The sequence below is a fragment of the Trachemys scripta genome, chromosome 1 (genome assembly GCF_013100865.1).
Source record: "Trachemys scripta elegans isolate TJP31775 chromosome 1, CAS_Tse_1.0, whole genome shotgun sequence".
In the NCBI taxonomy this organism is placed as follows: Eukaryota; Metazoa; Chordata; order Testudines; family Emydidae; genus Trachemys; species Trachemys scripta.
In genome coordinates, this window is record NC_048298.1 from 189,315,108 (window position 1) to 189,387,196 (window position 72,089).

General features: G+C 41.0%; 1 protein-coding gene and 1 long non-coding RNA gene across 5 annotated transcripts in view; both read right to left on the reverse strand.

Annotated features, from left to right (window-relative positions):
- ERG (ETS transcription factor ERG) overlaps positions 1–8,154 on the reverse strand; it is a 215,070-nt gene extending 206,916 nt beyond the window's left edge. Inside the window, exon 1 of one of the 3 annotated variants that reach the window (XM_034752850.1) lies at positions 6,953–7,064. The gene's annotated coding sequence lies outside the window, so the exon portion shown is untranslated. Of the gene's footprint in view, positions 1–6,952; positions 7,092–7,890 lie in introns of those variants that run through there. The other 2 variants (XM_034752845.1, XM_034752875.1) reach the window with 2 other exon arrangements.
- Positions 8,155–23,075: 14,921 nt separating this feature from the next.
- LOC117871177 lies at positions 23,076–50,575 on the reverse strand. Of its 2 annotated transcripts, none has more exons than XR_004644169.1 (3): positions 50,509–50,575; positions 26,416–26,566; positions 23,076–23,999 (listed from the first exon to the last, which is right to left on the reverse strand). It is a non-coding gene; the product is annotated as an uncharacterized LOC117871177 (long non-coding RNA). The 2 variants fall into 2 exon arrangements; XR_004644168.1 differs by having other exon boundaries at positions 26,297–26,566.
- Between the last annotated feature and the right edge of the window lie 21,514 nt (positions 50,576–72,089).

Below are 72,089 nucleotides of genomic sequence, written 5' to 3' on the forward strand. Positions count from 1 at the left end.
AGAACTGACAACACTTCCTTAGAAAACCGAAATTAACTTAGAAGCCTTTGCTTCTACATATCCAGTCATTTCTTTCCTTACACAGACCATTTTAATTTTCTAAATAATACTGGAAAGTATAAAACTGTGTTGTATTTTGCTGTGCTTTTAAATAGAGCTTAACTTTTCTAAGCGATTCACTGTACAGTTCAAGAAACTTATGTAACTTTCATGCATAAATTTAATTGTGTTATGATAATCATGTATTGACTGCATACACTGAAACTGCTGAATGAAAGAAAATAGTTTTAAAAAAATAGCTTGATGAAAACATGTCCCGCATACTAAACATACCTACTTTTAATCAGCAAAAACAAGTTAGCTAACACACAGCACTACAGCTAATCACAACACTTTCCTAGCTTTGCTAAAGTTTGTAATCTGCACGATTCATAATTTAGAAGATACGAATATGTATAGTAAGTAGCCCAACAGGGCCCTGATCCGCACACAGGACTGTCAGCACTACTACATAATATAAACATGAAATAAATAATTCAATCTGGCAATTGTCACAGACTTAATAGTGCAGGCAAACAGGCTGGACATAGCTGTTATAGAAAAGAAGACAGGCAAGACCATATTAATTGACATTGCCATGCCAGCAGACAGAAACAGGAAGAGAAGATAGCGAAGTATGGAGAACTCTGCCACGAAAGGGAATGTTTATGGAAAACTAGAACAAAGACGACCCCAGCGATTACTGGAGCACTTGGAGCGATCCCTAAGGAGCAGCTCAAGAACACGTTAGGAGTGCAAGACATCGTGATCAGTGACTTCCAGAAAACAGCAGTGCTCTTGGGCACTATGAGAATTTTAAGGGAACTCAAAGGAGACTGAGTGCATTTGAGCACCTAAAATGCTGGACTTCTGTAGAGTTTAACAAAACTCCAGACTGCCCAAACCTACAAAGTTAGTTTTTGGCAGGGTTGATTGGTGACTCATGGTGGTAGCTTTCCCCCTTTTATGCTTAAAGATCTTGTATATTCTGAAGACTGTTCGGGTTTTTTTAAAAATCCCCATGATATAATACTGAGGGCGAACAACAACAATAACGTTTTGCTAATTACACAAAGCCTTAGAACAAATGGCAGTTATGGCCAATTCATGGTGTTTAGTGCATAGTTTGAAGTAAAAGACATTTGTGCATGGGATCTATGCTGGGGCATGACACGGAATGGAATCTTACTCCTCACCAGCCTGGTTAGGACTGTTATTACCTGCGGGGTGGGAGGGTACCAGAGTCTGAGTCCGGAAGTCTGCACAGCAATGAAACAGCTCCACAGCCTGAGCCCAAGTCAGCTGGCATGGGCCACATGCAGGTTTTTCTTTGCTGGGTAGACAGGCCAAGGTGCTGCTGCTATTACAGCCCAGCCCATTTGCTATAGTAGTGGCTGTAACCTGCTATGACCCCTTGCTGTAAATGAGGATGTGGTATTATTCTCTTACCCACTGGCCATGCTCTGCTTCCATATTGTTGTCCCACCCACAAACTCTTGCCCCCTGTTCTCAAGTAGAGGTTACCTATTAAGCCATTGCAAAGCCCTCTGAACAGCCTCTCCAGTTCCTGGCTCCTTGTGAAGTGATAATACATCTGCACTCCCTCCATTTTGAAGCTTCTGCAGAATCTGCTTTTTACTCCAAAATTTTCAGAATTGGGTTCCTAAAATCAGGTTTAATACATATTTAGCATCTCTGGAAACCAAGCCCCTTATCTGAGAGCCTAAACATGAATTTAGCTGCCTAACGTTGGGCACCTATGGTTGAAAATTCTAGGTTAAATGCTAGATCCTGAAAAAGGCTCCAAAATGCAGTGGAAATCAGTGAAAGGAAATCATGCTTATCTTTAGGCCCAGCCCTTTTTAAAAAGGTAACCATTTTAATTATTTTAACAACACTACACAATGTCAGAACATATGAGTAATCTTCTGGTTGCTATATTAAAGGCACAAATGCAAGCATGTCACCAATTGATGGACAGTTAAGAAATTGGAAGTCATGACACTGAAAGAATACTTCAACAGCCACCCAAACGCCATGATGATGGGCTCCTGATGGATTAGATCCTCTGTTTTAAAACATCCTTAACTGAAAAATAAAGTCGCAGTCCTGCAACCACATACACACACAAGTAACCTCACACATGACTAGTCACATGGAGTTCAATGGGGCTACTCCTGTGTGTAGTAAGTAGTTGGAAGCTTGTGACCTTAGTTTAAAACTACTTTCCATCAAGGCATACTTATGACTCTTTGTGTATTGTACCTCAAGATAAAATGAAAACATATGGTTATTGTCTTCTGTTTGATAATGCAGCATATAAATATTAATTTTCTTATATAACAAAAATAACTAGTGATTTTGTTCTTTTTGTCTTGGAGAAAGTTTTTCTTATTGGAATGAAGTTGTGCCAAGAAGAGATTACATCTGATGCAAGCAGCATGCAAGAACAATCTATTTCTCCTAACAAATTTCTAAATTAAAAAGCATTAACAGAGTGTGGTTGCAATGCAATTTTGAGAAAAAAATCTTTAGGATACAATACTCTATGCAGGCAAAATAGTTGTTGAAGTTAGTGGGAGTTTTGCCTGCATTAGATGTATTGGAATCAGACCTTTAATGAATCCATTCATGTTTATACTACATCAAATATCACTTTAGTTCTCCAGTCAACATAAAAAATGTCTAACTCAGATATTTTATTTTTCATACACACATCTCTGTTAATCAGTAGTATGCATGCATGTTCCGTATCTAAAGAAGTGTATACCCTTTAGTTTTCATTGTTAAATTACTGTTTCCTATACTCAATCAAGTCCAACAGATTATACACACACCACTATCTATAAATAGAAGAGGTTAAAATGCAGGTTAAATATAACAGATATGTCCACAGCTCCATATTTAGACATACCCTTTAATTTTTTTTCTATTGCCTATTTTTTACTTACATTTAAATTTAGCAAAGTAATTTTAGACTGCCAGCTTTCTACCTACACTAGTCTTACTATGCTACCAAGTAAGCATATTAAATTTTGCCCTCCTACTTCATCATCTTGCAGAATGCCAAATTAAATGCGAACCCGTAGAGCTCAAACCTGAATTCTACATTCAGACAAAATTCTCAGAGATGTTTGACGTTAGTGGGAGCTTTGCCTGAGTAAGAAGTGCAGGACCAAGACCATAAGAGGGGAAAAAAATACTCTGTTGGTTGTGAAAGTGAATAGCTGCAGGCTATAATGAAAACTAGAGTAAGACATTATCGCATGAAAGGTAATTTTTTTCAACCCATGGATGAACATTATACTGAAAGTGTCTTGCTAAAATGTATTTTATGAACAAAGTCTCTTTAAATTAACAGATGGTAAAGTTGCAAATATAAAATATAGACTAAAAGAGCAACTACATGTTAGAAAAATGCGCTGTGCAGCATTAGATATGCAGGGCTTGATCCTGCACCAATGACCTCAATGGAAGCTGTATCAGGCTCACAGGACCCTTTCTTGCAAACACTCCCTGTAAGCAACTTCTAGCTGGAGTAAGTCCCATTGACTTCCACATAACTACAGTATTTGCATGATTAAAGGAAGTAAGGCATAACCGTACATTTGTCCATTTGCTTTTTCCAGAAAAATGTATTTACCGTGAAAATAACCAGTTCCACAGTAATTAAAACATTTCTAAAAGATGTTTTCAATTAAAGGGTCCTTTTCGGTCTCACTACATTAAAAGGCTCTGCTAACCCATTCTGTTAAGTTCTCCCGTATTTAAGAATTGCACACACACATAAAAGGAGGGGAAAGAAATGTAACATTTTTGTATGCCTAGGTACCATCATGACTGCAAAAGATTTTGGAGTTCTTTAGCCCTAACTTAATTGAGTGCATATAACTAGGAACGAGATGAAACAGTGCTTTGCTGAGTACCTGGACACTACTGACAGTGCATCATTAATGAACTACTCTGGTGAGAGAGAACCAATCAAATTAGCCTTACATCTAGGTAGAGGAGAGTTGGCATTTTGTGTGGAGTAGAATAGAAAGGGATTTGCCTCATCAGTGGTAAGTTATTTTGCTCATGCGATGTTGTTGGATCACAGGTTGTCATCCAAGAATTTTAAATTTGTTTACACATGTGCACAGTGCATGCACAAAATAAGTTTTCCATATAACAGCAGATAGCAAAGTCACATCAGTGCCTCATGTCATAATACCAATATGACAAAGAATATTTTCAAAGCAACCATGATTTTAGCTATGGAAATTAAATTGTCATTTTAGATAGAAAAATTTTAACCTGATCATATACAAATAACAAATTTGCAACAACAAAGTCCATTTTAAAATTTGTGACAACCTGCATTTTGCTCTCATGGCTTATTTCACTTAAATCCCTTTATGGAATTGAAGTCTTGTATTGTTTGAAAGTATGACAAAGAATTCAAAGCAAACTTCATTAAAAGTAGTTCAAGAAGAGAAATAAAAGGGATGAGGAGACACTACTACAAAAGTATAAGAAGAAAGACGTGTCTAATATATAAGACACATAGTTAAAGTATGTATTTGGGGACTAAAGACTGCACAGCATATAATCAAAACTGAGTAACATTTTAGCAGCATTAAACTCCTAAGGTAAAAACACACTAAACACATCTAGAGCTTACACTGACAGATCATTTATAAAATTCTTGTAACATGTAACTCTATCCAGTACTATATGATTTGTTTAACCTTTGGGAATAAATTGGGGGAAGGTGGGGGTGGATGCTATTCAAAACTAAATCCTGAAATGCTTTTTGAGATGAGGATTTTTTTCCTGCAAAGATTTGCACAGATTTGTAGCAAGTTAGCCAGTGTTTGCATGCATGTGTGTATGAAACAGTACTACAAGGCCTGAATTATAACTTAATTTACAAAATCCCAATATTTAAAAAAAAAAAGTCTTCTTTTAAGAAATGGATAAGATATTCAACAACAACATATCTTTGTATCACATCACTTTAATCGTGTATTGGTTTGATTTGCCCTTTCTTATTTATTTTAATTAAGAAGCTGTCAAACACTCAATTTAAAGTCCCTTCCCTCCCCAGTTAATCAAAATGTATTTATCAGATATGAGTTCAACAGTACCTAAGCTAATATCATTAAAGTTTTGATTTCTTGTCTTAGCCAGAAGCAGTCTGTTCAGTCTGCTCCATTTGCTTGAATGAAACTATGCAAGTGGATAAAGGGTTAAAACTAAGGAATGTGACAGTTCTCCATGTGCAGTCCACAGACCTAAGTATCCCACTTTCCCTAGTGAACTCAAAATTACATGGACAGAATGTAAACTACAAACTATTACTCCAACACTAATATTTTGTTAATATACAGTAGGATTAGAATTTTGACTAAAAAGTAAAAGTTTACTTGCTGTTCTGTAGATTCATAGTAAATACAGTCATGCATGGAAGTTTATGCTAATTTTAACTTGCAGTTTTAGTTTTGTAACTATGATTATTTACATTCAAAATACTGCTAGAAAGTCATTGGATCACTAAATATATTTATATCAGTGCATTTAATCTAAAATGTACCACAACCAATTCTGAATCTCACTAGATAATTTCAGTTTAATTAAAGGTTTAGGAAAATACATTTAAAATACCATTTAACTTTTGTAAGAGCTGTACGACTTAAAAGGGACCATTGATACCAGTTAATTGAATCATTGATTGTAGGAGGACAGAAAAATATTGGAGCTGCTATTATGAAAAGGAACAAAATATGGAAAAATCATAGGGAAATAGCCACAAAGCCAGCAGCGAGGCAGAAAATAAAGTGTATGAAGAAATTAAAACTAAAGAAAGTTGAAAAGGATAAGTGTGGGGACATAAAGAGATACTTCTCCTGCTACCATTCAGTATATCTAATGATCAAACCAAAAATAATAAGCACTTATATTCAAAGCCTACAAGTGCTTGAAAAGGTAACGTTGTGGAAAGATGTGGGATTACTGAGAAATATCAGTAATAACAAGCAACTCTGAAGGCACAAAACTTCTCTTGCAACTATTCCACGTATAATCAATCCAAGGTGATGATGGCGCATATTTCACAGCTATATGCTGTGTGTTATACACACATGCATGGGCTGTATAGAAACTCCCTCCGAAGGATGTCTTTCAGCCATTCACCCAAAACCAAGGCAGCATCTTAATTCAACCCTTATTGCCGGGCAAACACCACCGAGCACACGTCCCATGTTTCGGTTGCCCTACGGAAGGCTCCACATGTTTTACCAATAAGCAGGGAATCGTATCCCCATGACCTTACTGGTGGCAGCACGTTTTCAGAGGATCCTTAACCACTTCTGGGATATCTCCCCCCACCCCCGCCCCGACCCACCTGGGGAAGTAACGTTACCCACACTACACACACGCACCCAGCCCAGAGGCAGGAAACTTTCCCTGCGGAGCCTGTCACCCTGCTCGCAACCAGCCCAGCCTCCTGGAGCAGCACCTGGCCCTGCGCTTTGCGGCCAGCCTGCGCCCACAGCCGCGAGCGCCCGCACAGCAGCCCCCGCTGAACCCTGCGCGGGGCTGGGCTGACACACGGCAGGCGGTGGCCAGGCTGAGCCGCCGCTTGTCCCAGCGGAAGTGCAACCAGTGTGAGTGCGCCTGGCTGCCAGCGCTCCCGGCCCTGTGCCGCCCCGGGGGGCATCTCCAGCCTGCCAACGGGCTGAGCCAGCCCCTCAGGCGCCCGGCGCTCCCCGGGAGGCAGGGAACTGCGCCCTGCTCCCTGTCAAACTTTCCCTCCCTCCCCACCCCAGCCCCAGCCCCAGCTGCGGCGGCGCTGGGGGGGGCAGCCGAGGCCGCGTCCCGTGTACCCCCCCCTCCCAAGAAGGGACCCGAGCGGGAAGGAGAAGGGACTTACCGGGAGAGGCCGGGCACGGGGCGAGTCCGGGGCTGCGGGTGAAGCCAGTGGCCGCCGCCGCCGCCAGCGTGTGAGTGAGTGAGTGAGTGCACGGGGGAGCCGCAGGCTGCACTGACTCACTTCACTCGGAATGGGCTCGGCCCAGAGCGCGGGCCCCGGGCTCAGCGAGCCTCTCTCCTGCTCCAATCATGGAGCAGGGCAACTGCCCAGGCTCGCCCCAGCTCCCTCCGTGCGGGGGGACCAGCCCCGCCGCGGCCAGCCCCGGGCGCTCCGAGCACGCGGCCCCGGGTGGGCATGGACCCAGCAGATGGGGTGGGTGGGTGAGAGAGACCTGATGGGCTAGAAGGAGCGGGCTCGGGGTGTCCCCTCCAGCCGGGGAGCCGGGTGCTCAGAAGGGGCGAGGGGGGAGGAATGAAACCTGAAAACTGACCAGACTGGGCTGGAGGAGAGAACTCAGGCGTCCGGGGTATTTCCCCCCGGAACACTGAACTTTACAAGGCATGGCTGTCTGCAAAGACTGCGCCCGGACCCGAGGGAAAGCCAACATTAAAGTGTAAAAAACAGATACCTCGATTCAATGAAAGACAAGTGAGGGGTGGGATGCAGGGCAACTATTTAAGCCGGTCATAACATTGTTCCACTCCTGTAGAGACAGGAGGGGAGCGTGAAGGCACTGGGGGAGGGGGGATGTTAAAGTTGAGGAAGTGAAGGGAACGCGGAGACAGCTATGGGAAGGACAGTTCATTAATTTTAAAACCCCGAGAAGAACACATCAGTAATGGAAAGGATGAAAAAAAAAACAGGACAAAAAGACAAAGGGGGGGGTCTCCTCGGTGTCATTTAGGTTGTAACCTGCCCTCCACCAGCACCACCACCACACACCTACCCCCACCCTCAACAAAACAAAAAAGAATTTTAAAATTAAAAAGGGTCCTTACCGAGGTGTCTTTTCTCCCTTATCTCCGTGCTGAAACTGCATTTTCCCTACTTTATCTTGCGCAATGTTCCTTCTGTTCATTTCATGCTGCTCTCACTCATGTTCTGAAAGACACCTCTCCTGCACTTTCCCAGCTAGGAACCCCAGCTACCAGTCGGAATCGAGAGCAAAGCATATAAAGAAGAAAATCGAGTACTCCTTTAATGATCATAACAATAATCATAATTAAAGGTGTCTCGATTTTTAAAGCAGGGCTACATAATGTATTAATTGCTTACTATTAACGTGCAGTTTTATTGAGCATAGCACACAGAAGTCTGATTGTGAGTGAGGAGTGTTTTCAATGAAAGTGGAGTTATTTTAGCTGCAGACATGTTTACATTTCTGTGGTTTAGTCTATAACTTTCTCTTTTTCTTGCTTCAGAATTCTGCTCCATGAAGCAAAGCCCTTAGCTCCCAGACATTCCAAAAAGTCTGCCAAAATAATGGGGGGGAACCCACACAGAGAGACCCCCAAGTCTGGGTCAGGCTCAGGGCTGGATATGGGCAGAGCTAGTATACCCCCTCCCAACTCTCTCTCTCTGTCTCTCTCTCTCTCCAGTTAAAAAGCCTTCAGGGCTCCATTTCCTGTTTTTAAGGAAAAAATAAAGTGGGTCTAGTACTGATTTTAGATACGACCTAGACCAGATCTTATAGGTTCCGAGGATCTTTAACTCTGTAGATGCCAAATGGTACTTGGCAATGCATGAATCTAGATGTCTCACAAGTGTCCTTCCCACTAAGACTAGTCATATGGGTGAGATCGGTTTTAGCACATCATAGATTTTTGAATTACTGACAAAACAGTAAGCACAGGCTATTTAGGTCTCAAAGGACAGCTTTCAGTGTGTCCACATCAGGTTAATAATGAGTAAGAAAATACAGGTAAAAGTTAAACAAAAGGTGGGACAGGACAGGACACATCTATCCCAGACCTGAATCACTTTAATCAATTTATGGAGATCAGATAATGCATCTTTGTGGGTAGCTTGAACGTTGGATTAGGCCTGTCAGTAAGAAGTATTATTTAATTGGCCCTTCCTTTCTATTAAACACTATTAGTGCTACAGATAGTTAAGTGTCGATTGAGTGGCTTTATTGAGTTATAACAAGAACACATGGGGCTTTGGGACATTACATTCACTGTTTTCAAGAAAAGCAAAAAATAGCAACTGGTTAAAATTTAGGACCTCATACTGGTGAATAAAGGAATAGGGGAGGGTACATCTCCCCACAAAACCACAGAGTCCAGTTTTCCACTTTAGATCATTGAGTATATTATCTAGATAGAGACAAACCAATCAGAATACACTAACTCTGTAATGAAAGGTTGCATCTCAAGGGATCCAGAAAACAGAAGAAAGAAAGATGATGCTTCCATCATGATCAAGGTGGAGTACGCAGATACAAACCTGGTTTGGCAGCTGTCAATAATGGTTCTTTTAAGTCCCCCACTCTCACTTCCCTGGAACACCTAGCCCTGTATTAAGAATAATCTGACTCCACAGCTCCATTCAGAAGGCTATGCCATAGGCTGCATTAGCGACTTAGTCTGTGGTCCATTGTTTCTGGTTTGATCCATTAGGTAGTGGTGCAGATCTATGAATGAGACAGAAAAAGAAAATGCAGAGCTACTCTGCTTGCTTTAAGGCAAATGGTCAGTTACCTCCACTCTTAGTCTCCCCAGTCCTACCAAAGTCTTTGTTTTAACCCCCCCCCCCCTTTTTTTTTTTTTTACATACCATTGACTCATGTATATTTGGATCTTTCAGGTTTGAAGGAGCCACAAAGTGTTATAATTTCCTAATACTTCAAAAAAGAAAAGAAAATCCACTTCCCCCCAAGATGTTTTATATTAATTTAAGTATTTGTTGCTGGATAATATCAGGCTGTTTCTCAATGAAATGTCCTGCGTGGGCTCTCACACCTGCTAAATATAATCCTCTCTTTCTTTTGATATTCTGTAAAGGGCCTTTAAAGGATCACATCCTCCAATCTGGAGATTTAATTGCTTCATCTAGGTTTTTTAAAAGCCTTGTAAATTTCTGAATTTGGTCTATTTCAAAGCTGAAAGGGAGGCTGGATGAGGGTGCCAAGGCTGCAACTCAAAACAATAGTCAATGTTCAATGTTTAATATAACATCAATACTGTTATGAGTAATAAAAGCTCCCTTTTATCATCTTGTATGTTCAGTTCTTTGGGCAGACACTCCTTAAGCTGATTTTATGATTTACCAGTGAGTTAAATATGAAAATAGTAGCCCATTTCGATATGGTAAATGCACACCAGGGAGGAAGTCACAGATCTTGTTTTATAGAAGGTAATGGAGTGAGATTACCCATACTAATATATAAATCTTCAGAGAACATAAATCTAGCATGAAGAGGGCCCAAAAGAATCTTTGTTCGACACAGAAAATAGCACAATATATTAAGATAGTTATAGATTTTATAGTTACTTTGTATGGGTGGCTACTGTATAATGAAAGAATACTAAGATTCAGTCATTAGATTGACAAAATAAATATGATTATTTGCCTTTATAATTGATAAACGGACTAAAATGTCCAATAGTTGATGCTCTTTATTCCCAAAGAATGGTGGGTAGGCTGGGATACAGACATTTCATGCAAACTGATACTCAGCCTAGAACTTTTGCAGCGTATGTCAGATGCTGTTCTTCTGTACACACAGCAGTTCTTAATAACACATGGTGACCACAAACTGCTTTATAAAATTGCATAATGCATAATTCCTATCAATTTGCATAACATAGAGAATAAGATGATATTGAACATATTGTGCATCTGTCACTGTGTTCTAGTGACAAAGTTTCCACAAAAATGGACCAGGGTATATGTGCATGTCTACCAGGATCACTAAAATATTTTCAGTTTTAACTAGGATATTCATTAGTACAATTACATGGGTAATTTACTGCAATCTGCAAATATGTCTGAGTTTTTTCTGAATCATTTCTTAAATGGAAACATCCAATAGTAGTGTAATTACTACTTCAACGTAAAGATTGATTGGTTTGTAAAAAGATTATGGAGATTTTTGTCTACATTTACAAACTGGTTTTCATTGTCATTCCATGTGCAGGCAGACGTATTAGCTGAAGTTTTAAAAAACAGACTACTGAAATATTTTGTTGGTCTTCACAAAATCTTATTTGCATAGCCTACAATCTTTAGCCATTGAAGCTACTTTGAACTCATTAGAACAAGCTTCCATCCTAGACTACTTTCACAGAATTAACCACACTTCCTTCTTCTATGGGAATTTAGGGTGTAAAAGAAAATAGAGATGGGCCCTGCTAAGTTAAAGATTGCTGGCACCTCCATGATTGTTCCAATTTCCCTTTTCTCTAACCTGGTGGAAGTTGGTCCTACTCTTAATTGGATCAGAGTTCACATGGCCAAACACTGATTAATTTACTGCCATTTAGACTTTAAGACCAGAAGGGACCATCATGATCATGTAGTCTGACCACCTGCACTTTGCAGGCCACAGAACCTCACCCACCTACTCCTGTAATAGACTCCAACCTCTGGCTGAGTTACTGAAGTCCTCAAATCATGGTTTAAATACGTCAAGTTATAGAGAATCCACCATATACACTAGTTTAAACCTGCAAGTGATCCATGCCCCTTCCTGCAGAGGAAGGCAAAAAAGACCCCAGGGTCTCTGCCAATCTGACCTCGGAAGAAATTCCTTCCTGACCCCAAATATGGCAATCAGTTGAACCCCAAGCATGTGGGCAAGACCCACCAGCCAGACACGTGGGAAAGAATTCTCTGTAGTAACTCAGAGCCCTCCCCATCTAGTGTTCCATCACTGGCTATTGGGGATAGCTGCTACTAGCAGTCGCAGCTCAGCTACATGCATAACATGGGCCAAAGACCCTCACCTAATAATTTCAGAATCAAGCCCATAACTTCTATTTAACTATACATTGATGGCTTACGAGTTTTATAGAATTGCTGCCTATTTAAGAACTAGCAGCATGGGATTGGATGGGGATGTCAAGGTTCCAAGACTACTTCCAGTTATGTCACCACCTCATTGTATGGATTTGGGCAAATCACTTAACCTCTCTGTGCATGAGTTTATCCCTCTGTAAAATCTGTATATTTATTGTCTTTACAGAGATGATGTGTCTAATTTATTATATAGATCCTCAAATGAAAGGAAGATCTATACAAGTTAAAAGTTATTTATGAGGATGAGGATGCGTACAATATTACCAATACAAATAAAAATATGCATTAAAAGCTTTCCTGTCAGCATATGAACCAATGTACAAAAGGTAAACATTCATCTAAAGATGAAACTCAAACATACATGGGGGGGGGAGAAACACCTTTTCCACTATATAGAAGACAAAAACAACTTCAGTAGTTACCTACCACATTAAAATCAAAAGGGTTAACATTTTCTCTATAAAACCTAACATCTAACATCAAGCACTTTTGTGATAAAAAGGTGACACATCTATCAATATCACCTCTCATAGGTATGGATGGCATTCATTAGAAAAGGTTTTCTCTTGTAAAAATGACATTTAAAGCAAGACAGATAGGAGGATATTTTCATACAGCCCTCTCTCTACATACAGCCAGATAACTATTTTTAAATGTATCAGAAAAGATGACTATTGGAATGTTCATAGATTCCCTTAAGTCACAGTTTGGACATTTTGACAATCTCTCTGACTCTCTTTGACAGGTCCCTAAGAACATTGGGATTATGTTTTACAGAAGGGTGACTTTAAATGGCAAAGACATGTATTCCTTGTGTGTTAAGATTACTAATGAATACTAAAAGAAAATACTTCATTAGAAGAAAAATAAAAGCTCATCTGATTCACGGTGTAGCAGACATTACTCAACATCAACCTAATATGCAGCCCTTATGTCCCATTTAAAAAAAAAAATCAAGCAATTGTCATATAATCATGTAAAGGGGAAAAGTTTGTTCAAGCTGCTGGCTAGGTTTAACTAACAGGCAATATTCTGTAAAGGCCTGATTCAATGTTCATTGAACTCAACTAGAAAGACTCCATTAACTTCAACAGGCTTTGGATCAGGCCCCAAACTAGTGACGGATGAACCCCAGAAGCTTCAGAGGTTTGATTTGGAAAATAATCTGGAAGTTGGGATGCTTCCCTGAACATTTTCTAATCTAAATCTCCTAAATCAGAAATCTGAGCTACAACTGTCATGTAAGCCAGTAGTTCTTAACCTTTCCAGACTACTGCACCCCTTTCAGGAGTCTGATTTGTCTTGCATACCCCAAGTTTCACCTCACTTAAAAACTACAAAATCAGACATAAAAATACAAAAGTATCACAGCACACTATTGCAGAAAAATTGCTTACTTTCTCATTTTTACCATATAAGTATCAAATAAATCACGACCCCTGGGGTGAATAACACTGATATAATATATATAGCAGTATAAACAAGTCATTGTCTGTATGAACTTTTAGTTTGTACTGATTTTGCTAGTGCTTATTATGTAGCCTGCTGTAAAACTAGGCAAATATCTAGTTGATTTGATGTACTCCCTGGAAGACCTCTGCGTACCCCAGGGGTATGCGAACTCCTGGTTGAGAACCACTGATGTAAACAACTCTTCTTGTGGTATTTTGGCACTTCTGCTTCCTGGCCTACCTACAACTAGGAAGAACAGATTCCTGCAAACAAGAATAATGAACACAACAAACTCAGCAAACTTTTTTTAGCTATTGGAAAAATTCAGTTGTTCTTCACTTTGAGTCAGAGGGTAATTGCTCATGTAATTTCTTATTTTATACAAAACATTTCCCTCACTCACAATTTCAAACCAACATTTTGCTTGCATCACTCCCTGGATTAAAGAAATAACTAATAGTCCAATGAATCATCGCAGAAACACTGATCACTGGCTGCATCTTCTCAAGAACTATGAAGTTCTTCAACCACAAGATAAAAGTTAAAAAATTGAGAGCCAAATGATTAATACACTTTCAGAAACATTTGAAAATTCAGCCCATAAAGACTCAGATCACGATTTTTAAATTGTGACTTTATTTAATAAATAAAGTTCAGAATTTGAACTTGCATTTAAATATAAAAGGTCCTAAGTTGCCCTCATCTGAGTAAAATAAGGGAAATTCTGACTTCTTAAAAATTTCTGTTTGTAAAGTGTTTGATAAAGAACAATTAGTAATCGTAAGTACAATAAGGTTACTTGTTTATTTTTTACACATATACTTTATTCTTTTTCTATTGCCTTTGATTATCTGGTATATTATGACCTTTGAAGAGACCATGGTTTAATAAAAACTAAATTAAACAAAGACTCAATATGACTTGCATATACTTTTTTTATAATTTAAATAAATGCATTATCTGGATCTTTTCTCTTCTTTAAATTAATCTACTCTATTTTCTGTATTTCTCATGTCCCACTGATACTGGCTAAATTCTGCCTTCAAGTCTATGGACTTTGTTGCTATAAGGGCATAAATGTGATGACGCAATTCTATACACTGCTCTGCCTGGCAGATCTGTGAATAACTGGCAGTGAATGGGGTTTCAGTAGCCAGGTTTCTAGCATATATGATCAGTGTTTTACCTATTCTTATGTCTATGTACAGATCTGTATTTACATAGCTTTGTTCTACCATGTGCCACATCTGCCTTGTTAATCCAGCACAGATTTACAAGTAATTTCTTTACTGAATTTATCATAAACCAGAATAATAACTGAAATTATCATTAGAGGAGGAATAAACAATCTTTGCCTGAAACTTCAGGCTACAAAGAGCTTGGCCAACATATGCAATGTATGAACAGGAAATATCGTGTGTGTGGGGATGAGTATTATATATAGCCAGACATACTTTCCATATCAAATTTGTGACTATAGTGGTCACAAGTTACATATATCCTGAATTTATACACACAAGTTACATGATAACTTTTTGCTGCTTTGGTGGCAGCATTTGGGGACATGTCATGGATTTCAGTGAAGTATGACCACAAAGGAGGTTTTCCAATGGCATTCCACCTATGCATACCTCACTATCCAACCAGTATCACATTCCCTTTACTTCACTGAGTCATGCCACAATAAATTGCAGATTTTTTTAGTATAATCAATGTATATTCTATTGCATTCTTTTCACACATGGTTTTCTGAACTAATGAACATGAAGAATGTGTTTAATTTGTAGTAGTAATTTGTACTGGATTATGCTTGGATTAGCTATTAAATGAAGACTCTTCTATCTATCACAGATGAAAAAAATTACATGTTGGAGGAGCATAAGTCACATGTTGGCTTATAGTTTCAAAGTATCCCATATCTACATGATATCCCTGAGTACTGGTTTTCCATTTGGATCTCTGAATTAACTGGAAAATATTTAAAGTCACTTGTATGCAGACAGCTCCCTATTGATTCTGAATTTGAGCAGGCTCACATACATCGTTTATTCAAAAAGTACATCCAATATATTGCACTCATGACATGTGCTTCCAATACTCTGTTTTCAGATAAATATATAAGAACAGATGACCAAAACCTCCCTCATTTTGTCTAATCACACAGATAGCTGTGTTAGACATCATAACATGACCCATGGAGGATGACAGTATCACAGGACAACTACAATTTTGTATGCAGGCTGATTAGAAACTCTCACATTTGTACATTCTGTTTTTGGTGCTCTGCATGTGTCGGATGGAGCTCAGAATCAGGCCCTTACTGATTTATCATATATTACAAGGAATCATAGAATATCAGGGTTGGAAGGGACCTCAGGAGGTCATCTAGTCCAACCCCCTGCTCAAAGCAGGACCAATCCCCAGACAGATTTTTACCCCAGTTCCCTAAATGGCCCCCTCAAGGATTGAACTCACAATCCTGGGTTTAAAGGGGTCACCCTCCCCTTCGGGGAATCAAACCCTGGTCTCCTGTGTGACAGGCGGGGATACTCACCACTATACTAATGAGGAAAGGGGCACGGTGAGTGTACACAGCTCCAAGAGACCAGCTATGGTCAGCATACAATGTAATAGCAATGAACAATATTACAAGATACAAGCCAGAATGCAGGTGGGTTACCAAGTGAGATTCTATGGGCTGTGCTATACAGGTCAAACTAGAGACTAGATTATCAGAATGGTCTTTGGGCCACAAAATCTATGAAATCTGTACAATGTGAGATAGACCTCTGTATAAAACTCCACTAGCAATGTCTGCCTAGATACATTGGTCCAAATTCTGCATTGATTTACAACCTGTGCAATCCCTGTTTTAGTCATTTGGGCTCCATGAGTTGTAACTCAGTGCAGAATAGGGTCCTTAAGAGAACACTGGGATGGCCCTTGTATATCTATATCTAGTCATGCTGATATGGTTATTGAAATTAAAATGGAAAAATGAATGGGGATAAGTAATGGTCAACAATAAACCCAATGTGTTTTAAATTTAGCAGCATAATGTAGTTAATAGGGCACCTGACTAAAAGTCAGGAGCTATGAGTTCTATTCCCCTTCACTCATTGGGTAGCTGCTTTAGGCCTCGCCCTTCATTTTTCTGTATCTTAGTTTCTCCATTTGTTCAAATAGGGATAATATTACTTATTCACCTTTGAAAAGCACGTTGAAATCAGTGGATGAAAAGCACTAAATATGATAACTTTAGGATGAGATTTGAGGATTATTGTTTAACAAAACTTGATTTTACTGCAAACATTGATTTAAAATACCTTAATTATAATAGAATTTCCGTGAAATGTCTGGTTCACTTTCTTTCATTGTTTGCAATTGCATAGAAATCTTCATTTAGAAATCCAATTTTTGGGTTAACTTCCTTGTACGTTTGTGAGAAAATAAACTTAAGAGCATGCACAATGACTCAATATCTCAATAGTTTCAGTTTCCTATGAATTAAAAAAAAGGGCCAATTTTTTTTTTTTTTTGAAAAAAAAGTTTGCTACAGTATGTTAATTTTTAATTTAAAAATGGGCCACTTTTCCAGCAAGCATGGGCATTTTTGAGCAAACACAATACACTTCCATTCAGAAATGAGTGAAAATGGGCCTATTTTTCAAGCCAGAGTGCCAGTCACCTAAAAAATATGCAAAAAGGCACATTTTCACTAGAAAAACAACCATTCCACTGAGACCTCAAATAAAGCATATTTTAAGGCATTGCAAAATTGCATAAAAGGAACAGATGAACATTTTTTCAAAAGAAATCCCATGAAACAAAAAAATTGTGAATTTTCTAGACTAAAAGAGAAACTGAACTTTGAGTAGTTTTTGGAAGGCACAGTTGATCCAGCATACATAATCTGCAGCAAATTTTCAGAACAAATGGTTCAGAAATGTAGTTCAAAGAAAGAAAACCTAGTTTATTGCCTATTTTACACAAATGCATCCTTCCATGGAACTGAATCATTTCTTTGGACTTTTTATCAATATTGACACAGTTGAAATAAAACAAACTGTCGTCAGATAAAAAGCTGATAACAGAATATGCCGTTTACAACTACATGAGACCATATACAGTTCCTTGAAATTATCTGTGAAATCATTTTAACTTTATTTTCTTTTTGGTAAAGAACTCTTAATTGAGGATATAATGTAAAATTTCTCAGGATTAAGACAATGCACTTAAGCTGCAGGGTCCTCTTAGAGAGTTTGTTCTGGTATAAATCTGCTATCCTGTAACTCTGATTATAAACACTCTCTACAGGATATGCACCTGGTTCTGGGCTGGTGTATATTATTTCACTCCCCCAAAAAACTTTATAAAGAGAATACACCACATTTCAACAGCAATATAAATAATGTTGCAGTTTGGGATCTCTTGTGCTGCTTTAATTTTTTTTTCTTTCTTTTTCATCTGAACTGAACCACACCTCTCTAAAAATACTCATTTTCTTAATGAAAACCATATTTTAAAGCATTTTTTGTATGCATGACCTGCTGACATGCCTGCACAATCTTTAATGTCAGTTTCAGACGACACGTGTCTTATGAAAGTCTGGGACCCAGCTCTCGTCTGGGCCTGAGAGATCTGTCCCACATCTTTATGAGAAAGAGGGACAAAAACTTCTGTTTTTGGCATTTTATATTGGAGTCTGTTTTAAGCTAGGAGGGAAAAAAATAGCAACGTAGAGTCTAGACAGAAGAGATTGGGTTGAAATCTGGAAGCTATTCAGTGAGGCTACAGCACATGGCAGCTTGACTGCAGCAAGGGATCACATTACACTGCCTAATTACACATGAAAAATGTACACATCACTTTTCTTAAATGCTTGGAAAAATAGATGTTCAGATGGCAATTGTGAACTGTAGTAACTGAGCCAGTTGTACATAGTTGGAACATTTCACAAATGGCATTTCAAAAGCCTGCGTGCTTTTTTACAATGTAATTTTTTTTGTATGTTCATAAAATAAATTCTAAAAAAGGTAGTCTAAATTTAGCAGATGGTTGCATTGTAAAGGAAATATTTAAAAATACAACATGTGAGACGGAAGAATAAGAGCCTGATCCTGAGCCCTTTTAATTCAATAGCAAACGTAAATAGATTTCCACGGGACAAGGGTTGAACCCTAGGGTCCCCATCTAGCACATGTTCTGAACTGTACTTACATAGCCCCCAAAACGTATCCTCACTCAGTGTTAGCAAATCACATTTTAGATCTTCAATGGGACTACTCATGTGAATAAAGTTAAGTACATGCCTAAATGTTAGTAGAATCATGTCCTGGGATTGTGTGTATATAACTTGTCTACGAAATGTCTAGAACACGAGAATCAGAGGAGCATGCACACACGCAGCCACCCACCCACCTCTCCACCCACTGACTTTAATAAATTCGATTTTTTCCTTAGACATTTCTTGTCTATTATGAACTCATCAGTTTCAGTGATACACCACAATAATTTAGAAATATGTTATCATAATATAATGCATCATTTCAATTGGTCTGAATGGTTCCTGTTCCTCTCTAATATAAATATAAACATTTAAGAAGACTACTTTCCGGGAAAAAATGCCATTCTTCTAGATATTTTCAGAGATTAACTATTTAAATTCTTCATCAGTAGCAAAACATAAAATATTAGATTTGCAGGAGAAAATGTTCAAGGTTATGTCTTTCTGTGCATACTTCAGTCTTTTCTAGAAGAATCCACTGCAACAGAAAATGAAGATAAAGGTCCATTAGATGCATTAGGGCCCATTTCTGCAACTTTTGCATTAAATGATTTACTCCTGCAAGTAAGTATTTGAACAACATGACTTAGGGTTCTTCATGGGTTTTGGTTCAGATCCATTTTGAGGGAATAGCTTCCTTAATTATGTCTATATAGTAAACTTTTTTCTAAAAATCATTCTTATTTAAAATGCTTCAATCAATTTACTATTTAAAAGTAAGAAAGGAGCATAAATGCTGCCAAATTAAGTGCAAGAATGTAATAAGAAAAGCCAAAGAGGAGTTTGAAGAACGGCTAGCCAAAAACTCCAAAGGTAATAACAAAATGTTTTTTAAGTACATCAGAAGCAGGAAGCCTGCTAAACAACCAGTGGGGCCCCTTGATGATCGAGATACAAAAGGAGCGCTTAAAGACGATAAAGTCATTGCGGAGAAACTAAATGGATTCTTTGCTTCAGTCTTCATGGCTGAGGATGTTAGGGAGATTCCCAAACCTGAGCTAGCTTTTGTAGGTGACAAATCTGAGGAACTGTCATGGATTGAAGTGTCACGAGAGGAGGTTTTGGAATTAATTGATAAACTTAACATTAACAAGTCACCGGGATCAGATGGCATTCACCCAAGAGTTCTGAAAGAACTCAAATGTGAAGTTGCGGAACTGTTAACTAAGGTTTGTAACCTGTCCTTTAAATCGGCTTCTGTATCCAATGACTGGAAGTTAGCTAATGTAACGCCAATATTTAAAAAGGGCTCTAGAGGTGATCCCGGCAATTACAGACTGGTAAGTCTAACGTCTGTACCGGGCAAATTAGTCGAAACAATAGTTAAGAATAAAATTGTCCGACACATAGAAAAACATAAACTGTTGAGCAATAGTCAACATGGTTTCTGTAAAGGGAAATAGTGTCTTACTAATCTATTAGAATTCTTTGAAGGGGTCAACAAACATGTGGACAGGGGAGATCCAGTGGACATAGTGTACTTAGATTTCCAGAAAGCCTTTGACAAGGTCCCTCACCAAAGGCTCTTATGTAAATTAAGCTGCCATGGGATAAAAGGGAAGGTCCTTTCATGGATTGAGAACTGGTTAAAAGAGAGGGAACAAAGGGTAGGAATAAATGGTAAATTCTCAGAATGGAGAGGGGTAACTAGTGGTGTTCCCCAAGGGTCAGTCCTCGGACCGATCCTATTCAACTTATTCATAAATGATCTGGAGAAAGGGGTAAACAGTGAGGTGGCAAAGTTTGCAGATGATACTAAACTGCTAAAGATAGTTAAGTCCAAAGCAGACTGTGAAGAACTTCAAAAAGATCTCACAAAACTAAGTGATTGGGCAACAAAATGGCAAATGAAATTTAATGTGGATAAATGTAAAGTAATGCACATCAGAAAAAATAACCCCAACTATACATACAATATGATGGGGGCTAATTTAGCTACAACAAGTCAGGAAAAAGATCTTGGAGTCATCGTGGATAGTTCTCTGAAAATGTCCACGCAGTGTGCAGAGGCGGTCAAAAAAGCAAACAGGATGTTAGGAATCATTAAAAAGGGGATAGAGAATAAGACTGAGAACATATTATTGCCCTTATATAAATCGATGGTACACCCTCATCTTGAATACTGCATACAGATGTGGTCTCCTCATCTCAAAAAAGATATACTGGCACAAAAAAGGTTCAGAGAAGGGCAACTAAAATCATTAGGGGTTTGGAATGGGTCCCATATGAGGAGAGATTAAAGAGGCTAGGACTCTTCAGCTTGGAAAAGAGGAGACTAAGGGGGGATATGATAGAGGTATATAAAATCATGAGTGATGTGGAGAAAGTGGATAAGGAAAAGTTATTTACTTATTCCCATAATACAAGAACTAGGGGTCATCAAATGAAATTAATAGGCAGCAGGTTTAAAACAAATAAAAGGAAGTTCTTCTTCACGCAGCGCACAGTCAACTTGTGGAACTCCTTACCTGAGAAGGTTGTGAAGGCTAGGACTATAACAGAGTTTAAAAGAGAACTGGATAAATTCATGGTGGTTAAGTCCATTAATGGCTATTAGCCAGGATGGATAAGGAATGGTGTCCCTAGCCTCTGTCTGTCAGAGGATGGAGATGGATGGCAGGAGAGAGATCACTTGATCATTGCCTGTTAGGTTCACACCCTCTGGGGCACCTGGCATTGGCCACTGTTGGTAGACAGGATACCGGGCTAGATGGACGTTTGGTCTGACCCGGTATGGCCTTTCTTATGTTCTTATGTTCTAAAGGCAGGCTGGCAAGGAAAGACTCAGCTGATAGGCTCTTCAAGCTGTGCAAGGAACTCCAATTGAACTGTTGCTCTGAATAAGCACTGAGGAGAAAATAGACACCTGAAACTACTACAATAACAATGCTCCCAGTTTGACTATGCCATCTGAGTATCTACCAATACTTAATTTCTGGTGGCAATGAGCGGTCAGACCTTGACCGAACTACTAATCCATCCTAGACCAAGATGAAAGAATATCACATAGAGTTTCATTCCAGTTGTTACTACACCTCTAACCTGATATAACGCTGTCCTCGGGAGCCAAAAAATCTTACCGCGTTATAGGTGAAACTGTGTTATATCGAACTTGCTTTGATCCGCCGGAGTGCGCAGCCCCATGCCCCCAGAGCACTGCTTTACCACGTTATATCCGAATTCGTGTTATATCATGTCGCTTTATATCGGGGTAGAGCTGTATTATTACTGGAGATGGAGTCAAAATGAAATAACTAACCAACCCATCCAGCAGAAAAGTCCTTTTGAAATGAATATGACAGTTTATGGAAATCAGAAGAAGAGGCTTCCTGGCTCAGTTGGACAAACCTTGCAATTCTGACTACTTTTACTGAAGCTCTGTTTTGTCACTCTGGGTATACTACCACAATACCCTGCAGTGCCTTGTTAATCTTTCTCCTTTTATGGCATTGCTGAGGAAAAGGTGCACAACTGTTTAAATAGATCACTTTTGTTGGAATCCTAAAACACTAGCAAAGTTCCAGGAGGAGACATATCTGTTAAACTGTAGTTAAGTAGATGCTTACACACTCTGTTGATAACTAATGTACAAGTACATATGTGAACCCAAAACTGTTATAGTCATCACAGTAGCAACTTTAATACCTGCTCTGGCATGTATCATACTGGGTCTGCTGGGAGGTCGGAAGTGGGGAAAGGCAGAGTACCATCTCAGGAGGTCTGCAAACCTTGTGCTCCACGGGGTCTCGGTTTTACACTGTAGTGAGAGTTAGGTGGTAGGCTCGTAGTGGAAGAAAGAGGTGATGTCCTTAGATCTACCGCTACATTAATTCACAAACCATTTCCCTCTCATGGACCAGACGGGCACGAACCCTGGGGAGTAGTGCTTCCTTCCATTGATAGCCTCCCCAGAACTCTCTGGCACACAGACCAGTAAAAGGGGTGTGCACTGAGCTAAGAATTTGGCCCTGTATCAACATTAGAAAGACACTTGTCCTATACACCATTGTGTCACTGTGATCTATGAGAGCACTTGCTGCTCTGACAATTCTCTCACTGCTTAAGCCCCCAACCCTCCAAAGACTCAAACTCACAAGTAATTTATTAGATTGATAGCAGATTATACAATTAATTAGCTATTTATGATGAATTTTAAATCAAGTTAATGAAACATTTTCTCTTCTGCGGATATTCTAAAAAAGGCCAGTGGCAGAGGAGGAGGAGGAATGATCACAGGAAACAAATCACTTCCTGCGGTCATTTCTCTGACCACAGCTCTGCTATTTTTAACAAATCTTATTAAAAATTACAATCCTGTCTTTTTTGGAATCTACTTTACTGAACAAGTACAAAATAAGTTGAGGCAGGAAAAAATGCACCATTTGGAGCAGATCTTTATTGTAACTCATTTAGCAAAACAAGCCACATGGGAATGAAATGGCTTTCTGGAACACTTCTTGTGGTCATTTCTCTCTCCATGTGGAAGGGAGGAATATTTTAAGTAAGACAGCTGCATTACTTCATACAATAGTAAATTATTCTAAGCATTTTTACTCAACAGAAAATACAACGACTCTGATGTTATTCTACTATTTGTTAATCTCTGGCTCAATATCCAGCTTTAACATATTCATTTCAAGATGTGTTTGTGCATAGGAGTTATATAGTTAGCATAGAAGGGGTTGAGCAAAAATTCAGATTTGGATTTGAATTTTGATCATTCCATCATTTGAGGTCATTTGCTTCACTGGTTTTGCTTTAGCATTAGAGAACTACATGCCGGATGCAAAATTTCAACTGGGTTCCAAGTTCAGATTCTGACCCCTTATCTACCACAGACCGGGATCTTACATGAAGAAAGAGTGAAAGTTTGATGAAAGACCGTGGCACAACAAGAGCTACAAGCATAAAAACATAGGGGAAATGGATGGTTCAAAGGACTAATAAATGGATATGAAGATTTTTATCTCTAAGACCTCAGTATAAATTTGGTCCAGGCTACTAGTTGATTGATTTGTCACCACATGATGGCTTCTTTTTTTGTTTTTTGGTAGCCTATATAGGATAAGTAGGCAATAGCATTTCAGTTTCTAGTGCATCGTTATCCTTTCTCTAAAACATCACCTTAATTAACACTTACTGAATTCCTTATTACTGGTACCTGGATATGGTTGAATGAATGTAAACAACTGAACTTCCTGTCAAGCTCTTCTGTGATTCCTCCAAGTTGAATCAGTGTGGGGAAGCTTTCCCTACTGCTTTCTGCCAATGCTGCTCCTCTTCGGTGGATAAATATGTGGCTTCACAGGTTTGCCAATGTGGCATTTTTCATAAGCACTAGATTCACTAAAATAAATAAATAAATAAATCCATAATATAAAATAGAAACATCATTTGTGGATGAGAGTTTATAAAGTGTGTTAATAATGCAATTCTAATAAAGGGCATCTTGGTGAAGGAAGAGACGACTATAGCTTATTATAACCATTAGCTTCAATTGGGAGCAGAATTGGCCTTAAACAGGAATAATTGGGGATATTTTTCAGCTTTAATGATCAGATACTTCAATATATTAATTACTTACCCCACTGTAAATTACAGCATAAATTAGGTACTAGTTATTTATTAGAAATTTGATAATCTGAAAACTATTTTGTTCAAGGGATCTCTCTCTCTCCCTCTCTCCCAGTTTCTTATACCTCACCCATCACCATCATATCTGAACAACTTTTGACTATAAAGTGAGGTGACTAACAACTGTCAAGAAAAGTTACTTCTTCATTCCTCTCCCTGGGAAAAAAATGCATAGGGTGTTTTTTATTTGTTAGGATTTGTTGTTTTAAAGTGTATTGCTCTATGCTTTTGTTAGGTGGAAGTGAGATTGAAGAAGTGCACTTTCCAATTGAACCAGAAAGTAGCCAGATTTGTGGTCACCCTTATGTCATGAAGGCCTGAAGGTACATCTACACTTTGATAAAAGACCTATGGCATGGCTGTGGCTGGCCTGGAGCAGCTGACTCAGGTCGTGGGGCGCGGGCTATGGGGCTATAAAATTGCAGTGTAGATGATCAGACTCAGGCTGGAGCCCAGGCTCTGAGACCCCATGAGTGCAACTGTATGGCCCCACAGCCTGAGCCCCATAAGACCTGGGCTCTGAGACTCAGTGCTGTGGATTTTTTAATCACAGTGTAGACATACCCTGAGTTCTACACTCTTGAACTGCCTGCCAAGAATGTCCTGTCACATATATAAATGAGCTTTACCCCTTACAGTGAGCAATTCCTTTGTACCAAGGAGCAGAATTGTTAGGAGTAGTCAAGGTCCCAGAGTTTTGGATGATCATCCTGGGCCTAGATATCTTAGTACTTTCAAGACAAGGACTGAAATCTCCAACTTGATGTGATGTTCTATAAAGAGCCAGTGCTTTTTCAGATTCTAAGACCTGCTTGTGAGCTATTAATTCACACAACTCTTCTGATTTTATTGAAAAGCACATGATATTTGATGGGGTTATTTTAAGTTTCTCATGGGCTCATTACTGATACCACACATTTGTACTCATTCAAAGTAGTAAAATATTTCCCATTATTTTCAAATGGGACTGAAGCCGCGGACTTCCCTCAGTCAAAATTGCTATTACTCCCCTATAGCTAGCTTTTGAAATGCTGCTTCCCCTTGCAAAAACAGCTACTACCTGCTATTGTTTCCAATGGCATTGAAGCCAGGCTGTCTTCGGAGAAGATGGCTGCTCCCAGTGCTCCTGGGCTGGGAATGGACAGGAAATTGTCAAGAGATATGGAAAGTTAGGGGGCAGTATGCAACCTAGGTGTGGGGCTATGATAGGGAAATCTTGGAGGCTGGAGGGGGCTGATGTGGGTGGAGGGGAGTGGGTGTGGCAGAGAATGTGAGGGATAGGATATTTTAAGGGGAAAGCAGGGCTTGAATTTGGAGTGGGGGGGAGGAGAAGCAGGGAAGTAGTGGTGTGCTCACAAACCAAGAGCCACCTACTTGAGATGCTGAAGTGAGATGCCACTTACAGCAGACTGTGCAAATATTCCAAATACAATTGTGCATGTCCTGCTGAATTCCTCAAGCCTGGCTCCACCAATAATTATTCTTTTAAAATCTCATGATTTTCAACCCGATCTCATGATTTCTGGAGGTCTGACTTGTGATTTTTGAATGTTTGCTTTTGGCAATACTGTCTTAACCAGAAATGTGCTTTAGGGCCCTTGGTGCAGGCAAAACTCCCTTTGCAGTCAAGTGGAGTTTTGGTGCCTGAGCTAGGATTGCAAGAGGAGGCTCTTAAATTACAAAGGAATCATGGCATCCACCACTGTGGGACGAAATGCAGCAGCTATTTAAGGGAACAACCCTGTTTGGTTCCGAGTGCCCCCAGCTACCACTGCAATCAATGGGAGATGAGAGCATTCAGCATTTCACAGGAGGTGCTCAGTACCTCACAGATGGAGTCTTAACAGCATACACCAATGAGAAACAGAGAAGGTGAGGCATATCTTATTTAGCTGAAACTGAAGTGGGGGGAGGGTTGTACATCAGTAGAAAAGAGAATGACACAAATTGATATTTAGCTAGGACACCAAAGCTAAACCTCTGAAACTTGAATGCCATGGGAGCTTTACCGAACACAAGCAGTCAGGCCCTCTGCTTTCCATCTCATCCATACGATGGCACCTTCTCCAGCAGCACAATGTCCCATATCGCAATATTGGGGTATTATAAGAACAAAAGAACGGCCAACCTGGGTTAGACCAATAGTCCATCTAGCCCAGTATCCTGTCTTCTGACAGTGGCGAGTGCCAGATGCTTCAGAGGGAATGAACATAATAGGGCAAATATTGAATGATCCAGCTCCTGTTGTCCAGTTCCAGCTTCTGGCAGTCAGGTATCAACTGAAAAGAAAGAGTGCAATCAACTGAATTGCCAGAAATAACTTTCTACAGAATCTAGATGTTGCCAGGAGTCACTGTGTCTGGAGTCAGACCTTTGTTTAATTTGTTAGTTCTGACCAAACTGCAGTACAAGTTAGCATGGCTGCTGAGCGAACAGTGTCTTTCCCAGTCCCCTTTTCCAGCGGTCTGAAGTGAAGTAAAATGAATGTCCCCAGAAGAAATATGCAATTTCCCCCCTTCATGAGCATATCATAATTTGTTCTTGTATTTGTCCCTTCTTGGAAACAGATGCTCTCTGCTTAAAGGAAAAGGAATGCACTAGCATTGTGACATGAAGAAAACTGTAAATGCCTTTTGAACATGACATTCATATTAAAGATGTATACGTTCAGTTTCTTTCTAATAACTTTACTCCTTTTACCTTCCCAAAATTGTCATAATTCAGAATAAGGGAAAGGAGCTTCTCAGATTTACTCAGGTTTTTTGGATTCCAACTACTTGGAGTTTTTAAAAAGCGTAGTTTTAAATTACTGTTTTTCCAAAATATTGCATAAAGGAACCATTATGACTGTTCAAATAGTCCTTTTGACAGCAGGCAATCTGTTTTAAAGGCTCACACAGCATTTCTCCAAACAAGTCCTTGTATGAAAATGAAACACCCCCAGGGCATGATGAAACACCAGTTAGCACCTTTATAAAATCTATGTCTCAGATTAACTACACTACAACTCTGGTAGATCACAGCGTTACAAGTCTTGTACAAGTATGGAGCAGATTTCTGTTAATTCATCTCAGAGGGGATAATTGCAATGTTCCTCTCATCCTGATAGACCTCCAACCCTAGGCACCTCGATGCTATACCCCTTCACAACACTTTTATGGCAAAATTCTGTTCCACATGGCTGCTCTCATTTACACCGTTCTGCCCTTCCTATGTGCTTAGAATTCCACCTTTGTATATATAAGGAGGGTAAAATATCAGCTTTGAAATCCACTGTATGGATCTGAATAAAATACTGTCCTGATTTTGCATTGTCCTTTTAGATTTCAAGATGTCATTGCATGTTTGGAAAGAGACACAAGTTTGTAAAATAGACTGAAATGCAGACTCCTCCCACCTGTGGCCATTTTCCACTGACTAGAATCAGTAAGCCATACAGTGAAACACTGTAAAGATTAGGTTTTAGCACCTAACACTCAACAAGAGCCTACCGTTCAGATTAGAACATTACCCAGCTTTGTTCTAAACTACTTGTGTCACCCCTATTCCCATAGTAGCTGAGGGAGGGAAGTATTATTAGCCCCATTTCACAGATGGGGACTCGAGGCACAGAGATACTAAAGCTACATCTACATTTGACTGGGAGGTGTGATTCCCAGTTCACACAGACCTACTGGCACTAGCTCTGGTTGAGCTAGCATTTAAAAATAGCACTTTGGCCACCGCCTCAGCTACAATCTTGCCCAACCTCTTGGGTACATACTTGCACAGCTAGCCAAAGCTGCTGCAGACACACTACTATTTTTAAGCACCAGCTCAAGCAAAACTAGCATGGGTCCCTCTACACGAGCTGGGAATCATGCCTCTCAGCTCAAATGTAGATGTATCCTAAGTGACGTGCCTAAGATCGTACAGGAAGCCTGTGGTAGAACAGTGCTAACATCCTAATCACTAGACCATCCTTCCCATCAAGGAGCAAACTGCTTTCCTCACCTGTCCCATACTTTTGCCTCTAAAGACCTTGATCTTGAATTCTTAGCTCAAACAGTGTAGTTCCTGTCATTAGTAAATAAAACAATAGCAGATAGAAGATTTAGCTGAGACATTGTTTGTTATCCCTGTGGCAAGATTCATATTTGATGATAGGTGAGATTTTTGTTTTTTTGCGGGGATGGATACCATCCCGTACAGTACAGTATATGTGCACACACACACACACTCATGCATAGAAAGATTTACTGTAGGATATATTTTTAGGCAATTTTTCAAATGGCAAATTTCCACCAGCGTATGGCACTTGCCATGTCATCATTAACTATACAGAAAATATTAGTTTAGAGCTGGCCCACCCAATCGCAAAAGGAAAACGTTCCACCCAAGTTCAAGAGGGGATCAGGATCTCTCACTGTGTGGGCCAGTGGAGACTAAGCACATTACATACAGACTTGGCCATCACCACCAGAAAAGGCCAAAGGCTTCTCCTGCCCTGTGAGTCTTGCAGGATTGATTCTGGAGCTGAATAGTTTTCAGCTGCACAGGATGCTGTTTGGCTGCAATGAAAGATGAAAAAAATATGTAGGAGTCAATCACTGGGAAGGAGAGCTTGGATTTAAAGAGGATTAATATGACAGCCAAGGATATGAAGGGTGGTGGAAAACCCAGGAGGCCCCAATGCTCCCGTCTAGTACATGTCTGCCAAGTTATACAGATTTGCAGTGTGACACATGTCTTCCATTTTGGATCACATGGCCACACAAATAACTCATTTGTTCACATGGCTTTCTGCAAGCTGCTTCTCCCTTCTCTGTGAAGGGCCAGCACCACATGCAGTGTTTTACTGCATGGCCTCTTTCTTCCTTTTTTGCTTAAAGTGTTTATTGATTTTAAGAATAAAAACAACATACAGAACATATAGAGGCTACTGAGGTAATTTCTCAAGCACATGACCCCTCTCCCTTTAACCATTCTCTTTCCTCCTGGTTCACGGTTCATGTATCTGTTCTCAGATGGAAGTGCAGCAGGAGAGGTAGCCAGAGTGGGTCTATGGCTCTGATTCAGGACAGCCCTTAAGCACGTGCTTAACAATAAATATGTGCTTAAGTCAATAGGGAGGGGCTTAAGCATGTGCATGCTGTCCTGAATCAGAGCCTTAGAGAATTGAATGACAAGTCACTTATACTGAAGTACAAGTTCTATTTTTTTAAATAGGGGAATTGAGGGATGGAGAAGTGAGAAGTTTGAGGATATCCATATACCTTCTAAGATAGGAAATAGTTGGAATAGATCAGAGATATCTGTAATGGTAAACAAAGTGCTCCCCCCTCCCCGACCCCAGTAACTCTTTGAAGAATCTGTTCTCTACATCCCTGAAGGTGTTCTTCAGATAACACCTCAAACCTAACTGATTCAGTTTAAACAAAAGTGTTTATAGGGCAAGGGAGGGAGGAATATTTATGTTTCCCTCTGCTGCAGACGTGTTTGTTTCTTTCAGACATTGCTATCAGTTTACATAAGTTTATACTGGTTTATGTTCTCAAGATTATCTTTCCAACGCTATTATGGACTAGAAATTTACTATTAAAATGAAAGCTGAGATTCTCCTCTATTTTTCCTAGACCTCCCAGATCCAGGAGGCCCACAGCCACAGGTTTGACAAAGCTTGCAGGCCAGCCTTGCAAATGGACCAAATAGCACAATGATTTAAAATAAGAAACCTACTAATGTATCAATGTTACTATTTAGCATTCATCACAATAATTTCTCCAATCCTGAGGATAAACTCAGACACTTTCTTCTAATCTGTCCAAAAAGAGTAAAAGGCACCATAAGTGGTGGCAGCAGAGTTCAGAAGATCCTGGTGGAAGCAGGATATCATCCCTAAATTGTAGCAAAGAGTACAGTGCTGGCTAGCACAGCAAAGCCCCAAACTCTAGACTCAAGTCACAACATTACACTCATTAAAACAATGGAAACTGGTATGACAATGTAAGATCTTGTCAAATACTCTGCTCTGCACAGGTAACAATCATTCTGGCATTTCCTAACTTTTCAGTGCTTGACTTTGCAAGCTTCATAATGTTCTTTTAATGTGTGATATGCCATCTGTATCTTTTACACTGATATAAAACATTGACCCCTCACCTCTGGCAATTAGTATAAAGAAAAAAAATCTAAGCAACTTTGCCCCTTATATGTTTTTGGTGAGATACATTCAGGTCAGCAGACTTGAATTAAATTATTCAGCCTTCTCTCAAACCTCAGGCTAGAATGGATACATTGTAAAGGAATGCTTAAATAGCATTTTCTTAAATGGTAATTAGTCCTGCTTTAGTGTACCTGAAAATTTACACATCCTTTTAGAAACTGTAGACATATATGGCGTTTAGCAGTTCACATAAAAAGCTTTATCAGATATAATTGTTTCCATCTTTGCTATGTCAGCCATGCCAAAGACAGACACTGTTTGCTGCCTTTTTACATTACTCTCCCATTCCCACCCCTCAAAAAGTATACTTTTTTTTTTTGCTATAGTTTGGGGAAAACAGACATATCACAATTATTTCTATCCCCTGTTTAGTTATCTCTTGATTTCAGAGGGGTGTGTGTGTGTGTTTAATATTAATTGACATTTCTACAAAACTTACAAAAGATGTCATGAATTACTAAACAATCATTTCATTTCTTTTCCCGTGGGTGCGTCTCATTATAAGCTGAACACGTTTATCAGATCTCCAATTCCTCAGGTCCTGTCTACCTGCCAAAACCATCAGTTACACTTTTCATTTTCAATTTTTGTTTTTTACTGTTAATTGTCTGCTACTATCGGATACTTTAATAGTAGTACATTAAAGGCAAGCACTGAAGCATGGGTAGACTATCAAGATCCATATAAACAGCAGATATGTTATAAAGTCCTTTTAAAAGTTTACTCAGATTCACGGGGCCAGATTCAGGCCAGTCATTTAAATGGCTCCATGGGTGAAAATTAATGCTACACAAACAGGCTGAAGACCCCAATCCAGCTCTCACTAAAGCCAATGGAACAACTGCCATTGGCAGTAATGAGAGCTAGACTGGGCCCTTATTGTACTCCTATATTTTGACTGGCAACTCACCCACCCTAATGCAGGATTATTCCTGAGAGTAACAGGAAATAATATGGTCGGACTGGGTGTATAGTTCTCATTGCAGAATCACAGGGGCACATGTAGATATAAGTTTGTCCATGCCCTGGAATGCATCATAAAGGGCCCAAAGAAAAGCTTTTCCATGGATGCCCAAGGCTCACCATCCCCAAGTGCCCCTCATGGCATAACCTCGCATTGCAGTCTCTTCACCTCACTCTTTTTCTCAGGGATCTTATGATCTGGGGTGGTGACTTGGCTCTCCAGGATGCTCTGACCCCTTCCAGGATAACAGGGTCCCTTAGTCCAAGTCCAAAAACAATACAAAAGCAAAAGAATTGTCAGCTCCCTTCCTTGCAGATAGGCCCCAGGGGCACTGGCCTCTCTTACTGCCTAACTGCCAGCTCCTGGGCACCAATAAACCCAACACTCCAGGCCAGCTCTACCCTCCTACCATGGGCCTTCAGGCAGTTCCTAGCCTGAGCCAGACTTATTGCTCCACATAGGAACAGCCTGTCTACTCTCCTCCCAAGCCTGCCCCACCTGCTGAGCTTTCTTCCTTTTAAGTCCAGCATACACATGCACGTGTAGCAGGTCTAATTGAACAGGGCTTCCCAGGCCTCCTGACCCTCAAAGGAAACCAGAACTCAAGGCAGCAAACATCTACTCTGTCTTTCCTCTTCCAACTGCAGGTTTCTTGGCAAGCACTTGTGCACACACGACAGCTAGAATTTATCCAATTATATCCAAAAGCAAAACAATTTTCTCATCATTTCTCTACACTTTAGGCATGTTCTGTCCATCTTTTCTTTTATCCCAGTTTAGGGAACATCACTAATGACAGGTTGGGGACGTGGGTGTTTTGTTCTCCCCCTGAGATTTGTTGAATTAAAAAAAATCAATGGGTAAAAACAACAACAAAGATAAGGAAATACAGTAAGTATTTTTTTCTTAATTTGAACACTTTGGATCCAATCCAACAATATCTGCAATCCTCCACACCACAGAAGCTGCAGATGCTGCCTCCACCATAGCCTGTCTAAAAGAAAATTCAGCCCACTGTACACAGCAGAAAAGTAGAGAGTCTCTGCAGATCTACTAGTTATGTGGCGAAGAGGTAGGGGATTGATGCTGGAATAACTCATATGAATTACTCTCCAACTCCCATGCTCCTCTGCACCACAATTCTGGGCTGTCCCAGCTCCTGGGGCTGTTGAATATCAGTGAAACAGGAGAACCTTTCCCAAATTTCAGGTGGTAGAGACATGTTCTGAGCATACTCTGTGCATAACAAAAACCTTATTGCCAAGGTCTGACTCCACCCCTCAGAAAAAGTCAGTCAGAGAAGTCCATAGAATCCTTAATCAGTCTTCCATTGCTGCCACAAAAGAGGAGTTACCCTTGGAACATGTTCAACACATTCAACACAGTGGAAGCTAGCAACAATATTGTATGACATCCCTGACTTTTTTAATGCAACTTAACATTTTTATTATTTTATGTCATGTATCATCCAATGTGCATATAATCTTGAAAAATTAGTTTATCTGGAAACTGTGAAGGACTTCTGCCACTTCCAAACATTCAAACATTCTTAAACATTCAAAAATGTTTTTTTCTAGGTTCCGTTAAATGGTCAACATGCTTTTTCTTTATTTCCTCTTCCATTATTGATAAGAAATTCATTGTCAGTCATCTTTTTTCATCTTCCTTCAAATGTATGTGCTATTTTCAAGATATGAATTGTTGTGATGTCACCACTGCAAACTGATTATATGCATGTTTTTAAAAAAACTTTGTTAAATTAAAATTCTGATTTTTTTTCTCACTTACATTTCTTTCTGAGAATTTCTCTTCTTGATTTATGCCTGACGTGGGGAAAGATCCCCTTTCTTCAAAACCTCTACTGATGCCTTTTAAGTAGTAATTAAAAGTCCTGCTACACACAGGACTGTGACTAGCATGATTGTATTTGAATGCTAACAATGCATAGTTGTCAAGATTTCTTAAGTACGTAAGTCAGTCTAGCTTTGCTGATTAGGGAATATGCATTCACAATCTGGGGGGTCACAACCAACCCCCTTATCTATATAGTTAAATGTGAAGGAAATCGTTCAGGGGTCCCAAAACTTTTTGGTTGTAACAAGGGGGCCTTGGTACAGGAAAGTCTGAGAACCAGTAGCCTAGAGCAGCAGTTCTCAAACTGTGGGTTGTGACCCCATTTTAATGGGGTCACCAGGGCTGGCGTTAGACTTGCCAAAGCCCAAGCTCCACCGCCTGGGTTTGAACCCCGGGGGCTTCAGCCCTGGGTGGTGGGGCTCAGGTTACATGGCCCCTGTGTGGGGCTGAAGACCTTGGGCTTGTGCTTTGCCCCCCTCCCTGCCCAGGGAGGCGGGGCTTGGACAGGCTCAGGCTTCGCCTCTCCCCCCGCCCCGGGGTCATGTAGTAATTTTGTTGTCAGAAGGGGATCACGGTGCAATGAAGTTTGAGAACCCCTGGCCTAGAGCATTCCCATTGCTCTCAATTATCTATGGAGAATTTCATTGCATAGGCTCTTCCAATAACTTCTTTGGAGGTTTTGACAAATTGTTGAAACCAGACAATCCGATTAATGCCAATGGGAACTGCGGGTGCTTGACATTGCTCTGGAGCAGACTTTCAGGGTGCAAGTATCTACCTGAGAAGAACATTTGGGGTACGTCTACTCCTGGAGCTGGCAGTGTGATTCCCAGCTTATGTAGACATACTTTCACTAACTCTCATTTAGTTAGCATGCTACAAATAGCTGCCCCAGGTACAAACCCACCTGGATCCTGTGGGTACATACTCAGGGTGGTTAGCCCATGCCACCACTCACTGCTGCCTGTGCCCCAACTATACTACTATTTTTAGTGCACTAGCTCAATAAGAGCTTGTGAGACTGTGTCTACATGAGCTGAGAATCACACCCCTAGCTCCAAGTGTAGACGTAGCCTTGGAGGGCAGAGTTGGAAACAGAAAGGTATTTTGAACAGTCATTTATGGAAATAAGAATAAGACACTGAGAACCAAGACATGGCCCTTTGCATATTCTCCTAGCTTGCAAAGCAGACTAGGTCTATAAGTGACCCAAGCTCTGGACAAGTGGAGTGGGGAGAGAGGATTCTATTCTATTCTGCAGTGAAAATGAGCTTACAATGAACTACATAGCTGGGGAAGGAGGCAAGTTAAATGAGCAAGACAGATTAGAACATGGTAACCTTCCAGACTCTACCTCAATAACAAAGAAGTCTAAGTATTCCTCCAGTGTGCATTAAGATTTTTGCAGAATATATGCAGTATGTTTAAACAAATCGCCTCTTATTTTCTGTATGTTTTTCTCTGCGCCTACCTTTAAATAAATACTTGAAAAAAATCTAATCTGGATTGACTGGGAGTGTTGCATTAGGGAAAATCCTGAATGTTCCCATTCTTGAAGAGTGCAATATTATTAATAGAAGGAAGTAATAAGGAAAAAGGGAACTGACTGCTTAGTAGCTGGCCAGAGAGAGAAAACAGAGTACCAATCACACAGAAATTGTCCTGGCACACACCAGTAGGAAGCTGGGCTCCAGTGGGAGCAAGAATCAGAATGTGGGGCAAGGTCAGTGAACTCTGCAGTCACGAGTATTGGATTGTGGTATCTCTAACAACCAAGCCTAGGAGAAGGATGACTAGAAAACAGAAAGCTTTTGTGCATACTTACAAACATAGTGAGACACCCTGTCAGCCATGCAGGGAAAGAGCTACAAGAAATATTTACGATAGTTAAAGAGGATTTGTGAAATTATTTTATTGGTGAACATTTGTGTGAATGCGGACAATAGTGTGTTAGGCCCAGCTTTTGCTCACATGGGCAGCCAGGCTGCCTACTAGAGAATTCCTTGCAGTTAAGAAGAAGTGGGAAGGATAGAAGTTAAAGAATTAAAACTTGCCAGAGAGAGCTCTCTCTCCTCCATCATGAAGACACAGGGTACATCTACATTTGAACTGGAAGGTGTGATTCCCAGCTCATGTAGACATACCTGTGCTATCTCTGCTTGATCTAGCATCTAAAAATAGCAGTGTGTACATGGTGGCACAGCTGGTCACTTGGGCTAGTTGCCCCAAATACAATCCAACCTGACCAGCTGGCTACGTAGTTGGGCAGCTAGCCCAAGCCGCCACCTGTGCTGCTGTGGACACATGGCTATTTTTAGGCGTTAGCTCAAGCAGAGTTAGCGTGAGTACATCTATGCAAGCTGGGAATCACACCTTCCAGTTCAAACGGACCCACACTTTCAGACAGGGGAATCTGAAGCAGGAGAGGGAGGCATAGGTGCTGGAATAATTTTTATAGTGGAGGTGCTCAGAGCTGTTGAACAAAACTGCAAACTCTGTATATGATGGAAACCACTTCAAGCCAGCACCCCTAGTTCCAGCACCTATGGAGGGAGGAGCTGGTGACTGGCTGAGGGGTTTCTGGGGCTTCAAGCCATTCCTAACCATGGGTGAAGCAGTAAAGATGGAGGAAGACTTGTAACAGCCAGAAGTTCCCTCTGTGGAGCCTCAATCTCCCCTATAGACACAAGGGAAGAGAATGGCCCACCTCACCCTCCAGCCTGCTTCACGGCAGCGAGGCGGAAGCCCTAGTAGAGCGGAACACAGGAGGTGCGACACCTGGGCTGACTCCCAGGTGGTTCTCTGCACACACACAGTAGGGCCAAACCAGCTGTGCTACACAGGGTGCCCTCCATGCCCTCAGATGGGGTTAGGCTATTTTCTTACTCTGGCATTCTCTTGAAACCTGTGCCTGCCTGGGTAAGCGTGGCACTTTGTTAGAAACATGAAACTGATTAATTCCTCCCTCATTGCAGCAGAGACATAATAGAACAGCTTGGGGGAGGGGTAACAGACAGGCAATCGACATCCCTACTTATCTACTTTTCCATTTAAAATTAATAGTTAGTTTTTAGTGGCAATGATCTCTCTTTTTTTTTTTTTTTTTTGTATTTTGAGAGACATGGCACATATTTAAGATATTATAATTCAATATTTAATGAGAACAGACTTGCCAATGAATGAAGCATGTTAGTGGACATCAGACATTCAAGAGTAACAAACAGGAATACCTTTTGTTCAAACCATGAACAATAGATTATTGTAAGAAAAGTGGGACCGATTCATCAATAGAAAAGGGCCGGTGATCTGAAGTGACCATTATCTCATCTTCTGAAAACAGAGTCACAACATGAGAAGAATCACAAATAAACTACTGATAAATATTGTTTTCATTCCTTTGAGGCACCTGAGTAGAGCTAAGAGCAGAAGGGAAGGGATGACATGGGTGTGCAAAGTAGACTCACTGTGTCTGTTTGGAGAGGAATATCCCCGTGTTATATTTCTGCAGGAAAGCATATGCCCACTTTTTGCCATCTGTGGAGATGCAAATAAAAAGCGACATAGATTGTATCCTTTGTATTCTCTGTGCAGTTTACCATATCCATAGGAAAGTTAGTACAGCACAGAGCACACAATTTTCAAGAGAGAGATTGGCTCCCACATAGGCACCTAAATAAAGTGGCCGGATTGTCAAAAGTGCTCAGCGCCCAGAAGCTCCCACTAAGAACAACACAAGTCGCTGGATACCAAGCATTTTTAAAGGTCTGGCCACCTCAACTAAGCCTTGTTTAGACTAAGAAAAAAAATCATGATAGTTATTATGTCTGAGGGCTTGTTTATATAGAAAGCTAGCGTGTGGCAAGTCAGGCAGTGTTAATTGACAGCACACTACTCTTTGCTGTGCATTAACTGGCCATGTGAACCCTGCCTATATGCACTAAGGGTTCCATAGTGTGCTTTGACATACTCCATTTCAAACAGCAGTACATCAAGGCACACTACAGAACCTTTGGGGCACTGTAGCAGGGTCCACACAGGGATTTAGTGAGCTGCAGATTTACACCCTGGCTTGCCACACACTCACTCCCCATGTAGACAAGCCCTTCACTAGTCTCATTTGAAACTCCATTTAGGACCTAGTTTAGATGTAGTTTAATGCCTCCGTACCCATGCTAGCTGGTTGGGGGGTCAGTGCTATTGGGAAAGTCTACATAACAGCAGAGGTCATTTGAAAATCCGGCCAATAGTGTTTCTCCAGACTCATTCACACTCTATAGTGGATTAGCATCGCTAATCCCAAGTGTTCAAAAGTCACAAGTCAGGCCTCAAAAATCATGAGATTGGCTTAAAAGTCACACAATTTTTACAAATGCTCATCTTGGTAGGCAGGCTGTGTCTTTGACAGAGCTGGGCACACTGGAGATACCCTCTTGGGTGGGAGTGGGGGCAGGGGAAGATCTCAACCAGGAGCAGCTGGAGCAGTGCTCCATGTGCTCTCTCTGCTACCCCTCCCTCTTGCTGTATGCGTGGGGGAGGAGGGGGTGGAGGCCTCTGTACCCTGTCCCATCTATTGCTGCTGCTATGGGCAGGGCCGGCTCCAGGCACCAGCTTCTCAAGCAGGTGCTTGGGGCGGCCGGTCGGGAGAGGGGCGGCACGTCCAGGTATTCGGCGGCAATTCGGCGGACGGTCCCTCACTCCAGCTTGGAGTGAAGGACCTCCCACCGAATTGCCGCCGCAGATTGCGATCGCGGCCGCGGCTTTTTTTTTTTTTTTTTTTTTGGTTTTGGCTGCTTGGGGCGGCCAAAACCCTGGATCCGGCCCTGGCCATGGGGCTTTGGGGGTGCTTGAAGACTGGTTCCTGTCTGGAAGCGCTGGAGGGGGTGGGATGTTGCAACTGTTTGTTGCTTAGGTGAGGTAGCCATTGTGGACTCTCTGTCCCATCCTACCCTCCCTTAATCTAGTTGTTGGATCTCCTATGGTGCCAGAGGTTAGGCCTTCCATATGGCAAAACTGGCAGACTGCTGTGTGGGTTTTTTTCCACCTTGCATCCAGCTGCTCTAAGTTACAATCATTGCTAATTTAGCAGGTTCCAATGGGTGGGCTAGAAGTGTCCAGTGGATGTCCCTGTAAACCAGTCCCTGCCTAGGCCTTGGGCCAGAGTACAGCAATGCATGGTGAGGGGGTTTGCCTTGATGTCTCACTCAGTTTGTGCCCCCCCTTCCTTAGCTTCCCTACCTCCCACCTGCAGGGGGTGGGACTCTGCCTTCCAGTCAAAGTATTTTGGCAAACCTAAGGGTATAGAAGGAGCATGACCTTCAAACACATGCTGAGGTTTATGGTACCATTTGTGCCAGTTTAGGTCCTGCCATGTAGGTGTAGGTTGGAGTAATTACCACAGTTAGGTAATAGATTTAAATGAAGTTGAGGCCTTTGCATTTAACCATACTGTGGTGTCAGACAGACAAGTAAATCGAACAAGTTGGCAATGCTGGGTCATGGTCCCAGAAAACTCCACTATACTATAAGTCAGGTACAGTATACCCATTTCCAAAGCACTTTATATACATAAGACACACCCATAAGAACATAAGAATGGCCATACTGGGTCAGACCAAAGGTCCATCTAGGCTAGTATCCTGTCTTCCGACAGTGGCCAATCCCAACAAGCATGCAAGCTCCCTTTATTAATAAAGATTTCCAAGTTCACACATTTAGGGGGACTTTGTTCAAACCAATGGAGTGAGCTAAAGTGAAATAATTAGAAAACATGAGAGCTCCCTGATTAGTCTGAGGAAATAGCCAAATATCTAAACAGCTATTTAGACAAGGTCTGAGAATGCTCCTTTGATGCTCATGACGCTCTTTGAAGTCTTTTGAGACCATTGTGGGATAGAGACAGAAAGGGAAAACATTGACAACAAAATATATGCCAGCACAAAGCAACTTGTGAACAAGGAGAAGCTACATTTTTTCTTAAGGATACTGACTTCACTTTATGGCTCTGAAAAAAATATGACTGGTAAGGCCAATGGTTTATTTCGGAGTAGAAAAACTGCATAGTATGAAATTTAACTAATCATTTAGCTGACATTGCTAGTAGTCCCTGAAATCAGGCAGCTTAGTGATATTCCCCTGAAGTCTGCCAGAAACCTTTGCCTTTTTGACATGAAGTCCTTGGTTTGTCTTCCCAACACGCGAGCGTGAGCCCCACCCACCTACCCAGCCCCAAATCTGTACCTCACTGTTATCTGACCAAATTACATCTAGAGGCGAGAGGGTAATTCCATATCCATGTTAAGTCAATACTGCATTCTCTACTAAATCTGCCATCACGTATTCCAATTAATGCCAAATCAACTGTTGGTTTCTGTGATGTGGATACCTATCCAGTGGGAGCTGCATTGAGACTGGCAGTGTATCATGGTCCAGCAGATTTGGCTCAATCTGATGCTCTGAGACTTGAGTCCTTTTCCCATGTCTGCCATTTCATCTATGTTATTATCTGCAAGTCACTACACTTCTCTGGGCCTCAGCTTCCCAAATTGTAAACTGAGGATAATGAATTGTAAAAGGTTCTGCAAATCTTGGATAGGTATAGATGAACAGCACTGCATAAAAGTCACCTATTATTATTTCACAATGGCCACTAAAATGCTATCAAATGGTAAGCACTAGACTATTACATAATACATAGTTAAACAACCACAAACAAAGGGTAACTATTGATATCGGATTGGAGAGAATCTCAAGTGGAGTTCCACAGGGATCCATTCTGGGTCTGGTGTTGTTTAACATCTTTATTAATGACCTGGAGGTAGGTACAGAGAGCATATTGATTAAGTTTGCAGATGACATAAAGCTAGAGTGGGTTGCCAGTAATTTGGAGGATAGAGCTAACATTCAGAGGGATCTTGATAAATAGGAGAACTGGGCTGTAGACAACAAAATGAAATTCAAAAAAGACAAATGCAAGTGATACACTTAAAGAAAAACAAAACGTACAAATACAGAATGGGGGATAACTGGCTTGGCAGCAGCACTGCTGAGAAGGATCTGGGAGTTGTGGTGGATCACAATCTCAACATGAGTCAGCAATGCAATGCTGTTGCAAAAAAAAAAAAGAAATACAATTTTAGGTTGCATTAACAGAGGCATAGTATGAAACTCATGGGAGGGGATAGTACTGCTCTACTCAGTGTTGGTTAAGTCTCAGCTGGAATACTGTGTCCAATTTTGGTCACCAATATATAGAAAGGATGCGGAGAAACTGGAAAGGATCCAGAGGTGAGCGGCAAAGATGATCAGAGGGATGGAATGCAAGTCATGTGAGCAAAGGCTGAAGGAACTGAGTATGTTTAGTTTGGAAAAAAGGAGATTAAGGGGGGCTATGATAGAGGTCTTCAAATACTTGAAAGGCTGCCATAAAAAACATGAAGAAAAGTTGTTCTCTCTTGCCACAGAGGACAAGACAAAAAAGCAACAGATTCAAACTACAGCATAACAGATTCAGCTTAAATCTCAGGAAAAACTTTCTAACTGTAAGAACAGTAGGACGATGGAACTGAATGCCTAGGAGGCTGTGGAATCTCCTTCACTAGAGGTTTTCAAAAGGAGGCTGGATAGCCATCTGTCATGGATGGTTTAGACACAACAAATCCTGCATCTTGGCAGGGGGCTAGGTGATCCTTGCAGTCCCTTCTAACCTATGATTCTATTAATACTAATTCAGTGACTGATTTAGAGAGATCAAAGTCTCAATTAGCAATCCAGCATGGATTTGATCTCTTGTAGGTAAGCTACAAGGATTTATGAAGCTGAGTCTGAGTTCCCAGTGAAGTCCTCTAGTCCTTCTCCTGAGGACGGGTTGAAAAGGTGAAGTCTATTACAAATCTAGTCTTATTTGCTGTTGTCACTTTTTATACTCCTCCCCAGTTACTGGCACAGTACCAGCTAAGAGAAAGAGAGAAGACAATTCTGTCTACAGTGACATCTGCTCCTAACTACTGCCCAGTGCCAGACCACTCTGGGGGAAAAAAATCAATTTCTAATTACTCATTCATAGCTGAGGTTTAATGGACTGTACTGGTTTGTTGCACTTTCACTACAATTGTCATCTTGGGCTTTACGATTCTTTGGAGAAGTGGAGTAAAAAAAATTTAATGCCATTTCACTTCTAGGCAGATCTGAATTTTACCAAACTGAATATTTAAGGGTGCCCAACTTTAGTGCATTAGCTTCATTGCACAGTTTTGCCCCCTGTCAGACCTGTTTAATAGAATGGGAGCAATGTAGGGATGGAAGGCACCTCAAAAGGTCATCCAGTCCAGCCCCCTGCACGGAGGCAGGACCAAATACACCTAGACCATCCCTGATAGGTGTTTCTCTGACTTTTTCTTTAAAACCTACAATAACAGGGATTTCACACCCTCCCTTGGAAGCCTATTCCAGTGCTTAATTAACCTAATGGTTGGAAAGTTTTTCCTGGTATCTAACCTAAATCTTCCTTGCAGCAGATTAAGCCCATTACTCCTTGTCCTACCCTCAGTGGACATGGAGGACAGTTGATCACCATCCTTTTTATAGTAGGCCTTAACATATTTGAGACTTATCAGGTCCCCCCTCGGTTTTCTTTTCTCGGGACTAAACATACCCAGTTTTTTGTTTTGTAAAACCCTGACCTATGAGGACAGGTTAGTTTATTTATTTATTTATTTATTTATGCTCTCCTCTGGAATCTCTCATGTCCACATATTTCTTAAAGTGTGGCACACAGAACTGGACACAGTATTCCTCACCAGTGCCAAGTAGAGTGGGACAATTACTTCTTGTGCCTTATATATGACACTACTGTTAATAAAGCTCAAAATGATGTTAGCCTTTTTCACAACTCCATCATATTGTTGGCTCATATTCAGATTGTGGTCCTCTATAACCCCTAGATTCTTCTCAGCACTAACAACTGCCTAGCTGGTTTTTCCATTTTGTAGCAGCACATTTGATTTTTCCTTCATATGCGTAGTATTTTGCACTTGTTTTTATTGAACTTCATCTTGTTGATTTCAGACCAATTTTCCAAGATCATTTTGAATTTTAGTCTTATCCTCTAAGTACTTGCAACCTCTCCCAGCTTGGCGTCATCCACAAATGTTGTAAGCACACTCTCTGCTCCATTAATGAAAACAGTGACTATTACCAGATGCAGGACAAATCCCTGTAACTGAATCTTTGATAACTACTCTCTGAGTATTATCTTTCAACTCACTTGATAGTAATTTCATCTAGAGTTTAGACCACATTTCCCTAGTTTGTCTATAAGGATTTTAAATTTTCTTTTCTGGATTTACAAGAAAAATTGAGCCTTTATCCAGTTATTGTTATGTTACATGATCAATTAAAAAAAATACTCAAAAAAATCCTTAACTTCCAGCCTCTCTTATCCTCTTAACTGTCTTTCCAATGGTTTTTTGTGGGTAACAAAACAGAGAATATTTTGTAGTGAATAATTGAATGAATGTAGCTTTCTACTAACACAATACCTACCAGTACATCATTTTCCTTGTATTTACTTTTTAAATTTTAATTCTCTGCATTGATCATGGAGGGTTATCAAAGAATATTCAATATTTGCTGCTCAACAAACAGTGTCTCAGTTTAATTAGTAATTCACATGGGTTGTTGCTGTTCCCTGATTACAACAGTAATTCTGGCACAAATATTTACATTTGTGCATGCAAAATTCAGTTTCCACGAATGATGCACATTTTGGGGGGCAGAAACAGCACTATTCATTATGTCTGTTCAGCAGCTAACACACTGTGGGCATCATTAGAAACACTACTAATAATGCTCATGCTTGCAACTTTGGAAGTCACTTTCCAAGAATTTGTGCCAGTGAAACTCAATCACTCAACATGTTCAAAAGAAGTCTATGTGAAAAGGGGCACAACTATAGCCAAAATGAATTCATTTAAAAACCTCAAATATCTTAGGGCAATGTGTGCAATATTCATCAAGCCCAAATGTTAAAAAGCCAAGAAAAAAAACGCACAAAGCATCAATGTTTTGCAGCTAATTGATTCACCTTAACATGAAAGTGGTTCATATGATCATAACACAAGATTAGCATGGGAGCAGGAACAAAATTTTTCTCTAAAAAGAATGTAAGAATATATCACAATACTATAAGACTACCTAGTAATGCAAGTCTGAAAGTTATCACACAGCAACACCCTGAGACAGTTCTCAGAGTGTTTTTGGGGCTTCAATAATCATCATGACCGGCACTTTACAGATTCGTGTTAGGTAGAAGCAATTTATGGGCCAGACAATGATACTCTTACATGCATTGAATAGTACTTTACACCATGTGAATTCCCATTAAAGTTGATCAGGCTACACTACTTAATGTAATGGTGCCACAGCCTGGTATTATCGTTCAGATAATTTAGGAAACTAGAGCATAGTTTTGCATCAAAGGTAGAAAAGATTTTAGAGAATTTTCTTGGGGAAAAGGAAAGATATACTCCTCTAATTCTTTGATAGCCTTGTTGGTTCTACTCTGCATAGGATTTGCATCCAAAGTGATCCAATGTTTTATTTTCAAAACAGGAGATCAAATGTATTATTATTTTTAAGAATTAGAAAGGCCATATAACACTGGTCTACAATTTTTGAGAAGTTGTCTGCTTCAGAGATAAAATGTGCTATTTATTATGTATTTTGATGTGCTGAATTCAAATATGACAATTAAAACAACTGATTGGCTACTGTTTCTAAGATATTTAAGTTTTTACATTTTACGTCTATGTATATTGTGTAGATAGTAGAGTTTTAATCATAAATTGTAAACCTAGGTCTTTTCATATGTTTATGGTTGCTTTACATGATAATATTTCACCTGTCCTGTTTATGTAACACTTTAAAAATCAGCAAAAGGGTTATATAAATAAAATTTATTATGAAACAAAAGGCAAAAAACTATTATGTACATAGTTTAGTCCTATTCAGTGTCTACTCGGTGCTTCTTGGCTTGTCTCTTGTATTCATTAAATGGAGCATCTCTTGTCACTGTCCACCAATAGTCTGCAAGCACTGATGGGCTCCATTTGCCCTGATAGCGTTTCTCCATTGTTGCAATGTCCTGGTGAAATCGCTCGCCGTGCTCATCGCTCACTGCTCCGCAGTTCGGTGGAAAAAAATCTAGATGAGAGTGCAAAAAATGTATCTTTAGTGACATGTTGCAACCAAGGCTTTTGTATGCCTTGAGGAGGTTTTCCACCAACAACCTGTAGTTGTCTGCCTTGTTGTTTCCGAGAAAATTTATTGCCACTAACTGGAAGGCTTTCCATGCCGTCTTTTCCTTGCCACACAGTGCATGGTCAAATGCATCATCTCGAAGAAGTTCACGAATCTGAGGACCAACAAAGACACCTTCCTTTATCTTAGCTTCACTTAACCTTGGAAATTTTCCACGGAGGTACTTGAAAGCTGCTTGTGTTTTGTCAATGGCCTTGACAAAGTTCTTCATCAGACCCAGCTTGATGTGTAAGGGTGGTAACAAAATCTTCCTTGATTCAACAAGTGGTGGATGCTGAACGCTTTTCCTCCCAGGCTCCAATGACTGTCGGAGTGGCCAATCTTTCTTGATGTAGTGGGAATCTCTTGCACGACTATCCCATTCGCAGAGAAAACAGCACTACCTTGTGTATCCAGTCTGCAGACCAAGCAAGAGAGCAACAACCTTCAAATCGCCACAAAGCTGCCACTGATGTTGGTCATAGTTTATGCACCTCAAAAGTTGTTTCATGTTGTCATAGGTTTCCTTCATATGGACTGCATGACCAACTGGAAATGATGGCAAAACATTGCCATTGTGCAGTAAAACAGCTTTAAGACTCGTCTTCGATGAATCAATGAACAGTCTCCACTCATCTGGATCGTGAACGATGTTGAGGGCTGCCATCACACCATCGATGTTGATGTAGGCAACAAGATCACCTTCCATGAAGAAGAATGGGACAAGATCCTTTTGACGGTCACGGAACATGGAAACCCTAATATCACCTGCCAGGAGATTCCACTGCTGTAGTCTGGAGCCCAACAGCACTGCCTTACTCTTGGGTAGTTCCAAATCCCTGACAAGGTCATTCAGTTCACCTTGTGCTATGAGGTGTGGTTCAGAGGAGGAGGATGGGAGAAAATGTGGCTCCTGTGACATTGATGGTTCAGGACCAGAAGTTTCATCCTCTTCCTCGTCTGACTCAAGTGAGAATGATTCTGGTGCATCAGGAACCGGCAGTCCTTCTCCGTGGGGTACTGGGCATATAGCTGATGGAATGTTTGGATAATGCACAGTCCACTTTTTCTTCTTTGACACACCTTTCCCAACTGGAGGCACCATGCAGAAGTAACAATTGCTGGTATGATCTGTTGGCTCTCTCCAAATCATTGGCATGGCAAAAGGCATAGATTTCCTTTTCCTGTTCAACCACTGGAGAAGATTTGTTGCACACGTGTTGCAGCATATGTGTGGGGCCCACCTCTTGTCCTGATCTCCAATTTTTCAGCCTAAATAAAGGTGATAGGCTTTCTTAACCATAGTGGTTATACTGCGCTTTTGTGATGCAGAAGTCACTTCATCACAAACATAGCAGAAGTTATCTGCACTGTTCACACAAGTACGAGGCATCTCTGCTCACTTTGGCTAAACAGAAATGTGTGTCCCTTTGCAAAATCAAACACTGACAAATAAGAGAGCACGACACTGTATGATTTCTAGAGCTGATATAGGGCAATTTGTTCAGCAGCGTGATGTAAGCTTCATTATGATTGCATCATCCATGACTTCTAGGAATAACATGATGCAATTCCTATCATGTATGACGCAATACCAGCTTCAGATTGCATCATTCATTGTTTTGCCTAAAAAGCAAGTACTGTCCAAACCCAGTCATAGATTTATTCCTAGATCCAGTCAAAGATGTATTTTAGTAATTTCTGGTTTAAATTGAGATCCCTTCCCTTTATAACTCACTTATCCTCCGCCATTCCCAAGTCAAGGGTCGTATATACTGACCCAATAGCATATCTTGAAAACTAGAGCCAAACAACAATTGTAAGCATCATTTTCATTCTCAGTGACCCAGAATTAGTAAAGTTTGACTACATTTATTTCAGAAGCATTTTGGCTGTAGAGCAGTGTAATTAGAAAGGCCATATTTGCCTTATCAGCTACATACGAGAGTTGTCTTCAGATTACAAGACATTATAGAGGGATACAATATGTCAAAGCCTATTTTGGCCTATACAGGGGTCTCTAAATCTCTCTTGAAACTTGTTGACTGAAAGTGACACTAAGTAACAGATTGTATCGCTCCCCCGTGAGCTCCCTTTTTTCTTCATCCACTCCTCCTCTTTGATGATTGATATACTTTTTACTACTTTTATTTTCAACATAGCATTAAGTACTAATTGTGCTTCAGAGGATCTGTGTCAGCTCTTTTTTATGAAGCAGGAGGACTTGATCACAACTATACATTTCTTTGTGACATTATGATTTATGGCACTGTTTTTAAAGCAATAAGCTTTTTATTTTTAATTACCTAGCAGAATCATTTTAGTCCAAATTCTGTCTCATCCTCTCCTCATCTTTATGTGCTTCCCTTCAAACCAGTTCCAGATGGCATAGCCATGGATTAAAGTTTCATAACTAAGTGGAGTTACCTTCCCTCGATTGTCTGGGTTGAATTTCTCTATGGAGAACAGGTTCCTTAGTTGCACCTCCCATCTACTGATCATCTGATGAAATTGCTTTCTTACTGCATATTCCAGTTCCAGTGAGTTACTTCTATTCCTCAGTACCCAAATGGCTCTTCCTCACATGCATCTCTCTTCTTCACATTTGGCTTCAACTCCCTTGCTCCTATTGCTCGCCCCAAATGTGCAGGGTCTCTGATTCTCATTCTCTAGGTCTCACGCATTTGCCGTCTCTTGCTCTCCCATTTTGGGTGTCTTTCATCTGCTGACTCCTCCATCTTCCCATTCTGTGTTATCCAGACTTTCAGCCCCTCCCCTTATTCAGCATTCTCTCCTTATTCTTTTCTGTTCTATGATGTCTTGTCTGCTATATGCCTTTAAAGTCGCACAAACTTGCCATGTGTCATAAGAAAACTATTTGGATTACATGATCACATGACAAATTCATGCTTGTGTTTGTTTGTCCTCCGCTATCTCCCATGATGTGGTTTCCCTGACACTCCATACTCTGTTTCTTTAAAAGCTACTCTTCTCCACCCAATACCAGTGTCAAATATTCATGTTGTCTTTTTTGTAGAGAAAATTGAAATAGACTTAAACTGATGAATAATTAAGAATCTTTATATTATTAGAAATGTTGATTTTAGATTAAGGGTCAAGTCTCTTTTCACAGCAGAGAACTTTCACAGCTATGAATGATCTACCCTTGGGATAGAAGATATGGAGAGAGATTAAATAATTCCTGTTACTTTGCTTATAAGATTCTGCTTCTGCTGATCAAATTCTTTAAAGTGAAATATTGATATTTCTCTAAAAAGTTAAGATCAAGCAAAATGTATCCAATCTAAGTACTATTTTCAGGTAAACCTTCACATTCACTTTATGGCCGACATGGAAGTTCATTAGAAAATTCAAGCATTTAATCCTAGTCTTGTGATTGTGTCCAGCTGTCCTTATATCTAAAATCTGTCTGGTACAACCAAATATTTTATTATGCTTAAAGAGCTAGATTAATGTCTGGCCTAATTCCATCAAAGTCAATGATGTTGCTTTGGCCTAAACCAAGAGTCATTTCCCATGGGGTAAGCACAACTGATCACAGGCAAAAAGCTAAGAATACTACAAGTGGAAACAAAAGCGAAAGTCAAAATCCAAAAGTGGAAGCTTCTCATCTGATCATGTTCCTAGCACTGCTAATGATTAGAAATGGGACTGAATCAAAACCTTGTCTCCAAAACTTTCTAAACTTCTGGGGATTTAGAGACCAAACCAGCAGCTGGACCCAAATTTGGGATCCATAATGCATTAGATCTGGGGTTTTGGTACAGATGTCCCCTGCCCCATCTAGATTTTGAAATCTAGATCAAAGTTTCATGATGCAAGCCCATCATGATTCATAGAGAATCTGAATACTGGTAGATTTACAACAGATGAAGGTGTAATTACTGTACATGGTTAAATAAACATATTCAGTATGGCAGACTAAAGTGCTTTCTAAAGTGGAGTACGGATTTCCATCACTGAATCAGATACTACCACCGAGTGCAGAGAATAAGACTGACTACTGGATATGCAACCATTTACAAAAGATCAGAGTGAAATTAGAGATAATCACTCATACAGATGAGATGGATGGTCTCATTACAAACTACATAGAAGAGTTCTCCAAGTTTGCTTTTATTTAGTTTTAACTGTGACTGAAAAAACCTTTGCATCTCACTAAGTTGGTTTAGAGGGAAGAAGACAGTAGGGTAACATTTTTCATTAGCTTAATGCTTAGTTCCAAGGAAGATAAGTTCAGTGGCTAACACAATAGCCTCAGACTCAAGAGATCTGCTCTACTACTTGTTGTATGATCTTGGGCAAGGGACTTAGGTGTCTAAATACCTTTGCTGTTCTGGGCCTAACTCCTATTGATTTCAGTGGAAGTTAAGACCCTAAATATCTTTGAGGATCTGGGCTTTAGTCTTTTTATGCCTCAATTCCCCATAAAAGGGGGATAAAACAACTTCTCTGCCTCATAGGGTGTTGTGAGGTGCTCACATACCATGTAATGGGAGCTATAGAATTGGCTTGGGAATCAAACTTTTGAAATCATTATACTGCTGCAGAATGAAGACGCAAACAATCAATTTGGAAACAAAGAAAGAAGAATTATTTTAAGGGTGGGACTTTCAAAAGGTGCACAGGAGTGGACTAATTCTGCTCCCACTAAAGTCAATTGTAAAATTCCCACTGTCAGTGGCACCAGATTTAGGCCCGTTCTGAGCATCTTTGAAAATCCCACTTTAAAAATAAAGGGACGAATACAAGCAAAAAGAAGAAAAAATTGATTTTAAGGACTTGAGTGATACTAAACCTGTAATCAACCCAGAGTCAAATTTGGCATTAGAGATTAAAAACTGATCACAATATTTCAGATGTGTTAGATACAGATGAAAGGAGGCAGAAGTTATCAGCTCCTTTCACTACTTCTTTAGCTTCTTTTAGACATATTGGGCTCCACCTCTGCTGTTATTTAATACTGTTTTTACACCTGATCAAGTCCACAGACTTCAGTGGAGATACTCCTGATTTATATCAATGGAGTGGTACCTGCCCAATTCTCTCGCTTTTTAGGGGTATAGGTTTTTATTTCCTTTCTAGCAACCTCACCTGGAATTTGTAGCTCTTTCTAGGATAGTACTGGGTCTTGCGTTTTTCTTTTAACTTGAACTACACCAAGAAACCATCTTCCCTGGTCCCGTGCACAATACAGCTTCACTCTCTTTCAAATCTCATTGCTCCCAGCAAGCTTTCAAACACTGGACTCCACTCCTGCCATTGGACACACACTGTCACAGCCTCCCACGCTGTAGCCCTGGACCTCACTTAAGGACTGAGGGAACAGTGGCAGAATTAATGCTGCCCCAGTGGCGTTAACTGACAGATTTTCTGTGTAGTTTGAGTCTGATATGTATTCCCTCTTCAGCACTGACCCTCACCCCTCACTCCCCCATGGATTTCTGTGAAGTCTGGGCTAAGGGGTCGGGGCAGCATTGGGGAGGCAGCCAAGTTTTCTTCCATATTCTTCTGACTGGGCCCAGTCAGGCCCTGGGAAAATATTACTGTAATGAATAACTGACTGACATTTAGCAACATAAAGCCTTTTGAAAAACTAGCAAAAGGTCACTATGCATTTTCTTCTCAAGGAAATTGTGTGGGCCATGTTTATACAAATTAATGTTTGCACAGAAGAGGGAAATGCTGGAGAAGGGATCTTCACTGTGCTTGTAGCATACAGAAGCAAAACATTTTCTCTTACACAAAGGCAAACATGTCAAATTACTGACATCACAAGGGAGATTCCCTCCCTTAAGCTGCTACTTCTGCTAACCCACATTACTTTAAGGGAGATAAAGCTTGCTGAAATAATATTGAATGAAAAACAAAACTGACTGTACCTCTAACAGTTGGAACGGAGTTTTAGCCCATTCTTCATCTCTTTCGTGTGCTGTGTTGAAACCCAAGTACAAAAGGAGGCCAGCAACATGGAATATTCTATCATGAGGTAATTCAGCCACTAGCTCTAATCTTAAGAATACAATGATAGCAATGTGCTTTCTGTTTCCATTGGATGTGAAATATCACGGGTCAATAGACTTTAAAATGCATTTAAAACTGAAATGCCTGGCACCAGCGAGTTGTTTACTAAAATCTCCCTCTCTGAAAATGTTCAACTCAAATGTCCTATAGAACAGTTAATAACTCATGGCATCTGCAGAGCATAGTTGCTCAAAGGAAATATATTAAAGAATAACTGCGCTATAAATTTACTCATGTGATATATTCACCACTGTGGTCTTTAGTGGATGTCATATTTGTGCCCTCATTTGATACAGACAAAAAGCAGAAGATTTAGACAGCAGCAAGTGGAATATAACAGCCTTTCTAAACTTTAGGGGAAACACTGCCAGGTGCCCAACCTTTAAACAAACAAGGATGCTGATTCCCTGGTGTGATTTACCCCCATATGTCACTGGAGCAATGTGTAGGAAGAAGGCTGGCTGAGATGGGTTGCAGGGAATAGACTGCCCCAGCCAGTGTATAGCTGTTACAGAAGTCCCAAATTGACTCCTTTGCCAGGCCCTGGTGTGCTGGGGGAGGGGGTCTGAGACAGTCGTAGGAGGCAGCACAAATGACTTAAGATCACCTTTGCACCTCCAGGATCCTGGACTGGACCAAGGGTTGGCGCAGCCCCTAGTTCATACAGCAACCTGCCAGTGGGATGCTTTGCAAGCTAAAAACAAGTTACTAGGAAGCAGGTAATGGAGAATTACTGGGATCCAGCACAGAGCGTGAATCTTGAGTCCATCACTTAGGCTACGTCTACACTACGTGCCTGCATCGGCGGGTAGAAATCGATCTCTCGGGGATCGAATTATCACGTCTCGTCGGGACACGACATTCGATCCCCGAATCGATGCTTGTACTCCACCAGCGGAGGTAGGAGTAAGCGCCATCAATGGGGGAGCCGCGGAGGTTGATTTGCCACCGTCCTCACAGCAGGGTAAGTTGGCTCCGATACGTCGAATTCAGCTACACTATTCGCGTAGCTGAATTTGCGTATCTTAAATCGACCTCCCCCCGACCCCCGTAGTGAGGACGTAGCCTTAGGAAAAGAGAAAGTGGCTTTGGGGCAACCAGCCAAGTACCAGTGACAAAAGCTTTAAGTACCAGCACAGCTATGCACTCCGGTTCTATACACCATGCACATAAAGTAGTAATACAAAGCATTATACAAGGTAACAAATATAAAGACTCCCATAAAAATGTTAAATTGAATTAACAACATGTTAATACATATAGCCTTGTTTCTTAGAAAATGTATCCTCAACAGGCCTTTACAGATGATAGCTTAAGAAGTCTTTTGATACAAAAGGTAGGTATTCATATTGCAGATTTGATCCTGTAGTCTTTGCTCATCCACATATCCCAGAAGATTTGAAAAGTTCTCTTTAGTATTTACAGCCACAGTGTGATGGAATTGTGCTAAAGAATAAAAACCAGAAAGTGAAATTGACTATAAACAAAATTGACTCATCTATTTTCATTTTCCAAGGTTCATGAAGCATGAAAAGAAACCACACAACACAGTGAAAACTAAAATAGATTTCTAAAATTCTTTGAATTTGAAAGTCTAAAATATTATTCATAATATACGTAGGGGAGTTTATAATATATGCATACACACACACACCATCCCAAAAAATGATTGTTACAACAGAGCATTTTCCCTGTAAAAATATTCGAATAGGTTTATATTCACAATTTTGAAAAATGTGAGATTATTCTTTGTACCCCATTTCGGAGTTATGCATTACACTATTATGCCAGTGTCGGCAATTACAGCTGATGCCTTGGAAATATTTCTCTTAACAACTAAAAACAAAAGGAAGAGAAGTTAGCAACCTCACACACCAGCTTGTCATTTCCTTTTAATAGTGCCCAATGTGCATTAAAAAAAAGAAATGTTGAAAACAGTTCCTATCTCAACCAGCTGGTGGCACTATAAGCACTTACTATGGTAAGGACATTGTAATGAAAAGTGAATGTATCCACTGCAATATAATTTTACAACATTTAATCTTTTATCTTTATTTATGAGTCCTTCATAAATGGTTTAATTTGCATGAATTGGCTATATTGAGCCCAAGCTGTTCGGCTAAGGACTATCCTGTTAATAAGAAGTAGGCTAAGACTGTCTCGTGGAGTTTAAAAAAAAATGTTTTTGGTTAAAAATAAAAAAAATAATTTGTAAACCAGTCTCTAGCAAAGAAAGTAATCCTGGTGTGCTGCCAAATGCTCTCTCTTACCATGACTCTAAGATAAAAGTATTTTATATAAAAATAAATCAGAGAGACAAAATTCAGGGAACTGATCTCAGAAGTGCTCCTTGAGCAGATAAAGCAGTAGGATATACAGGATAGTAATTTGGCATATTATAGAACATCATCCATTTAAGAAATGTGCACTATATAACAAATAGGTATCCGCTATAGCAGGAGTCGGCAACGTTCGGCACGCGGCTCGCCAGGGTAAGCACCCTGGCGGGCCGGGCCAGTTTATTTACCTGCTGACGCGGCAGGTTCGGCCGATTGCGGCCCCCACTGGCCGCGGTTCGCCGTCCCGGGCCAATGGGGGTGGCGAGAAGCGGCGTAGGCGAGCAATGTGCTGACTGCGGCTTCCCGCCGCCCCCATTGGCCCGGGACGGCAAACCGCGGCCAGTGGGGGCCGCGATCGGCCGAACCTGCCGCGTCAGCAGGTAAATAAACTGGCCCGGCCCGCCAGGGTGCTTACCCTGGCGAGCCGCGTGCCAAACGTTGCCGACCTCTGCTCTATAGTAAGGTAAGGAAAGATACATGCTGTAAGGAAAGTAGATATAATACGTAGCAGACTGTGCATAATGATGGAGGGTGAAATCCTGGTTCCATTGAAGTCAGAACTCCCATTGACTTCAGTGGGGCCATGATTTCACCCGCAAAGTATGCAGCAAAATATAAGGGCTTGAATCTCCTCTCATAGCAGCGTAACTCCATCGGCTTCAGCAGAATTATTCCTGATTTACAGCAGAATGACTGGAGAAACAGGAATACAACATGGCTGGAAGTAAACTGGATGTCTTGCATACATACAGTAGGAAAGGAAACTAAACAGGCAACAGATTGGACATAATGATTAACTTAGTACTGTTGCTGAAGATAAATTCAGCAACATTTTCCCTCTTTTTTAATCGTATTTAACAATAATTTCTCCAGAGCCTCTTTTCCTTTTTCGTTATTTTTGCAGTAATAATCCTTTTCAAGAGATATTTATTCCTCTTTCACATTAGTTTCTTAAGTGTACTTTTTATTTAAGATGATACCTTCTTGAAAATGATAGGGTTTTCTTTCAGGATGATTTGTGATATTAACATTAAATGATACTTAACTGTTATATAGTGCTTTTCATCAGGGGATTTCAATGTGCTCTACAAATGAGGTGAGTACCATTATCCCCATTTTACAGAGCGGAAGAGCGAGGCAGAGAAGCATAATAAATTTTGGCATTCATCCTACAAACACTTATGGATATTAATTTAATGGGACTGCTTCAGTACATAAGGTAACACACATGTATAAGTGTTTGCAGGATCAGGACCTTATACACACTTGGTATAACTGCAATTGCTTCCTTTTCTCATTGCTCAAATATCCTAGAAAAAAATCTGGACTGAAGACAAAAGTATTTCTTTCAATGGGGTTTCCTCAGAGGAAAAAAAATAAAATGAAAGCATGAGCTAGGAAAACCATTTGTTTCTCATTTGCAAAATACTCTGGATAAAAATGAAATGTTTCTTTGAATTTCATGAAAAAAATTACAGTGCAAATTTCACTGACATTTCAGCAATAAATTTGAAAATTAATCAATAAACTTACCAAAGGCTGGTAAAACAGACAGTTTTCACTTTTTAGTAACAGAGGGGTGTGTGTGTGGTTGGTTCGTTACAAAGGGTTTTTCATGTCATGAGACTCCCATTGCTGAGGGATATGGCTAAAATCAGTGCTGTGCCTTGAAAGTGTAAAGATAGCATGCTCACAGAGAACACATTATTGTTCACTGTAGTGCAATAAGGAAGACAACTTAATGAGCTGCAGAAAACAAACAGCTACGCACTCAAAGCAAAATGATATTTTATGGCACTGAGTCATAATACTCAGGAAAGTAAACTGAATGTCCTGACTCTTGTTCTTACCCTTCTTAATTACTTTTTTAAAAAATCCACAATAAGAAATGTGAAATAAAAGTGACATGTAGGAGACGAGAGAGAACCAGCTCCCAGTGAAATTGAGAAGGGGTCCCCACCTCCCTCCAGTCAGACCTGCAGGTCCAATCCTAATAAGAGTTGTGTCCACTGTTGGTGTCATGGAAAATAATACTTCCCTACTCTTACAAACAATCACTGCCATCTCAAAGGAGATAGTCCAGTGGCTCTCAAACTTTTGTACTGGTGACCCCTTTCACATAGCAAGCCTCTGTGTGAGACCCCCACTCCTTATAAATTAAAAACACTTTTTAATATATTTAACACCATTATAAATGCTGGAGGCAAAGCAGGGTTTGGGGTGGAGGTTGACAGCTCGCAACCCCCCATGTAATAACCTGGCGACCCCTTGAGGGGTCCTAACCCCCAGTTTGAGAACTCCTGAGATAGTCCCTAACAATGGTAGAAATCCTGGGCATAAAATGTGAGTCTAGTAATGTTTATATGAGAGTTTTGCCATTGATTTTATTGGGGCCAAGAGCAGGTCCTATGTTTTCCACATTTCTCCACAGTAGGTAATTCAGAGAATGGGTGCAAAGAGACGAAATGGAGCTCAAAAGTTCATCTAAGTGCATCAAGTTGAAGGGGCTATTAATTTTAGATCAAAGATATTTTTAAAGAGGTTTTTCCTGTTTTTCCCAGGAACGCACAGAAAGCCAGACATTTCCTAGAGTGAATATTCAGGGTGACAAACAATTTGCTTGTGGGGGAAGGAAAAATGCAGTAGTAGCTTCTTGATTTGTTTCTTGAAAGGTTTAGGAAAAATTTTACTTCTGATTTCCCACTGAAAACCAGAAGGAGAAGTTCTGAAATACCACAGTAAAAGCTATATTTGTAAGACTATCAGCTGAGTTTTGCAGACACCAAAAGTTTGGATAATTCCAATATGTTTCAGTTGCCTGATTCTTGTCTCTTGCTCCTTGGGTTGTTATTTATACCTGTGCATAGGGAGTTCATGCTACCAGATCAGCACTTTACCAGATAATAGCACTTTACACAAACAAATTTCATACAGCTCTAAGAGTCTGACCCAATGAAGTCAATGGAAAGACTCCCATTGGCCTTCAGTGGACTTTGGATCAGGATCTAAATAATTACCTTTGCTGCAAAGCAGTAGAGAATTAGGCCAAACGTATACATTGCACTCCATCTTATGAAAACCACTGATGGGCTCAACAAATGTTGAGACCCTCATGTAGCTGAAATTTACCATGAAAGGATTTTAATCCAACATGACATGACACCTTTTAATTCCGAGCAGGCTTCTTCATTTATGGTATTAATTTCTCAACATTTTTTCTTTGCCAGGCCCTGCCCCAGCTCTGCATTTCTCCTTTCCTTCCATAATTATTCAAACAGACAAAGAAGTCCATAAGGAAGGAACACACATAGCCTGTGGGCCTATTCTCTAATATTTTGCCTAGGATCACTCCCTACCAAAATTAAAGAATGCTTTTCCTTAGTCATCCCTATCTCCCCACATGTATGCACTCTCCAGAGGCATCCTCATGCTCCCACTGAAGTCAGTAGCCAAACTCTCATTGATTTAAGTGGGAGCAGGACTGGGCCCCAGGTTAGGTGTGCTTTTCATCCCAGGAATATGATGCAGAGTTTCATAAGGCAGCACTTCCAGCAATAGCACCAAAGCTCTACCCTGGCATTTGTAGATCCTGTTGGACTCATTTCCCCCTTCTAATCTCATCTCTTTTTTAAGAAGCAGAGAAATTTCTTTTACTTGATTTAGTCATTTTCCTTCCCCTTGTCTCTACATTTGTGCATATCCTCTTTTATGCAGCAACAGTGATGCACGTTGGAATAACAGATCCAGTAGAACTCAGATTTTAAATGTTGTAATGCTGTTTCCCTCTTGTTTACAGCTTTTAACCTGGCAGATGGAGTTCCCTTCTCACCCATTATCCTTTACCCAATCACGAAAGGTTGAATAAAGTAATGTCTCTTTAGGTACCAGCCTTGGGTCCTATTTTTGTTTTGGTGAGTAACTTATATAAAGGAGTCCCACTTATTCACACACACACACACAGCAGGGACAGAAAATAGAGCTGTCCATGCAAAGAACTTTACAGAGACAGGCATGTAGCATTAAGCAAGTCTGCAGATTAACCCTGCCTGGGACTGAACACAAACATATGCCTGTCTCCAAGGGACCATCTACCTCCTAGACTTTGTACAACACATAGGTCAAAAAGTCAACCTGCAAAAACAGGCTGAACTTTCAGAAAGACCCCCAAGATAACCAGTAAACCCTAACCTTTTATTAAATAAGCATAGCAATTGAACATACCCTACATTATACATAACCTGAGTCTCATAATAAAGGGGCCAGTGAGTTTCAAACTATAAAAGTCATTACAAGGAAAGCTACAAGAAGCTTCTACCCCATAGCAAAGTCACTAAGTACGTTTTATTGGCAAATTGCATTTTTTCCCAACAGTGTAATTCCACAAATGCAATAGGAGTGGGGCTCAGTTTTAGTAGTCAGCTATGTAACCAACGGAGACCAAACCCTAGACCTACCTTTTTTCAAACAAATACTACATGAACGCAGGAACTCCACAAGCCATGGTGAAAAGTAGGATAATTCCTGCAACCGCAAGCAAAGAGTTAGCTATTAATGGAATGATGTCAGATTGGAGGGAGGTCTCAAGTGGGATCTGTTCTGGGTCCGGGGTTGTTTAACATCTTTATTAAAGAGCTGGATGTAGGTATAGAGAGCATACTGATCACATTTGCAGATGACACAAAGCTAGAGGGGGTTGCCAACATAGGCACCGACTCCATGGGTGCTCCAGGGCTGAAGCACCCACAGGGAAAAATTGATGGGTGATTAGCAACCACTGGCAGCTCCCCACCCCGCCCCCCCCGCCCCAGCTCACCTCCGCCTCCGCTCTGCCTCCTCCCCTGGGCGCACCGCCTGCCTGCTTTTTCCCCCTGGCTCCCAGCACTTGCGCCACGAAACAGCTGATTCGCATGGCAAGCGCTGGGAGGGAGGGGGAGGAGGGGGAACGCGGCGTGCTTGGGGAAGAGGCAGGGCCGGGGTGGGGATTTGGGGAAGGGGTCCAAGAGGGGCAGGGAGGGGGCGGGGTTGGGGCGGGGACTTTGGGGAAGGGGTTGGAATGGGGGTGGGGCAGGGAAAGGGTGGAGTCGGGGCGGGGCTAGGGGCAGAGGGGGCGCGAGCACCCACCGGCACCGGGGAAAGTTGGCACCTATGGTTGCCAACACTTTGGAGGATAGAGCTAAAATTCAGAGGGATCTTGATAAATTGGAGAACTGGGCTATAGACAACAAGATGAAATTCAACAAAGATAAATGTAAGATGCTACATTTTGGAAAGAAAAACCAAATACACACATACAGAATGGGGGATAACTGGCTTGGCAGCAGCATTGCTGAAAAGGATCTGGGAGTTGTGGTGTATCACAATCTCAACATGAGTCAGCAATGCGATGCTGTTGCAAAGAAAAGCAAATGCAGTTTTCAGTTGCATTAACAGAGGTAAAGCATGCAAGTCACGGGACGTGATAATAGCACTCTCCTTGTGCTGGTTAAGTCTCAGCTGGAGTACTGTGTCCAATTTTGGTCACCGATGTATAGAAAGGATGTGGAGAAACTGGAAAGGATCCAGAGGTGGACCACAAAGGGGTGGAATGCAAGCCATATGATCAAAGGCTGAAGGAACTGAGTATGTTTAGTTTGGAAAAGAATAGATTAAGGAGGGACATGATAGCTGTCTTCAAATACTTGAAAAGCTGCCATAAAAAAAGATGGAGAAAAGTTGTTCTCTTTTGCCACAGAGGGCAGGACAAGTGGCAATGGATTCAAACTACAGCATAGCAGATTTAGATTAAATCTCAGGAAAAACTTCCTAGCGGTAAGAGCAGCAGGACAATGGAACTGACTGCCTAAAGAGGCTGTGGAAGTTCTTTCACTGAGGATTTCGAAAGGAGGCTGGATAGCCATCTGTCATGGATGGTTTAGACACCACAAATCCTGCATCTTGGCAGGGGGTTAGATTAGCTGACCCTTGTGGTCCCTTCTAATCGTATGATTCTATGAATTCCCTATTATCATCATCATCATCAACATGCACAAAAGATCACTCAGCTTCTAGTGCTACCTCAAAACACATCTCCTCAAAGGCACCTATACAGCACCACAAAGGATCACAAACTATATACATCCCCTGTATATAATATACATCCCATGCACCCTAAAGGATCAAAATCTAAATCCAAATGAAAATAAAATCCACTTTTATGTAATATCACCTCCAGACCTCAACAGAACTAAATCATTTCTGTTCTAAACCAACGGCAAGAACAACCCCTGCCAAAACCAAAAAATGCTCAAAACTCTAGGCTAAAACCTAAAGCCACAATATGGGAATTACTGGGAAGTAAAGACCAACAATCTAGATTATAAGAGATTGTCACTCAGAACAAGCACACTAACAGACTGCTTCATTACCATGAAATGTACAAAGCCATGGCAGACTCTTACCAAATACCAAGTCAGTGTCCATAAATTAAGGGACAGAAATGAGATGACAAAGCACAGTACGACCCCAAAGAGAAACAACTTATGTGACAGAAGAGACTGAAATAGAGATGCTTTCTATTTCCATGCTGAAAATAAGGAGCGAAAGAAAAATATTTTCCCAACATTATAACAAATAAGAGATTTTCCATTAAAAGGTTTAGAGGAAAAGCCCTACAGAACCCCAGAAGGGAAAGACAGTAGATAGTGTAGTGTTATATCTAGTAATCTCATTCCAAATTAGGAATGGACAATGACAAATAGATACTGGATAAAATCTCAAAATACACTGAGACCTTGGCTACACTTGCAGATGTACAGCGCTGTGATATACTGTATCTACTTCTGTTTGCAGTGTTGTTGCAGCTGCGTTGGTCCCAGGATATTAGAGGAACAAGCTGGGTGAGGTAACATCTGTACTGAACCAACATTGGTTAGTGCATGAGACTAGCTTTCGAGCTACACAGAGCTCAGGTCTGAAGAAGAGTTCTGTGTAGCTCAAAAGCTTGTCTCTTTCGCCCACAGAAGATAGCCCAATAAATGATAGTATCTCACCCATCTGGTCCTGCTTCTGAGAGTTACCCAAAGCTTTGGCCCTTTCACACTTGGGCAACACCTATATAAACTTGTCATGTCAATAAAGTACTATTGAACTGAATATTCTAAAGTGCTGACAAAGGGGTCTGGAAGACCTGAGGCTGAACGATCACGCTGATACCGTAGAACTAATACTACATCAGAATTTCAAAGGCCAAATGGCTCTTTGATCTTCCTGGGGGATTCCTCCTTCATTCACGATACAGGCCATTGATTTGAGAGTAGTGCTGATAAACAAGACTAGCCTTTTTATTAGAGACACACACATTCTCTCTCTCTTCTGCCTGCAAGGAGGGCACAGGTAGCGTAGGAGACTTCTAAAGCATTGGGCTGCTTATAATCTCTCTTGAGGGGGCAATCAGCCCTTGAACATTGGAGAAAGTACTATATAACTTCACCTTTCTATATTTAAAATGCAGGAGCCCAGTTGCAAAACTCCTCTTGTCTTCAGGCAAAGCCTAGAAAAAAGGACTTATTGGGAAATATTGACGACCCAGCGAGAGGTGGTCAGGTAGGAATTTGAAGACTTTTTTTTTTGTAGCAAAACTAATACAATTCTGACATTCTTGTGGTATTGTGAGGAAACCTAGCTCCAGGGCTAAAGTTTTGAAGGATTAAGAAATAATAGAGTCAGCTACAGAGAATAATTGGAATAAGAAATATACTGAGCACATTTTTATTCTGTAATTCTCTGCTTACCTTTTATCAGGTATCATACACCCATGAAAAATAAACCATCTTCATTTATAATCTCTTCAAGGTAGGGACAGTGCCTTCCATAATAAATAGTTTCTTCATTAATCCAGGTATTCAGGGTCTGTGTGAGACCCTCATATACAAAACCTTGTGACTTGTGTAAGTAACATTTTTTTAAAGGCAGAAAAGCAAAGATTTGTAATTATATGTTTACTTTTAGTATATTTTTCAGCCACTAGATGTTTGTATGCTACTTAGAGTTCCAAACAGGTTGCAAACCTGGTAAACTAGAGATCTAGATCTGGAACTCAAGTTGTGTGGAAACCTGTTTGTCAGTATTAGTTTTCTTTGATGAACACCTATTTAAGAGTAAATGATATTGCTTATATCATCACAGGCCCCACATGGCCTCATCTGTCCCCTGTAGTCAGTGACAGCCCATCTGCTTGCTCTCATTCCGAACTCCTCACCACTGTAAAGAGGATAGTGGCTGGAACATTTTCTGTTTTATTCCCATGTACCTCCAAGGGCAAATTTTGTGAGCCCCCATGTTTCCAGCTAACCAAGGGACAAGATGGAGAGAATTATTGTGGAATGAAAAGAGTGCTCCCTGCCCCGCAAAGACTGATTTTCAAAGCTGGTTATGTTTGGGCGGGGGTGGGGGGTCTTTTTCACGGAGCCTAGCAGTATAGAAAAATGTAAGTACAAACCTTCTATACTTTTGTAACCTACATAGCAAAACATCGTGTTCAAATTGACTGAGAAATATGCTTACCCGATGTTACTCAGTGGCTAATCACAGTCACTCAGAGTTACTAATAGGGCTTTGTACATGTAAGCCCCTTTGGTTTAGGGTAACTCAGTTTTCTGCTGTGATGAACACTGAGGATATCATCATCAGTATTTATGGTAGTATTCCAAACTTTATTTTGCCTTTTTTTTAAAGTAGCATTCTGCTGCACTGAAGATTTCCTCAGATCTAAACTAGAGATCTAAAACCAGAGTTTGATAGTGCATCATAGCTAAATTAACAGTGTTTAACATGCCTGTACTTGTACATTACATTTGAAGGGTTTTTTTAATGTAATTTAATAGGGATTTCTTGATTTTGCCCTTCCTGAAAGGGGAAGGTGACATTGTTAACCAACAAAAAAATTCTAGAGGACATTACAGTTGTCCGTTTAGTTAGGTTACAAGAGACGGTAGAGCAGAGAAATAGCACATTTTTCAACAAGCTATAAGATGGGTTATATAGAGGGTGCTGGACATCATTCAGAGGACCTGTTATGACTTCATGCCTGTCTCATTCTCATGGGACAAAATACTAGCAGTGCCCTTTAGGATGATGTCTGTGATGTACGATGTGTGTGCAGTGCCTCCCTTGCTGCTGGGAGGGAGCTGAGTCTCTTCCGTTCTCAGTCATACATGGAAAACATTTAGAAGATTCAGACACCTTAACTCCTGTCTGACAGCTTCAAAACAGTAAAGAAAGGTTTCCCCCACCTCCTCCATCACCCAGAGATCACCAGTACCCCAGAAAGGTACTAACTATATAGTGGAGTGACAGTTTTAAAACCTATTCTCTCTCCACAGTGAGAGAAAGAGATGCAGAATGCACAGAGGACTATCTGGAAGAGTGGGAGGGAAAGGCTAGGCGGGACTCATTTGTATGTGCTTCCTACTGCTCAGCAGCTCCCCCCACCCCACAAGGAGTGGGTGGGGAGAGCTCCACCTCCCTGCCACACCAAAACCTGTCCCATTGGAGCTCCTTTGGAGATAAAGGCAATGTAAGCACTGCACTTATTATGCATTACCACAGGTCAGCATTTGTGGATAAGAGTTCTCCACCCACACTTACATTTTTGAAATATATCTGGCAATCCTTTAGTTCTTAGATATTTTTCCAGTGGAACACATGACTACTCCTTTTTTCTCCCCTCACTGCATCCCCATTTGTATGTTTACCACCAATCAGCCTTTACAGTGTCTCAGTAACATTGCTCCACTTAACAATCTTCTAGTCTCAGTTTTTTCTGTATAAGTACAAGCAGAGGCTGGGTCCTCAGCTGGTACAAATGGCATAGCTCCATTGACCATGAACATTTTAAAATTGCCTCTATTTACCATGTATCAGCAAAGCAGCTAACAGGATCTGTTTGCAACCAAAAATGTTTTCATATTCCAAAGCCAACACAGATACAGTTTTTTCACTTCTATAGCTGAATTAAACCAATTATTTCCAAGTTATTATATAGTGTATATTGGTCAAGGTACAGTAGCAACAATATTCTTACAACATCACCATCAATAACTAAACTTTTGAACGTAGCTATTGTCCATTTCAAGGGTAGTCTTAAGAGGGTGGTGAAGTGATTCAGCTGTTAGACAAACCAGCTAAGGGTATAAATAAAATCTTCAGGAATGGAATTTCAACCTTCCTATAGTCTTAAAAACATTGAAGGGCAAAATAATTTGCTTTACAAGTTTTCAGTGGAAATGCTTTTACTGGATTCTACTGTATCAACCCCTAAAGATATTCCTTCCTCATATAGAACATAATATAAAGCACCCGAAAACTAATATGGTTTCTGCAATGTTTCATAATGGATATAATAAAGTAAGCAAGGGACAAATGTTTTAAAATGGTCTGTGTCAGAAAATACACAGTATGTGGCCATGTTTGCATGTAGAACTGCAACTGACTATGCAAGTTGTAGTTACATAAAAAATGCACAATTAATATGAGCATATGCATTAGCACCTGAATACCAATTTGCTCATATAACTGCTTCATTTTTCAGATGCAAGTGTGCACAAGTTTATGCTCATATTTTGAAAGTCTGGCTCTAAGCTTCATTGATTGGAAGATCCCCTGGTAAGATAACAGTAACTTTCTTGATGTTCTAATAAGAAATATCAGCGAAGGGGCGAGGGGTGGGGGAAAGGGCTTGTGCTTCAAGTGTGTTACACATGCCCTAAAATGGAAGTTTCTGACACAATGAAGTGTACACAAGCATATAAGTTCACTTCTCTGGGGTGTAAATAACACATTGACTCTTTCTGAGAGCTTAGATATGTCTAATGGCCCTGACCCTGCAACCCAATCCAGGAAGGTGGACACACTTGCAGCCACGTGGACTCTCACTGAAGTTAGTGGGGGTCTGCACTGATACAGGGACTGCCCATTGCAGGTTGCAGGATCAGGGCCCATATGAATGGAAATATTCAAACAAAATGAAACAGAAATGCCAAATAGAAGCTAAAAGAATCACACTGTCAATAAACAGTTTTTCAATTTGGTAAAAGCTTGAATTAATTCAAACAACAAAGGCCCCGACTCAACAAAGCACTTGTGCTTTATTGAATGGGAAGGATTTAAGCAACACTTAGGGCCAGATTTTTAAAGGTATTCGGGTGCCCAACTCCCACTGATTTCAATGTGGCCAAGATTTCGCCTCAGATGTCTATTTGGTTTTGTGTACAGCCAACATGTGTCTATTAAGTTGGAAGTTGGAGCATTTATTATCCCATAAACCACATGTTGATAAGCTATCCTTTGCCCTTCCCTGTTCTTAGTTGAAAGACTAACTTTCTTTTACTACACAGTAAAAACAAACCTACCATATCAGGTTCATTTTCTTTTATATGGTGCCATCGGAGTGTTTGTTCTTCTTTATCACTGTGATCAATATTTATCCATGTGGGTGGAAACCGTTCTCTTGTGCGCCAAGCTGTTATTGTGTTAAACTTTAACGTCACCATCAGGGTAGTAAATAGTAGCTAAGTCATGCATCACCAGTAATGTTTTGTTTAATTAAATAATTTACTGTAATTTTTTTTTTAAGGGAACCCAAGGACACTCAGTTTTAGTCATGATGAAAGTCCGACTTTTAAGGCTTTCAATCATTATTTTAGACTGCTCCTGGCTGATTCATATCCTATTCTTTCTGTAACCTACCATCTTTTACCCCCTTGTTTGTCTCATCCACTTGTTATGTCTTGTCATGTAGCCGTTGAGCTCTTTGGGTCAAGGACTGTCATTTTCTATATGTTTGTACAGTGCTCAGAACAATAAGACTCGAACCTTGTTGAGGCTCTTCCACAATATAAAATGTTAAAACAATGACGACGCAGCTGCAGCTTCAGAAATACTGGGCTGGATTGTTGTTATAGATTGGCTGTACATCAGATTGATTCCATTAACTTCCAGTAACGCCCCTACTCTACTTGCGCTACATTGATGACATCTTCATCATCTGGACCCATGGAAAAGAAGCCCTTGAGGAATTTCACCATGATTTCAATAATTTCCATCCCACCATCAACCTCAGCCTAGATCAATCCACACAAGCGGTCCATTTCCTGGACACTACTGTGCTAATAAGCGATGGTCACATCAATACCACCCTATACCGGAAACCTACTGACCGCTACACTTACCTACATGCCTCCAGCTTCCATCCAGGACACACCACACGATCCATTGTCTACAGCCAAGCTCTAAGATATAACCGCATTTGCTCCAATCCCTCGGATAGAGACAAGCACCTACAAGATCTCTATCAAGCATTCTTAAAACTACAATACCCACCTGCTGAAGTGAAAAAACAGATTGACAGAGCCAGACGAGTACCCAGAAGTCACCTCCTACAAGACAGGCCCAACAAAGAAAATAACAGAACACCACTAGCTGTCACCTTCAGCCCCCAACTAAAACCTCTCCAGCGCATCATCAGAGATCTACAACCTATCCTGAAAGATGATCCTTTACTCTCACAGATCTTGGGAGACAGACCTGTCCTCGCTTACAGACAACCCCCCAACCTAAAGCAAATACTCACCAGCAACCACACATCACTGAACAAAACCACTAACCCAGGAACCTATCCTTGTAACAAACCCCGATGCCAACTCTGTCCACATATCTATTCAAGTGACATCATCATAGGACCTAATCACATCAGCCATACCATCAGGGGCTCGTTCACCTGCACATCTACCAATGTGATATATGCCATCATGTGCCAGCAATGCCCCTCTGCCATGTACATTGGCCAAACCGGACAGTCTCTACGCAAAAGAATTAATGGACACAAATCTGACATCAGGAATCAAAATACTCAAAAACCAGTGGGAGAACACTTTAACCTGTCTGGTCATTCAGTGACAGACCTGCGGGTGGCTATATTACAACAGAAAAACTTCAAAAACAGACTCCAAAGAGAGACTGCAGAGCTAGAATTGATATGCAAACTAGACACAATCAACTCCGGTTTGAATAAGGACTGGGAATGGCTGAGCCATTACAAACGTTGACTCTATCTCCCCTTGTAAGTACTCTCACACTTCTTATCACACTGTCTGTACTCGGCTAGCTTGATTATCACTTCAAAAGCTTTTTTTCTCTTAATTAATTGGCCTCTCAGAGTTGGTAAGACAACTCCCACCTGTTTATGCTCTCTGTATGTGTGTATATATATCTCCTCATTATATGTTCCATTCTATATGCATCCGAAGAAGTGGGCTGTAGTCCACGAAAGCTTATGCTCTAATAAATTTGTTAGTCTCTAAGGTGCCACAAGTACTCCTGTTCTTCTATTAACTTCATAGTGTCAGTCCTGGTATGTAAAGGTATGAGAGTGATCAGACTACGGCCTGTTGCCTCTATATTTGCCAAGTTTCCCTTTATTCAACTGCGTAAACTCCTAGGGGCAGGGACTGTCTTTTTGTTCCGTATGTGTACAGCACCTAGCACAATGGGGTCTTGTCTAGGGCTCCTAGGCATTACAGGAATACAAATAATAAACCACATTTCCCTGATCTGCTATAGAGAAGAGATACTGTGTGATCAATTTCATTAAAACATATTTCCAGGTACACTATCTGTTGCAAAGAACATCCATTTTGAAACATTGAGCCAGCATCAAAGGGTGAATTACAATGTTTTTGTTAGGATTCTTTGTTTCTGAATTGCATTATTTATCTACTTTTAAAATGTTAACAAAAGTTCTAGTAATAATTAGCTACTGATGGGCAAACCAGAAAAGGCTCAGCGTTCAAATGTAGTTCAGATAAACACCCAAAAGTTCAGATGCTTATTTGACCCTTGCCCAAACTGCCCGCACCTCTTGAATCTGCAGAACAAGGCTGGAAACCTCAGAAGCTTCCATATGGGAGTTCCAACACTCCTGGTCATGCCAGAAATACCACAAGTGACTTTTCTTGATGTTTCGGCACTTCTGTTTCTGGTCCTACATGGAACCAAGAAATACAGAGGTGTGTGAAAAGGGGAAATAATGGGTGGGAGTGGGGACAAAGTTATCTCCCTCAGGAGACAGTTTTCTTGGGGGTCAGCCAAAGACTGTGGAATGAACTCTCCGCCCAAGAACTATGGACCTCACTGCTTTTTGCTCCTAGGGAAAGTGCATTTCTTTGACCTTGCCTTCTGTAACAAACAGAGCAACATATATAGCTTAAAAATAAATTCCAAAACAAAAACACTACACTGCACAACACTGCTCCTGTTGGGGAAGAGATGAGAATACATGTGGGACTGTAGCAGTGTGGTCACCCCGCTCCTGTCCTGAAGGGCTTAAAACAGCCCTGGGAGAGGGCTGCGGTGGGAGAAATGCTAGGCTGATTGGGGGGAAGCAGCCACCGGTGGGGCCATGCCCCAATCAGGCCACAGCTGGACCTATAAGAGGGCTGAGGGCCAGAGACTGGGACACACTCGCTGCCTGGGAAGTTGAGGCGGGTACCTAGGGTGCAGCAGTGCTGGGGAAGGGCAGAGGGAGCTGGGGAGCTCCAGCCTAGCTAAGCCCCAGGCTGCAGGCCGAGTTAAGGGCCCACAAAAGGGTACTAGGGCTGCAGAGGGGCAGCCCAGGAATAGGCAGAGGCAGCTGGTCCAACCCCCTTGCTGACGATGAGTGGTTAACAGACTGCCGTCTGCCCCAGGGAGCGGGGGCTAGATGGAGACTGGCAGTAGCCACTGAGGCAAGGTCGGGATAGGGAGTTGGGGGTTCCCCTGGGAGGGGAGACCCACAGCAAGGGGGTACTGCGGTGGGCAGAACCCCTGGGCAAAGGGCAGCAGGATCTGGGAAGGACACGGGGCCAGTGGCAGGCGAGACGCCGGCCTGCAGAGGGTGCTCTGGGCTGGAAAGAGCTAATTCCTGAGATGACCAGCAGGAGGCGCCGCACCGGTGAGTCATCGCCCTGCCACAGGGTCAGATAATAGTCACTCAGGGTATGTCTACAGTGCAATAAAAAACCTGCAGCACCAAGTCTCTGAGCCTGGGTCAACTGACTTGGGCTCACAGGGCTCAGGCTGCATGGCTAAAAGGAGCCATGTAGTCATTGGGGCTTGGGCTGGAGCCTGGGATCTAAGACCAACCCTCTGCACAGCACCCCAAAGCCTGGGCTCCAGCCTGAGAATAGATATCTACACTGCAATGTTATAGCCCCACAGCGTGTCAGCGGACCCAGGCTAGCTGCAGGTGTTTTATTGCAATGTAGATATACCCTCACTTAACGCACTACTGGAAGATGCTCTGATATTATGATAATGAGCATGGTAAAAGAACATAAATTAAATACATAAATTATAAATAAACATATATAGAAACATATATAGAAAAGAATCAAATCTGAACTTCTGACCTCAAAAAGCATTCAGTTCAAGTTTGCTTTAGGGTGACCACACAGCAAGTATGAAAAATTGGGACGGTGGTGGGGGGTAATAGGCGCCTATATAACATTAAGTCCCAAATATCGGGACTGTCCCAATAAAACTGGGACATCTGGTCACCCTAGTTTGCTTTACCATTTGGGCTAATATAGTCTGGGGACTCCATGTGTGCAAAGCCAACTAACCTCCTGAGCATTATCAAGCTTTATAACCCAGTGCAACAGTACCTTTTCCACGGCATCACATTCTTGCATGACAATGGCCCCAACCATTTATCTTTCCACACGACATTGGTTCACTATGGATCAGTAGCATTCGGGGATGGCCAATTCCAAATGGCAATTGCTACCTGCTTGTCCAGGAGTATGTGGCACATGTTGGTACGCTGCCACTGTAGCTCCAGGGCCAGTGCAACAAATATCTCCAGAAAGGTTTCCTTCCACATCCTGAAATTCTCTCACCACTGCTGGTCATCAGGTCTGCAGAATAACCCTTTCCCACTGGTTTTCGGAGCCCAGAAATGGCCCTGCACACTGTAAAGTTGCTCCTGGAACCAGTCCTCTACTATCAGTTGCTCGGTATGTTCCTCACCCTGTCCTGGTTCCACTGCTGCTGAAGACCTTCCTGCTGCTGGAGACACTGCTGCTACCACATCATCTGCTCTGTGGTGCAGCAGGTGAAGTCTCCAGCAGAATTCATCCAGCTTTGAGTGCTGAAACACACCCCAAGCAGCCTCTGCATATTCAAGGTTGCCAGCATAGTGGCGCAAAGCATTCTTGGGTCCCCGGTGACTGACAGCAATTCAAAAATGACATTGGCCTGCCCATAAAGAAAGTACAGGGGCAGAGACAGAAGAATCATTGGAATTTCAAAAAAATAAACTAGCCTGGCTTCCGCTATGCATCCCACATTGTACAGCATGAAAATCCCAGAATGCCATTGCTCAGCCGCAAAGCAGAGGAGCAAGGGATACCTTCTGAGAACACCACACCATCAGTTCACAGCAAACCACTGCCAGGTATACACAATCATATGCATTGATGAGAATGCTCCATCCCGTGTGCATGCCATTACTGCAGCTTGCATACTGTGCGTTACCTGACAGCAAAAAGCTACAGATTAAACTTCCCATGTAGACAAGCCCTTAGAGTTGCAGATATTGACCTATGGGTTGGGGACTCTTCCATTTCAATTTTGCAGAAGTGAAGCGGGGGAAGAGGGGGAAACAAGTGCTGTTTTCCTGAGGACCATATAGACACTTTGACACCCAGATTAGGTTTGTGTTGCCAACTCTTGTGACTCTATCATGTCTTGCAATATTAAAGCTCCAGCTGCTAGAATCAAGACATTTCATGAGAATCTTTGCTTTCACTTTTTAAGTATGTTTCTAGCTCTCACCTCCAGAGTGTCTTCTCATGTTCAGGAACAGTGTTGCAGGGATTTTATTTTTCAGTTTAGTGCCCTCTTTAGCTGTTCCAATTCCACAATAATTTGTTATTTTCCAGCGAGGTCACTACTCAGTCCATTCCCCTTCTGGTGTAAACAAAAAGAGTCCAAAACTGGGGAACTCTTGGCCTTCAAGTCTGTCTCCTGACATCTACAGGTGAGTCGCATCATATGCGCATTTAACTTACACGAGTTCAACTATAGCCGCTCGGCAAAAAGAAGAAAAACAACAAGATACCTGTAAATAGTGCAGGCAGTTCCACCCACCATTTCACTCAATGAGCGTATGCCCCGAAGTGAGCGTGAGATGGGAGACGTGAATCTGCTGTTCCCTCAGTTGGTCTCAATTCCTGCGTGCCTCTCATAGTGTGAGCATCTTGCCGCGCTGAGTGTGATTCTAGTGTTTAAAGATACATATTTTTCGTACAACATGGCCCCTAAACGCAAGCCAACTACTTCATCTGGTGCTCAACCAAAGAAACAGCGATTTGTTCCAACGCTGGAGGAAAAACTGGCTGTGTTGGACTTATTGAGAGATGGTATGTCGGTCTCCAACATGGCGCTTAAATATGGCTGCAATGAATCTAGCATCCATGCCATCAAGATTTGAGAGAGAGAAATTCATCAAGCTGTGGCATCAAGTGCTCCAATAACTGCTAAGGTGACAAGCCAGGTGTGTGATAAGACTCTAGTGAAGACTGAAAAGGCATTAAACTTATGGCTGGAAGACATGAACCGTAAACGTGTGCCTATCGATGGCAATACGTTGCGAGAAAAGGCTCATAGCCTCTACGCGCTGGTTCAAACCCCCTGCCGAAGAGGGACAGCCTTCTGATGAGAAGGAATTCAAAGCCAGCCAAGGTTGGCTTAACAGTTTTAGGAACCACTTCAACCTCAAAAAATGTGCAGACTACTGGTGAAGCTGCATCTGCCAATGAAGAGGCTGCAAAAGCCTACCCCAAACAATTAAAGAAAATCATAGAAGAAAAGGGCTATCTTCTAGAACAAGTTTTTAATGCTGATGAGACTGGGCTCTTCTGGAAAAAAAATGCCCAACCGCACTTACATTTTGAAATCAGAAAGACAAGCCCCTGGCTTCAAAGCAGCTAAACACGGTGTGACTGTGTTGTTTTGTGGCAATGCGGCTGGGCATTTAATAAAGCCGGGCTTGCTCTACAGGGCTGCAAATCCCCATGCCCGAAAAAGCAAGAACAAAAATCTCCTGCCTGTGTTCTGGCAATCAAATAAAAAGGCTTGGGTGACGGCAGCATTATTTCTGGATTGGTTCCACAAGTGTTTCATTCCGGAGGTCAAGCAATACTTCAAAGAGAAAGGACTTGACTTTAAAGTGTTGCTGATCGTAGACAATGCTCCTGGCCACCCTACGGGACTGCGGGTTTGCACATAACGATGTTGAAGTCATCTTTCTCCCCCCCAATACTACCTCCATCCTCCAACCTTTCGACCAAGGCGTGATTCGCTGTTTCAAGGCTTACGTTCTCAGGGATATGTAGCGCTATGGATGCTGATCCCAATGTTAACGTGATGCAGTGTTGGAAGTCCTTCAACATTGCCGATTGCATCACTTATATTAAACAGGCAATGGATGCAATCAAGCCTGAAACAGTCAATGCATGTTAGTGAAACCTATGGAAAGAATGTGTGAACAATTTTAAGGATTTCCTGACTATTGACAAAGAAGTGAAACACATTGTTCAGGTGGCCAGGCAAGTGGGTGGTGATGGTTTGATCGACATCCTTGAGGAAGAAATTGAAGAATTATTTGAGAGCCATAGAGAAACATTGACTAACGAAGAGTTAGAGGAACTGATAAAATCATCTATAGAAGGCAAAGATGATGATGACGAACAAGAAGAGCCAGCAAGTTGGAATCTTCATAAATTTGCTGAAGTGTTCCAAGCAGTGAAACACTTGAATGATTTAATTTCTGAATACAATCCTTCTATGGAACGAAGCCTCAAAATCACACGTAGTATTACAGACGATTTGAGACCATATCAAGAAATGTTTGAGTAGCTCAAGAGACAACAGCGACAGTTGCCGATCACCATGTTTTTCAAGGAAAAACAACCAGCAGCAGATGAGCCTACGCAATCAACTTCTCAAGCTGAACCAGAGCCAACCACTTCCTCTACAACTCGCTCTCCATCGCCCAAGTTCTCCGACACCTCTATCTCCTGGAT